General features: G+C 40.4%; 1 protein-coding gene across 3 annotated transcripts; it reads left to right on the top strand.

Moving 5' to 3' along the window:
* Positions 1-230: 230 nt before the first annotated feature.
* On the top strand, positions 231-53,535 carry AGL (amylo-alpha-1, 6-glucosidase, 4-alpha-glucanotransferase). Of its 3 annotated transcripts, none has more exons than XM_063136280.1 (34): positions 231-347; positions 907-1,056; positions 4,918-5,128; positions 7,006-7,172; positions 7,866-8,069; positions 11,055-11,236; positions 12,139-12,250; positions 14,510-14,630; positions 15,034-15,136; positions 15,258-15,355; positions 16,068-16,207; positions 16,734-16,921; positions 19,889-20,012; positions 21,760-21,923; positions 22,483-22,584; positions 23,685-23,840; positions 24,310-24,460; positions 25,866-25,990; positions 26,087-26,199; positions 26,891-27,025; positions 29,058-29,188; positions 31,127-31,263; positions 31,396-31,529; positions 33,974-34,149; positions 36,132-36,234; positions 36,992-37,217; positions 38,652-38,763; positions 39,185-39,320; positions 40,157-40,269; positions 44,455-44,666; positions 45,876-45,973; positions 47,515-47,602; positions 47,710-47,843; positions 48,874-53,535. In XM_063136280.1, the coding sequence occupies exons 2-34, from the start codon at positions 975-977 to the stop codon at positions 48,989-48,991; spliced, it is 4,596 nt and encodes a 1,531-aa protein (XP_062992350.1). In that variant the 5' UTR covers positions 231-347; positions 907-974; the 3' UTR covers positions 48,992-53,535. The 3 variants fall into 3 exon arrangements, with proteins under 3 accessions (XP_062992350.1, XP_062992341.1, XP_062992360.1); XM_063136271.1 differs by lacking the exon at positions 19,889-20,012 and adding an exon at positions 20,413-20,536; XM_063136290.1 differs by lacking the exon at positions 231-347 and adding an exon at positions 668-750 and having other exon boundaries at positions 914-1,056.
* The last annotated feature ends 18,554 nt before the right edge of the window (positions 53,536-72,089 follow it).

The following is a 72,089-nucleotide window of genomic DNA, read 5'->3' on the forward strand; positions in this document are numbered from 1 at the left end:
CTGCTCCACCCTTCTTTGGCTCTGTCTGGCCACAGAAACGGAACGTGCCGCCTCACCAACGAAGAGGAGGAGGAGGAGGCGCTCAGCAGGCCCGCTCCGCCGCCGCTAGGGCCACTTTCTGCATTGCAAGCAGCCTCCTCCCAACAAGCCCTTCAGGCGGCAGGCGGGGCTGTTTGCTCGGCTAGCCAGTTCCTCCTCCTCCTCCTCCTCCCCGCGGAGATTGAGCCTCCTCCCGTTTGGAGTTACATCCCTCGCTTCTCTCTCTTTAGCCCTCCCGCCTCGGCCTGCCCTTGCTTGTCTGTTTCCTCTTCCTCGCGAGCCGCCTTTGCCCGTTGCAGCGTCCCCGGGTGAGTGAAGGGCGGCCTGGCTTCGGCTCTGTATTTATAGACAACAGCAGCCGGGGATAATGGGGGCGAGAGAAGAGGAGGAGGAAGGGGGGGGCTGGGTATTCAGTGGCGCCAGGACAGGTTGCATTGTGCGGGGGGAGGGGGGGTGCGACAGCCGCCAGCCCCCTGGCCCGAGAGGGACAGCGCCCTCCTCTCTCTGTTTCCCTCCCTCCTTTGGCCCGGGCTTCAGACCCACGGAGAGCTGAGCTGTTGCTGCCTGTTCGCAGCCTCCCCAGACTTTCTGCCCCAAGGTTGTGCGGCCCCTTAGCAATATTCCCACGGACGCCCCCCCCCCACACACACACTTCTTCAGTTCCTTACCAGGTTGTTTTATTTGGACTGAGGAAGGGGAAAATGTAAGTGTCTTGTCTGTCTATGTGAATCTCAGGAGGGGTTTCAAGGTGACCTATATGTGCACCCATCTCTTCTCTGCCTGGTGAAGAAGAAAAAAACAACCCACCAGCTTTGCTCTCAATGTATTTCATAGTGGGCTTGTGTGTCTGTTTCTTCTGCCTGTTAGGATCCACTCTTGTCTTTCTGAAGTTAACCTCTGCCTCCTGCAAGTGCAGAAAACACCAGGCAGCCAAGATGCCCCATGGTAGACAGACCCGAGTTCTCCTCCTCAACGACATGGAAAAGCTGGACAAGACTCTCTTCCGGCTGGAGCAAGGTCAGTATCGACAGTGCCTGCCTGAATGTGCTCATTTTTGTTTAACAAGTCAACTTTGAACCTGGACTGTCCTTATGCAAGAGGAAATTCAAATGATTGTCACTAGCTCTTCCATCTCACCTCATTCCCCTGTCTCTTAGGGTGCACATGATGAAGCTTTAATTGTGCCAGCTCATTCACAGAATTTTATTGGGGCAGGGAAATAATGTTGCCTTCCATTTGTAACCATCCCATGTTTTCCAACTCCTGCTTCTTTAGTTTTTCCCCCCTACCGTGGATAATACATTAAGGAGAAAAAGTTAGAATAGCTGCAAAGTGCCTTCTAGGTGGTAGCGCTAGAAGCTCTCCATTTGGAAGCACCTGTAAACACTGTATACGAAGTAAAATTACTTTTCAGGTGGAGAGGTACCTGCCCCAAGGAGCTCACAACCTACAGCTTGAGTTTGAAAGGGGGAGAGCTTGCTTCTGAGAAAATGGATTACGTCTGACGTTAAGGAGTTAAGCAAAAGGTTTTCATGAAAAAGATGGGCTTTGAGGAAGGATTTGAAGGGAGAGGAAGGTATGTCATTTGCTTGTGCAGACAAAACAGGCAATGTGAAAGAATGGGCAGAGGCTTTTGAGAGATGAGACTTTGGTTGGCTGAAGGTATGCATAATGCATGAAGAAGAAAAATCAATACCATTAATATTTTGGAAGGCAGCTGCACATCTTTCAAATGGTATATATGAATACAGCATTCCAATGAATGGCCATTATCTGATTAATACATGTTAGGCTCCAGTCTTGAAATGATTTTACTTTAGGATCAAACTAAGTGTGTTGGCAAACAGGTCACCATATCTCAGTTTTAAAGCAACAGAGGTGGGGTGCTGAGCACTCCCTCATAACCCCTTTTCTACAGTCCCCCTCTCAGGTTGCTTTATTAGCATATGTGCTGCCCTGTGAAGCCCTCTTGAGAGCAATTAGGACTCTAGGGTTGAAGACTTCAAATAATATACTCAGGAGTTGACTTTGGTGAATCCCATTCTCCAAGAAGAGGAAGCAGAATTGCAGTCTTCTCTGTTGTAACTTGGAAGTACGTTCCATTAATATCAATGGGACTTCAAATAAAAAGTGCTCAAATTAAAGGCTTGGGTGTAAGGAAAGGCAGCTTTGGATGTGAGATAGAGAAAAACCACGACACACTTTCAATCCCTCACCAGGCAGGTGCTGATGGAGGCTGATTGTATGAGTCCTGACCACAGAATTTGCAGCATGCCGAGGAAGAAGTACCAATCTCATGGGGCAGACCCATGAAGTTGAGCCCCACACATGTAGATAGATTGCTCAAATGTTATCCAACTGCACAAGAGCCACTTACAGAAAATTGGCTGGAAAACATCTGGAGGGCCAGAGGTTAGGGAAGGCTGAGCTATGGTCATTTTTAACAAAAATGTTTTACAGTCATGACTATAATTAAACTTTCACGTCTCCACCGAGGATATGTTTCTGCAGCCCTGGACAAGGAAACTGTTAAAATTGTATTTTGGTGACTATGTTGCTTGCCACTTGATGCATTTATGTTTCCAGCTTTCTTTGCAATATCTTAGATACATTTACTCTATGTGACTTGTAGAGTTGGAATCCTAGGTGCATTATCTGGGAAGTAAGCCCCATAAAACTAAGCATATAAAATTACGCGGCTTAAGTTTGACCTGTCAAGATTGTATTTGTTGGACTTCAAAGAACTTTTGAAACATTTTTGTTGCTTTTGAAATAAATTCTGTGTTCTCTGAAACCATAAGTTTGCTCACATAATTTGATTTTATAAATTCATTGTGATTAATGAAGAAAAATGTAGTTGGCTCTATTAATATATATTGTTCTGCAGTCCATTCACTGCATGCAGAAATCAAGGCCTGTATGGATTGAAAAAGAAAGCCAGAGTTCCTGTGAATCATGCACACAAATATAGAGGATCAATAAAAGCCATAGAAAAGTCCCAAGAGCAACAACAACAAAAAGACAGCTGTATTTTTTATATGATCCCCAATGTGTTTTGAGGAATCCCTTTATCAAAGAAAGTGTTTAATGCTTCTCGATTTAAAAAGCTTTGCAGCTAACCTAAACAAATAGCTTAAACTAGCCATGTAAACTCTGAAGTAATCCCCTTTGGTTTCCAAGTAATGAGTTGTATTCAGTGTTAGCCCTACTTAGAGTAGATCCATTGCAGTGAATGAGAATTAAGTTTGATTAATATTGGATACAAGCCAGTATATTCAGAATTACAGCCTCTCTTTGCATCTGTCAAGGTTTGGATTAATTTTGATTTCTGAAGTATAGAGATAATTGTGCTTGACAAATGTTGGTCAATTTCTTAATAAACCATAACTGACATGGTCTTTACAGAAGTGTGACTAAATTATGTTGACAGCTCCTTGTGAACTCCATCCTATTAACAACCCTTGAACTAATCCTTGGGCTGGGTATCAGCTAAATCTAAATCATAAGGTTAAAGTTATGGGCTTGGTTTCAGACCATCAGACTTCAAATAGACCTATTGACATCAATGGGGTTTCAGTTAGTCATGACCAAATTAAGGTTCATTGATTTCAGTGGGTCTACTCTAAGTATGACTAAGTGGATCCAACTCATAGAATATATTTTTTAAGTGATGGTTTATTAAAGGCCAATACTTTCTAGTTGCTATGCATATCACTAAAGGCACTTGTCTCCAGCCATAGTATTGCATTAACATTTTGTGTATGAAAGCTTGCCAGTACAGGTTTCAACTAAAGTCACTTGCATTATGTTCCTAGTATTGTGAACTGCCCCTGATGCAGCACTCTTGGAGAATCTCATTGGTGTGCACCCAGCATAATTTGACTTGGAACAATGGATCCCTTTGACAGGGTCCAAAATTAAGGAAGATTTCTAAGGGCACAAGCCTATGCATGTTTGGATGGGTTATCCTACAACTCATAACATTCCTCAGCCAGCATGGCCCTTAGGCTATCATCTTCACTACACTTACTTAGTAAGGGTGTTTTCATGTAAATATTTTAGGTTTGCAAATTGAAAGAATGACTTACATTGATTTAAAAGTGGCTCAGTTACTTTCTGCTTAGAAGTGGCCTTAATAGTGACTAAAAGACATACCTAATGTCACATGTGAAAATAGTTCTATTCAAACATGTCTAGGATTGATATTTATTTATATTACTTTTATACCATTTAAGGAAAAAATCTGTGCACATTTAGACAAAAAAGCCCCACAACTCCCTGCATTCCCCAGCCAGCACCCTTAGTATCCTCAAATGTCTGAGTTGTTCACAATATATATGTAATAAAATATTAAAAAACTGTATGAACAATATACATTAACTAATTAAAATCAATATACATAACTATTTAAAATCAATATACATAACTAATTAAAATCATGAAAAACATTACATCAGAATCAATGATAAAACCGAGCAGTGTCATAGGCAAGAATCTTCAATTTACTGACATTTATTATTTATTTATTAAAAGCATTTTAGATTGCTTTTCTGCCTATCAAGGCCCTCAAGGTGATGTACAATTTCAAAACAACAATACATATCCAAAAACCAATAAAAAGGAAAAGGAAAATATCTTAAAAACCAAACTAGAGATTATCATTAAAATCTGTCAAAGGGCAGGTGGAATAGAAATGTTTTTATTGCCTTTCTAAAGTAAGGTTTTCTAAATGAGATTCAGCACAAGAGCTATGAGAGTAAATGAAGTAGCTCTGAGCTGTTTTCCAAATGGTCCAGTTTAGAATGAATTCACTTTGAAATCATTGAGACTTCACCCCATGTTGATCATTAATTATAACATATGTCTTGCTTTGTTCAGGCTTTGAGCTGCAGTTCCGACTGGGCCCTACCTTACAAGGCAAGCATGTTGCAGTATATACAAACTACCCAGCTCCTGGAGAAGTCTTTGATCGTCACAAATTCAGATGCCTATCTTGGCACAACCCAACAGGAAAAGAAGATGATTCTGACAAGTATTGCAAACTAGATCTCCAGATTTCTGGGTCATACCAGTATTACTTCAGTCAAGAGTAAGTGAATGTTGGTTCTGGAGGGAAAGATGCTAGCAGCAATGTCTTGTGTTTGCTATCTTGGGACTGGTTCACATCCTCACCCACCTGGCAGTCTTTTGGATGGCCCTGTGTGTTTCGAAGCCTCATTCCCCCTCTTCATGCGTTCCTCTGACATTAGGTGCATGATGAAGAACAATGCCCATTTCTCCACCAAACAAAGGGATTCACGGTCCAGGGGAACTGCCTGTTAATCATAAATTAGAGAATTCACTAATAAAGGGACTCTGATTTAGTGAAAATGTAGTCACTGGTCTTCAAAGAATGGCTACTCAATGGTGGCATGATGCTTCTTGCATGCTATAATATCTCAAGGAATGTTAAGGGGAAATGTACAATTATACCTATTTATAAGCGATGGAAGTGTCTAGTACTGTTTAATTTAGATTTTTGTGGACTGCTAAATTTCCAAGCCAGATTATAATAATAACAACCATTTTGTTTATGTTTAACAAATGTCAGGGGCTAGATGGAATGGAAATGGTAATTTTATGTGTTTTGTTTTTGAAACTCCACAATAAATAAACAGCACATCATCAATGTGGTGTTAGCAGCCAGTTCTGTGCAGGAATCTGCATTGCACTATGTCATTGATTTCACCACATTTGTGTACCATCTATACAAAAATTCTGGAGGTGTGCTACTTTTTCTTTTCTTTTTAAAGCAAGTTCCAGACTAGCTCACTTGATATATTGCAGAATTGTGCTCTCTTTGGCCATGGTCCTTCCTTCAGGATTCTCTTCTCATGTTATTTTCTGAAGGCAGAGGAGCACTGCTGTGAGCCTAGAAAGATATATGTGAAAATGTAATATGAGATCCAAAATATGCATAGCTTCTCTACAAGAAGGTACTGAAATGTACAGTAGAGTTTGCAAACCACTTTCACAAATCTTCTGACAGATATATGACTTGAGAGTACACCCGTTATAAAAAAAAATATCGCAATGAATCTCCTTCTAATTTTGTTTCCATACACATTTTTTTAAAAAAGAACATAATGTGTAGTGGGTAAGTATATACTGGAAATTCCTCTGTTTAAATCTTTAGGTGAGTGACCGTCTCTTAGTCTCATCACTCCCTTAACTGCAACATAGGGATAACAGTGGCCTATCTTTTATTTTCTAGTGCAATCCAATATAGGTCTAATCAGAAGTAAGTTTCATTGAGTTCAGTGAGGCTTACTTCCAGGTAAGTTGCAGCCTTAATTATTCCTGAGATGAGGAGGAGGAGGATTTATTACATTTATATACCGCCCCATAGCCAAAGCTCTCTGGGCAGTTTACAAAAGTTCAAAACAGTGAACATTAAAAACAAATATACAAAATTTAAAACCATAAAAAGCATAAAGTTCAAACAAATACAGACGTACTCTAAGCCATAATGTAGTAGCAGTAGTAGGGAAGTAATCAGAAAACTGAAAACACTTGTTATGTCAGAAAAGTCAGAGGTCAATTTGAAATTCGGTCAGGGTGGGAATCCTGGATTATTTGCAAAACATGGGCTTCCTGAATTTGACTTTTCTGGCATCACAGTTCCACCTGTGTTAAGCATTTTTCTGGTCTCTCTAACAATGCAATACATGCCTACTTAGAGGTAAGTCCCATTTGGTTCAGAAGGTTTAGTCCCAGTTAAGTAGGTGTAGGATTGTTAAAAGTATTTTTAAAGCAATATTTTTTGTGCTTGAAAGTGTTGTAAATATTTTAAGATACTTTTAAAGACATTACATTTTTAAAATAGCTAGGCAAAATAATATCTGGATAGGTCTTGAAAGTATGTGGTTGACCCTAGCATATATTAGCTTTCACATTGATAGAAGTTTTGTGTGTGTTTTATTCCAGAAATCAGAAAGGTGGTGGAGGTTACATAGTTGTGGATCCGATTTTGCGTGTTGGTGCTGACAATCATGAATTGCCCTTGGATTGTGTTACACTCCAGACATTTCTAGCTAAGTGTCTGGGTCCATTTGATGGCTGGGAAGATCGTCTTAAAGTCGCAAAGGAATCTGGTAATAACCATATTGACTCCAAGTCAAATCTTGATTTGTGGATATACTGTTTTGTAAAGCTGGTTTATATATTTGTATCTTTTCTGGTACATAGCATTGATTGACTGACTGTATTTATATACCATCCTTCCTCAACCTGGTGTCTTCCAGATGTATTGGTCTGCAGTCCCCAGAATCCCCCAGGCTTAGGGTTCCAACACATGTGAAGAGCATCACGTTGGGGAAGGCTGTTGTATACCATCTTCCCTCTGGGGAGCTCAAGGCTATGACTCTGTTTAGATAACAAGCTAAGCCATGGCGGTTAAGCATTTTGAGCTAAACATTATGGTTTAGCATGTCAACTGAACCATGACTTAGCATGTCATGTGAACCATTCCTAACCATGGTGGCTACATAACCACAGTTTAAACATGCTCACTAACCATTTGCTGCAAAAGGGTTAGCAGCCTAACCATGGCTTAGTGTGTTGTCTGAACTGGCCCTTATGTGTAGGATTCTCAGGCAGTCTCCTGTCTGGGCACTAACCAGACTTACAGCTGCCTAGTTTCACCAAGTTAGCTCCATCATGTGCCTTCAAACCATAGCTCTGGAGGGTTGGTTTTCAGTGCTTATAACTGCTCAGTTTATTATGCACACCCTCTAATACTGGGCAGGAGAGAAGACATGCTAATACATTTCATTATTGCTTTATAGGTTACAACATGGTTCACTTTACACCAGTGCAAAGGCTTGGTCTATCTAGATCATGTTACTCATTGGCTGATCAGCTGGAAGTAAATCCTGAATTTTCAACCGCTAACAAAAAGTGTTCTTGGAATGAAATTGGAAAGCTATTGGAGAAAATGAAAAATGAATGGAATATGCTTTGTATTACAGATGTAGTGTACAATCACACTGGTATGTTTGGTTTTTGTTATCTTTACTTTCTTTGTTACTATCTTTCAAAGAGGCTACCATCATGAAATTACATGCATCCAAGCTCTACTGATTTCAGTGCAATTAGGTGTGTGGAAATATGTTCAAGTATATAATTAATATTGGAACTAATTTATTATTTATTTATTGAAAGATTTTTGAGATTTTTTTAACAATAAAAGAAGCTTCCCTCCCTCATCCCCAATTATACAGTTAATTGTACAAGAGACAACAATAAACCTAATATTGGGCCTAATTTGGTTATTCCCATCTTGCCTTGAGTTTGGGCTTCCTGTTTTGAAGGATAAAGGCACTGCTTCCCCCACCCCACCCACACATACACCCACACACGGACAATGGAATTGTATGGAATTTTTGCATTCCAAAACCTTTTAGCTGAGACCTCTCTTGTCATTTGCCCTGGGCAAGAAAGAAATCTCAATAACTTTATCCTGTCTGTCTTTGAGTTTACAAATTGCAGTAGTAGATCATTTTGGAATGTACTTAAAATCATGTATTTCTTTAGAGATTTTAGTTGGTGTCCAATCTGTGTATAACTACCATCTGATCCTAAGTATGTTAAGTGTTATTATGCAATCATAAAACCATAGGAATGTTGCTGTAAGAAGCCTCCACATGGCTGCTGTTCCAGCCTTGTTGGGGGCTGCAACTTAGACAAATGTTCATCGTGTGACTTGCCCACACTGCATGGAGAATGTCCATGCTATGAGTTGAATGTTCTTAGCAGTGCCTATTACTGGCATGGAAACTTCACGTGACTAGGATAAACCACATGATGGAAGGCTTTAGATGCTATTGCCCTGCTGTCAAACGACAACTGTGCAGAGGCGGTTTCCACTGCCCTTCCCATTGTTAGTACAGTGTCTAGATTCCATATTTTTAGGGCATAAGAGTTGCATTAGTTCCAAAACTGGCATTCTTCCCAATCCCATTAATGACTTAGTCGTTTCAGGAAGCAAATATCAAAACAGACCCATGTTCCTATATTCGTTTCATTCACCTTCAAATGCTTCTTTGTCTCTTTGTATTGATCATTCTGATTTAGAGAGCAATCCTATGATCCTTGGGCAAGCATCTTAGGGACTGTAGGATGGCTCGGAAAACCACTCCAAGGTCAGAGACAGTGCTTCAACTTTGGAAGGGACACTTGGAGAACTGACCACAGATCTTGCTGCTGTGCAGCAAGTACAGAGAGAACTGCATCAGCTGCCTCCTGAAGGTTGGAAAAGTGACCTCTGAGAAGGAGGAAAGGAGGTGTTCTGGTGGTTGTGTAAGGGAGGAGACCAGAGAGGCCAAGATATGAGATACGCTGAGCATCTTCCAGCATCCTTCCCTCTCCCTCCAGAGTACCTTTGCTAGACGAACTCTAAAGCCCATCTAGCAAATAGCTAGCTCCTCACATTCTGCCTGCTTCAGCCTAGCACGGCATAAGAATCTCCGAAGCCCCCAAGTTCAGGGGCTTCTGACCAGTGAGGGCACCAGTGCATAAGATTGCTCCCTAAATCTTAAAATATACTTATCTGCAGCAACCATTAATGCACTTTCCAACTACTTATTGGTAAATTATTGGTGTCTAGGACTGCAATCCTGTTCACATTTATTTGAGAGTAAGTCCAGTTGAACTCAGTTGGGCTGAGCTCTGATTAGACAGGCATAGAATTGCATTTTGATTTCACACTGCTTTTTAGCAAACTTGTATATCAGTATTATGTGTTCATCTGACATAACAGCCTGGCTTTGGTCTATAAAAGAAACAAAATAAATTTAAAAAAACTAATTTTCATAGTACGTTCTGTGTGTGTGTGTGTGTGTGTGTGAGAGAGAGAGAGAGAGAGAGAGAGAGAGAGAGAGAGAGAGATGTTTTAGTTGTCTAAATCTTAGTTAACTAATCCAACAGAAGTGGGAGGAATTGTTGATCTAGGGAAGAATCTTTTAATGATAGCAACATTTCAAATGCCTTTAACCTGACAGAATGGCTTATTTGCAAAATGTCCCAAAGCTGAGTAACTAGCTACTCTGTTCGTGGTGTCTTTATCACCCAAGAGAAGGAAGCCTTGACGCATTCTTTTTAAAAAGTCCAGTTTCATCCATGTTTTTAGAACTGGCCAAAGTGTTGCAGAAATGAAAACATTTTTTTCAGAAGCCTGAAAAAAAATGTTACAATGTTGAGTGTAGCCTTATGTCACTTCAGTCAGCTGGCTACCTTTACTGCTGATGGAAGAGTTCCATGTTTATAAAGGTCAAACCTTCAGTGAAAAGTAAGATCTTAATGGTTTAGAATGCCAAGTTATAAAGGATCTTAAGTTTCAATGTTAGAGGACATTTTAGGTTAAGGAAAACTGCTTGCACTGTAACAGAGGTGCTCTTCTTTCATGGAATGCTTTCCTTGTCTCCTGAGATCCATGCAAGGATCAAACTTTACTTTTTGGTCATTCTTGTATGTGACATTTCCAATGATCACAGACTAATTGATGCATGCATGGTCTTACCCAATGTTGCATAGAAGAAAGTATTGCAGGTGAATGCAGCTCTTTGCATTGGAAAAAGCATTGTGTATGTGTTGGTTATTTGCAACATAAATCATCACTTGAGATAGTGCAATTATGTGTGTGAACTTGACCTGATTCTCAGAGAACTCTATCTCAGCTCTAATTCAGGAGAATAACCATTTTTGAGAATTTGTAGAGCTCCTTAGTTCCTAGGTCTGTGTTGTTGACTATTTCCCCTATGATTACAGAATTTCACGGGCAAAAGTCATGCATAAAATAGGTGTGAATTTCATGTACTATTCTGTCTGTTCAGAATCTTAACTTTCTTAAGGCCCTCTTACAAAACTTCCATGAAGATGTTATTGATAGGACAGCTGATGTGCAATCTTGAGGTGTTAAGTTACGCAGTAGATTAGTCCAGCTAATTACTAATTTTGTATGTCTTGATTTCTCTAAGCTGCAAACAGTGAATGGATAACTCATCATCCAGAATGTGTGTACAATCTTGTTAATTCTCCTCACTTGAAACCAGCCTGGCTTTTGGATCGAGCCCTTTGGCATTTAACCTGTAAAGTAGCTGGTGGCAAATGCAGCGATAAAGGGGTACCTCCACTGATTGAAAATGACCAACATTTGAATGTAAGGAAAAGAAATATATATCTATATCTATATCTTCCTTGATAAAACATGCTGTCACTGAAAGTCCCATCAAAGTCTCATGGAAGTCCCATCATAGAGATGTCCATTTTGCTTCCCACTATGCCTTGTTTCACAGATACATTAAAATCTCTCTTTTTGCCTCAGAATTAAGTATTTCCCTTTAAGTTGCTAGTGGTCTTCTTTTTTAAAAAAAGGAAAATGGTGTTTGCATGCTTGTTCTTCTAGTAAACTTTTTATTTTTTTTATTTACTAAAGAAAATTTTTATTCCACTTTTCAAATAATCCTAAAAGTGTTCGCAAAATAAAATTGTGATAAAAATATAATGAAACACATTAATAAAACAGTAATAAAAGACTACAATATCTCATTAAAATAACTACGGTTAGTTGGCAGTTCTAGAGGTCAGGAAAATGCTTGGGCAAACAAAAGTGTCTTAAGTTGTCGGCAGAAACACTCCAAACTAGGAACCTGCCTCATCTCAGTGGGGTGATTATGTCACATGGTAGGTGCCACAAAGATCATTTTTTGCTTTTCTACATACATTGTATTTTTCGGGTGTCTTTCTTTAATTCTTTGTACTGCAAGTTTCTTAATCCTGAATTATTGTGTAGAAAGACAGCTCATAAGTTCTTATATGACTAAATCAAATTTGCACTGGAGTTCAGCTCCATCTTTCTTTAAAAAAACAAAAACAAATTTGCTTGCTTGATTTTCTGCTTGCTTTCTTGAGCAACAAATGTTTTACATAATGTTAGATATGTAATAAAGGAATTATATTTCAAAACAGCATGGGTAGAAATGCATTTACGGTGTACAATGCATAAAACACTGAATTTTATTTGCCTGCCTTATATGTTTCTTGTCTTGTTGTTTTTTACAGTGTATCCGTAAAATTATATGGGAGGATGTTTTTCCCAAGATAAGATTATGGGAATTCTTCCAAGTAGATGTTAACAAAGCAGTGCAACAATTTAAAACCTGTTTAACTCAAGGTAAAAAAAAAACTTTACTATTCACAGCATAATCAATGAAGAAACAATGGCTAATATCCTGAGAACTTCTTAAGGTCACCATCCAATGGAATTTTTGACTACTTTTCTTGGGGCATGGAGAAATGTTACTTTCTGAAACTCACTTCAGTTTGAAAAGTAATTTGTCACATAGCATTAGAGAGTGGGGGTCCTACTATTTTAGGGGGACCATATAAAAAGGAGGAGAGGGCTCCTGTATCTTTAACAGTTGTATTGAAAAGGGAATTTCAGCAGGTGTCATTTGTATATATGGAGAACCTGGTGAAATTTCCTCTTCATCACCACAGTTAAAGCTGCAGGTGCCCTGCCCACTTTCAAATCTGGTCACTCTAGTATAACTTCTGCAGCTTTAACTGTGGTGATGAAGAGCGAATTTCACCAGGTTCTCCATATATACAAATGACATCTGCTGAAATTCCCTTCTCTATATAACTCTTAAAGATACAGGAGCCCTGTCCTCCTTTTCATAGAGTCACCCTATACTATTTAAGAAAAATAGTGTAAAGTTCCATTGGGCCTACAGAACTAGTGTCACAGTCCTTTGATCCTGCTGAATATAGCTTTATTGGAACCAATCCAGAATAATTTGCCATGTTAATACTGTAAGGAATTGCAAGTACCCTGTAATTAGGGAAGTGCATTAACTGTCTTGCCTCTATTTTATTGATATTTGATTTGATTTAAAATATTTCTTGCCTCCTTTCAGGGCAGAAGCTCTTCCAAGACAGCATTCGATAATAAAACACATAAAACCAAAACAGCAACACAAACTGTACCCATGGCAATGATATCAGGAGAAGGCCAGAGTAAAATAATACATTTTCAAGGCCTTCTTAAAAGCCTGCAGTGATGGAGCATGGCAGATTCCCCATGACAACTTATTCCAGAAGTGTTGTGTCTCTGCAAAGAAGGCCCTCTCATGTGTTGTCCCCCACCGTACTTGTCTCACAGGTGGGCAAATGAGAAGGGGCTTTCTTGCTGATCTTAAAGTGCTAGCAGGCTGATATGGGTGAAGGCGGTCCTTCAAGTAATTTGGTCCCAAACAAGTCTTTAAAAGTCAAAATCAGCACTTTAAATTGAGCTTGGAAACACACTAGTTACCAACGCAGCTGATGCAGTGTAGGCGTTATATCATCAAATTGCTTTGCCCCTACCAACACTTCACATTCTGCACGAGCTGAAATTTCTGAACCTTCTTTAAAGACAGCACCACATGCAGTGCATTATGGTAATTCAGTCTACACATCACTAGTGCATAGATAACTAAGGCAAGGAACATCCTCTCCAGGTAGGACTGCAGTGGGCGTACCAGCCGAACCTGGTAAAATGCAGTCCTGAACACTGTAGCCACCTGGGCTTCCACTCCCAGACTATGGACTTGATGTTTTAGAGGGAGTGCAACCCTATCTAAGACTAGTTGTGAACCTCCATCCATAGTATTTGGTTTCTTTTATGGGAAGATGCATTTGTTTTCAAGCTCTTCCATGTCTGCAACTTTAAATTCAAAATGAGGTTTAAAAAATGGAATGGCATTCCTCCTTAGGGCATGATATGACTCCTATCTTCAGTCACCTCACTGGATCCAAGGTAGTTCTGCATGATGGAAAGTACATGCTAGGGAAATCCTGTGGCATCTGCTCCATGCTCATCCCTGAAGCCCTCCCTGTAGGGTTGGCAGATTACATCATGCTTAAAGGCATTCTCAGATGTTGCCATCCATGAACTTATGGGGAAGAATTTCTCTGTGATATGCTTACTAGACAAATGAGGATTGTTGCTCACTACCCCAGCTATGTGCACTTCATTTATGGTCCCACAGGATCAGGTGTGGGCTTATTTGTGCTAACCCAGGAAAGGAGCTTAGCAAAATACATTGCCGAAAGATTCAATGGGAATGGAATCTAGGAAAACATTTTTCTTTACTTGGAGATGCTTATGGTGAGATATATATTTTTCTCTGAGGACCTTATTGCTATCATGCTATTAAGCTTAAGGCAAGGGAGGTAACCCAGGTTCTTAAACAGGTATCAAAATGTCTCTGTGTCCATCTAGGATATGTGATAGGAAAACTTCATAAGCTGGCACATTTATGCGGTCACTGTGATTCCTTGCAGAATGCAAAGAGTTTCTCCATATGCAGCAGCGGTTAGACTGCTGGGTTGCATCCATGGTTGTCTGCCTCTTGGCTTTGAGATGTAACGTTTTCTATTTCTCAATCAGGTGGCTCAAAAGTTAAAACTGATCCCAAGCAACATCTTGCAGTCATTCAGGATCCTGAATTTAAAAGACTTGGCTGTACTGTAGATATGAACATTGCATTGAACACCTTCATTCCACATAGGTATGTAATTGTTTAGTGTTGTCATGTTTTTCCAAGAGCAAAGTTTAAAACTGTAATTCAGGGGTTAAAACATTGTCTATACTCCATTCGCAGGCATAAATGTTCCACTAAACTGCACTGCAGCAACCTTTGTTGTAGCTCCACCAATCCAGCTGACTGTAGCACATACATAGAGACCCACACTCAAATTTCCTGTAAAATTGCTCCTCTGTTACCTTAAATATAGCAAAAATTAGAAAAAATATCCATTCCAAATAGATCTGACTGCCTTGGCTACACTAGCTCAGTGCTAATGTCAGATGGCATCAATATGAATGTATTCAACACAAACAGGTTACATTTTGACTTGGGTGCAATTCCATACCGGTTCTAACGATTTTAAATTGCATGTATGTTTTCTTAGCAATGGGCCTGCCGCAATTGAAGAATGTTGTAACTGGTTCCGCAAGAGAGTTGAAGAACTCAATGAGGAAAAGTTCCGACAAACAAATTACCACCATGAGCAGGTTGTAGCCATGTTGAGGGATTTGAAATTTTTGTTTATGGTCTTCGTTCATTTTTTTATTTTTTATTTTTTGGTAGTATCCCCTGAGGTTTTATTGAAACAACTGTTTTAATGGCTTCTAGGCAGTCAACTGCTTTGTGGCGACGGTGAACTACGAACGACTGGCAGGCCATGGGCCTAAATTAGGTCCTGTAACTAGAAAGTTTCCTTTAGTTACAAGGTATTGCATCACCTTTATTTTAAAAACATTTTATTTTAAAACATGTGCTTTCTTGAATGATGATAGACAATAATTGTTGGGTTCCCTTAATAAGGAAGAGTATACGTTAATGTTTGAAACACAGAATATAGAGGAAGCTTCACTTTATATAAGAGGGTGTGTGTGTAATTTTTACAGTAGACTGGTTCAATTATCATACAACAGTTTAATAAATCAAGAAGAGCATGAACCTTTTGCCCACACATTCTCTCCTTCCTTTTGCAGCAATTAAACACAGAAGTCTCCAATTAAGACAGAAGTCTATCTGTAATATATATTACTTACATATCCAGCTATACAGAATGGCGTTTTGGGAAGTGGTGTTATTGGTTGCTTATGGGTAGGGATGTCAGAGGAATCTATTTAGGGGATAGAGCTCAGCTGGTTTTCGCCAGCTCAGCCCCCTGGGCTCTGTATCACTCTTCTGCAAGCTGGCCTGACTCACCATGCTGTAACCATAAAGATGTGGCTATCTGTGACTAGGATTTGGGCCCAACAAGGTAACAGTGAGCTGGATGAGAGAAAAGTTCAATACCAAAGTGTCCATTATTAAGTTGATTGGAGGGGGGGCAATTACTCATATGTTCTTATTATTTGTGGAGGGACATATTTCAATTTTCATATGCAAATTGTCTTCTCTAATGCTCAAAAAAGTATTTTCTGCACACTGCAGGTACTTCACTTATACCTTTAAAGAGCTAACCCTGGAAGAGGAGGAAGCTATGATGCATCAGCCTGAGAAAGCGAGTTATTTTATGGCCCATAATGGCTGGGTGATGGGAGATGATCCTCTGAGAAATTTTGCTGAACCAGGTTTGTGATTTTGAATGTCATCTCCTATAAATGCCTTTCACTAGTGTACTGGACAGAGGTATTGTGGCAGCTGCCAGTTGCAATAAGACGTTACTGAGAAATTTTAATACTTCAGTAGTTTCTCAGAGATCTTTAATAAAATGCAGGTTTCCCAAGAGAAAATGTAATAAAAGTTTAACAAAATGCAGGTTTCCGAAGCCTGCACTTATGGAGTGAACCCTTCCCTTAAGCGTTGCCAGCTGCATGTTAGGCTGACATGGCAGGTACTTTAAACTTCACTCTCCTCCACATGGTGGGAGCAAAAATGTACCTTGCTGCTTCAACCACTTATGTGAGGGTAAATAAAATCTCTTTGTTTTATTTTTTAAAGTGTTTTAAGCTACATAGTGACCCTTACTATGGTGTTGTCTTAGATGGATGCAGGGTTACTATTTTTTAAAACCTAGGACTTTCTATACTACATTTTTCCTTCCATACCTTTTGTTATTTGTGTGTGTCCTAAGTTAATGCCGTTCGTTTTTGCCAGGTTCAAATGTCTACCTGAGAAGAGAGCTTATTTGCTGGGGCGACAGTGTCAAGTTACGTTATGGGAACAAACCAGAGGACTGTCCATATCTCTGGGCTCACATGAAAAAATACACTGAAATTACTGCTAAATACTTCCACGGTGTACGCCTTGACAACTGTCACTCTACCCCTCTTCACGTAGCTGAGGTATAGAAAAATAAAATGTCTCCATAGCATATAAATATAACTTTGAAGCCAGTTTTTAAACTTGTATCTACATCAGCTGATGCTCATTACAAATGAATTTTGATTTATTTTTACTAGCACCATTTCAACATGCTTCCTAGATGCTGGATGTTTTTGTCTGGTTACTAGTGGGCAAATAGTTGTTTTTCTGCCTGTGTACAGGAATGGCACAGTCCTGTGCATCTTCCTCAAATGTAAGTCCAACTGTGTTGAAGGGGCTTACCCCTAAGTATGTGGCAGACTGTAGATTAAGAGTGAAATCCTATGCATGTCTACAAGGAAGCAAGTCCCATTGAGTTGAATGAAGCTTTCTCCCAGATAAGTGTGCATAGGATTGCAGCTAGAGTCATGATATTAGAGTGTTATACTTGGCTCAGAGGAACCTAGGTTCAAATCCCTGCTTAGACATGAAACTTGGTAGTCAGTTGTCTTCTTTCAGCCAAATGTACCTTACAGTGTCGTAGTGAGGAGAAAAAGATGGATTCCACCACCATCACCATCTGGACATTTCCATGACAGGAAGGATTAGGATGCAAATACATAGACATGGCTTAAATAAGAAGAATCTCTTCAGAAGTTGTAAGGCAGCCTTCTTCACCCTGGTGCCCTCCAAATGTTTTGGACTTTGACTTCAAGAAGCAGGGCCAGTGAGCAGGAATGCTGGGAGTTGTAGTCCAAAACATACAGAGGGTACCAGGTTGGGGGAAGTTGGTTCATGCATAGCTTTTGAAAGTGCTTCACATATATTCTTCGTCATTGTTACATCAGCTGTGAAAGGTAGGCCGGTATTATTACCCTCACATTGCAAATAGTAGTTAAGGCTGAGAGACTAGTGGATTACTTGAGTTTTCCTGATGAGTTCACTAGAACATCCTGGCTCATATCCTTGGCTATACTAGTAGTAAAGCGACATATCAGTAAAGTTTGTGTCACTCTAAAACAGTTTACATTTTTGTGTGAAATAATATAAGGCTCTTGCACATCATGAAAGGAGGGGGAATTATGGAAGAACTTCAGCATGTCCAGTAGTAATGATAAGTGCTATAATGGGAATGGGAAAATTTCCTGTTCTATATATACCCTGTGCAGGAGGATTGGAGCCAAGCTGTCTAATTATAAAGTTAGTCTTGACTACGTATCATTGAAACTTGTGCTAATTGTGACAAATTGGACCCTTGGAGTTAATGAAACTTAGGGATGGTGCCGACACAGTCTTCCCATCTTCAAGCCATGGCTTGGAGACTGGGAGCATGTCACAGGCATGAATGCTCTCCTCCCCTCTAGTGCACAAATTCCCCCTCCTTTCATGATTTGCTTTTAACTGTGATTTAGCATTGTTTCCATAGAGAACCAGAACGTTATAGTGGTTAAACTGTTAGATTAGGTCTGGGGAAACCTGGGTTCAAATCCCCATAAAGCTGTGAAGCTCATTGGGTGATCTTGGAACACACACACTCTGTCTATCCATCCATTCATCATGACAGGGTTGTTGTGAAGATGAGCTCATAATGAAGAAGCCTTGTACATGTTGAACTCCTTGGAGGAGAGGCAGGATACAAACAAAATTAAAAATGTCTGAAACTCTGGTTTGAAGTTGGATTGCAGATTATAGTTCTAGTAATCACTGGTTAGCCTTAACCATACTTAGAACTGATACAGAATCAATGCTAAACCGTGGTGTGAGCAAATCGTAGAACTTGTGTGTGAAACAGTTGTAGGATGGAGTGCGCTGGTCTTCCAATACTTTTTCCAGTCTCTAAAGTATTGGAGCCCTTGTGTAAATCTATTTTAATATAATATAATATAATATAATATAATATAATCAAAGTTTTTGAAGCTACCAAAGGTTTATTCCTTGGCTTTATTTATTTATTTTATTTGTTACATTTATATACCGCCCCATAGCCGAAGCTCTCTGGGCGGTTTACAAAAGTTAAAAACAGTAAACATTTAAAAAGTATACAAAATTCAAAAATATCAGTATAAAAACAACAATATCCATTTAAAAACAACAGTTCTGGGGTCCGTTAAAAAACAAACTTAGCATTGTTAAATGGTGTTAAATGCCTGGGAGAAGAAGGTTTCTGTGCAACCTTAACAAGGTTAGTGGTTGATCTGCTATCTATTGTTGTGACTTGAATTATTTGAACACATCTTACTGATATTTCTTCTAGCAGAGCATTTAAAGTGAAAACAAAATGTAGTTGGCTGCAAGCTTAGCATTGATATTTGGATTGTTGGTGTTTTTTCAATCATACATTTGCCAAAGTGACAGATTTCCAGATTGACTCAAATTTAGTTTATCCTTGCCAAGCAAAGTTACTGTGCAATAACTTACAATATTTAAAATGTTACTTTTCCAGAATTCTAGAAGTAGAATTATTTTTCTCACAGTTACTTTTCGAGAGTGAAATTTTGTTCCATTGGTAACTTTCCTTGTAGGTAAAGCTATAATTGTTTTCTTCTTTCTCTTTTTAATTAATTAGAATTATTATCTCTTAAGCTGCACGCATAATTGCATATTTGTATATACACTGGCTTGCTCAAAAAATGGCAAAAATATAACATTTCTCTCACAAAAGATTCTGAAAACTCTTTACTTCTTTGGGTTAAACAGAGCCGCATGAATTAATGAGTTCCGTCTCAGAAAAAATCAAAGTAATCTTTGCAGAGCTTATAAATATGATGTCTACAGTTGCACTTTAGGAAAGTCTACACACAGTTGTTTTGAGAAGGATAAAGCTACGCTGACCACTTTTAAGTTCCATTGATTTCCAATTAAGAGTTAAACATTGGCCAGATCCTGACATTTCTCTCTTAAGCTTATTTTGGAAAACTCTGCTGTGGTTGGGTAAAACCTGTGTCATGCATTATAGGAAAAGTGCATGCTGTGAGGAAGCTGTTTTAAAAATGTGTTATGATCTGTAGGAGATGCTGGCTGCAGCCAGGTCAGTCAGACCTAATCTTTATGTGATAGCTGAACTCTTCACGGGCAGTGAGGTCATTGACAATGTCTTTGTCAACCGCCTTGGAATTACCAGTCTGATTAGAGGTACCCAATAAAATCCCACCCATGCTTGAAAGGTTTGTTGCAGGATTGCTGTGTTATATAAGTCAAAAGCTCTTTATGTGAAACTAACTTTGTGTTTTCTTTGTATTTACTCATGTGTGTCCTCTGCCGATTCAACTGCCTTTCCCTCTTCCCTTTTTATTTGCCTATTCTGTGGGTTGTTGTTGTTTTTCTTACATCTAACTCTCCATCCTCGGCTTGTGCTAACTTGCATGCCTCTTCATAAATGAATTTCTTTGGTTCTTACATCTTTGGCTTCCTCTTTTTGTTTTGCCGTGTGGCATTTCCCCTGTTGCCCCAATCCATGCCTAGCCTTGCACCCTTTCTTTTCTTCTGTTCTGCCTTTTTCCGTCTCTGGCTTCCTTGGCTGTGCTTTTTGCAGTACATGATGGATGCGGCTAGAAAATTGCGACCCAGCTTGTATGTAGTGGCTGAACTGTTCACAGGAAGTGAGGAGCTGGACAATATCTTTGTGAATAAACTGGGCATTAGCTCTTTAATCAGAGGTAGGCTTATTTGAATTGCTCTGCCTTTATTTACCCTTGAGATTATGCATGATATGCTGTTCGGGAAGGACGTTAATGTGCAAAATATTCTTTGCATCCATTTTTGATAAACACATGACAGCGAACTTAACAGTATGGCTTCTTTCACAATAATGATAGCATTGTGATGAATATTAGGGGAAGATACCTTGCACAGGGCAATCGAGCAATAACCACCTCCACATACTTCTCATATGAATAGATGTATGTGTATATAATATATAATTTTATATTGAAACTCAGTCATATGCACATTTCTCTTCTTCAACTGGTACAGACATAACATAATCTATCCCTTAATCATGGTTAAGGGATGGGAGATGAGCTGTGGGAATGTGGCCTTTCTCCCTTCTGGAGCATGAATCTGGCCTCCATTTTATCCATTGGCAAAGAATATCCAGTAATTTCCTCCATAGTCCATTCTTAGCATACCGTGAGACTCTGGGCCTGTTCAGATGCTGCTTTTCTGGTATAAGGAGACACAAGCCTTGGGCTCAGGCATGACTCTGTCTTATCCACCACACTTTCCATGCCAAAAAACAAAAAGGAACAGCCAAACTGAGAGTTACCATGTTTATCAGTATGTTGGATTTCCCTGCCTCTGCAACCCATTTTTTATTTCAATCCAGGGATAGGACTGTTGGATGTTCAGTTCTCCATGTCATGGGGGTGGTAGGGCAAAGGTCACCATATCACACCGACTTGAGCCAAGTCGGGTTTCTAAGTAATTGTTCATGAAATATTGATCCCTATAGCTACCGACATAGTTCAGTGGGTGGAGTAAAGCATATCGTCATTTTTATTAGTCCCGGGTTTATGATAACTAATTCTTCATCAGGGTCGCTTTCCAGAAGTGGGTGGGGATGAAAGCAAAAGGGGCAAGGCCAAAAAAACACCCCAAAATACCAATATGTTTTCGCTTCAAACTCTTACTGCCAGTAACTAAGCCTTAGGGGAGGCATTTCAACTCTTTAGAATGGGGAAAACAACTGCACAAAAGCCAGGGAACCACCAGACGACTAGTGGTTGGGGGTGGACAGAGGTGGGGCCTAGGGAAAGGAGGTGGGGCCTTTTAGGAAACCCCAGAGAGCCAGATTGGGATTCCCATAGGGCCGGATTTGGCCCCTGGGCCTGAGGTTCTACATTCCTGGTGTAAAAGCTCATGTATGCTATTTATTCTGTAGAGGCAATGAGCGCATACAACAGTCACGAAGAAGGAAGATTGGTTTATCGCTTCGGAGGAGAGCCTGTTGGGTCTTTTGTTCAGCCGCGTTTGAGGCCTTTAACCCCCGCTATTGCACATGCACTCTTCATGGACATTACGCACGATAATGAATGTCCCATTCAGGTAAGCAAAGTAACCATTTTAATGTTCAAATACAGGTTTAGCTGCTAATTGAAGTTCTGTTGGTGCTCTTATAAGCATTAAACTATGATGACTTCATTACCTGTTTTGACTCATTAATGATAGGCACATAATACTACTTTAAGGTATGTGGGATTGAGCTGTATTCAATGTTTTAGCTGCATCATTTGGGCAAGAGCATTAAGTACATGACTTCTCTTTAAATATTTTCTGCATGCGGTATAGTGGGTTGCATCCCATCTTACATGAGTGGAAGTCTGCTCTTGTAGTGGAGATTTCCTGTCCCTCCTTCCCACTGCCTCCCATTGTGGTACCCAAAAAGCCTCGCCCGAAGATGAAAGGATCCTCAGAAAAGGCTGGGATAAGTGGCTGCAGCAGGTGGAGGTATTCATTGGAATTTGAAGAGTCTGCTTTGTGTGAGCCGAAGGACCTTTCCATTCGTGCAAGACATCTTTGGATGCAACTCATTTTTATTTTTACATATATAGAAAACCAGGCCAATGGTCCTGACTGAATTCTCTCCCACCTCTCTTATTGCTAGCATCGATCTGCTTATGATGCCCTTCCCAGCTCAACCATTGTTTCCATGGCTTGCTGTGCTACAGGAAGCACTAGAGGATATGATGAACTAGTCCCACACCAGGTATGTGCTATTAGTAATATGCTCCTCAAACATGTTGGCAGGGATAGTCTTGTCATTCATTCTCTGGAGGATAGTGCTATAAATGGCTATTAGTCATGATGGTTATATTACCTCCAGTATACCTTTTTATACCAGTTGCTGGGGAGCATGAGAAGGAGGGTGCTGCAGCATTTATTTCCTGCTTGTTTATCTGGGTTGCAACAGTGTGAACAGAATTCTGGATTAGATAGGCCTTTGGTCTGATCCAACACAACTCTTCTTATGTTCATCTGCATTACTACATTATGTCTCTGAAAATAGTTCAGGAGTTTGTTAGTCCAAAATGCAGCAATTAGTTTTGCCTCCTTGGATAATATCTCATCAACCCTAAAAGAACTTCATTGGCAGCCTGTTCACTTCTGGGCCTTTCCCCAAATACTACCAAGGTGACATCCCAGCTATGTGGAGTGTCCTCCCCAGGAAAGCATGCCTGGCACCAATTGTACTGTGGCAGAGTCAAAAAACTTTTATTTACCCAAGCATTTTAAAACATGTTTGAAAAGGAAAGGGACCTCTCGTGCAAGCACTGAGTCATTACTGACTCTTGGAGGGACGCCAGCTTTCACTGACATTTTCTTGGCAGGCCTTATAGCGGGGTGGTTTGCTGTTGCCTTCCCCAGCTGTGATTACCTTTCCCCCAGCTAACTGGGTACTCATTTTACCGACCTCGGGAGGATGGAAGGCTGAGTCGACCCGAGCCGGCTGCTTGAAACCATCTTCCGCTGGGATCGAACTCAGGCCGTGGGGAGAGTTTCAGCTGCAGAAACTGCTGCTTTACCGCTCTGCGCCACACGAGGCTAAAACATGTTTACTATCTTATATATCTTTAACTCTTTTGAATTTTAATTGCACATCAATCTTCCGGTTGTTTTGAGTGTATTTATTGTTTTGTTTGTTTGTAAACTGTCTTTTAATCATTGATTAAAAGGTAGTATATGAATGTTTTAAATAAGTACTACTGCTATAATATTGGAAAATGTATACCACCATCTAATCAGAAGTTTGTGGGATTTTTTGAGGATAGAAAAATAACAAATTGCTACATTTCAATTTGTTTGCAGATTTCTGTGGTCAGTGAAGAGCGATTCTATCCGAAGTGGGATCCAGCAGCAACACCTTCGAACCCTGGGAGAGTAAATTTCAAAACTGGAATTATAGCAGGAAGGCTGGCGATGAACAGATTGCATCAAGAGCTGGGAGCTAAAGGTTTTAATCAGGCAAGAACTCGGCCAACTCCAGAGGGCAGCAAGATGAGGCAGTTGTCATGGCAATGGGGTGGGCAGAGGGCAACAGGGCGGGTGGAGAATGAAGGGAACGGAGGAAGTTGTGTAAATCCTTCAACTAAAGGCACCCATGTTTTCTTTTGCTGGTATTAATTAAACTTATTATGGCTCTTGGTTAAAGGAAACAGATGCTAAATGAATAGGTTTATATAAACCTAGAGTCCAGTAGGGTGTTTGGCATGTGGCTTAGCCTACTTGTACAAGTCAGATGACTGTAGTGTACACCTTTAGTTTGAGCCTCCTCTATCCCTTGCTGATTCAAGGAGTCCAGGGCTTCTGAAAATCATGGAGCCTGCCTTAACACGCCCTGGACAAGAAGTTTGACATGGTGACGAGTCATCTAAATTAAAGTATAATTTGAATAATAAATATTTCTATCCATTCATTAAAAATGCATTTTTAGGTGTACGTAGATCAAGTCGATGAGGATATCGTGGCCGTGACAAGGCATTGTGCTAACACACACCAATCTGTTGTAGCAGTTTCTCGAACAGCTTTCAGAAATCCCAAGACATCTTTTTATAGTCAAGAAGTTCCCCAGATGTGTATTCCAGGTAAGATTATCAGTCTAGAGCAGGATTTGAATCCTGGTGGTGGTAGTGGTGGTGACGATAACAACGACGTCACTGATGATAATAAAAGTTTATATCTCACCTTTCTGTCAAAAAAAAAAAAAGCAGCTTGTTAAGTCGTTCCTAACCCTTTATCATCTCAACCCTGAGTGATAGCAACTGGCCCAAGATCACCCAGTCATATTCATGGGGATTTGAACCTGAGTCTCCCTGTCTTAGTCTGACATTTTAACCACTACATCACACAGTCTCTCAACATATTCCCTCTTTGTCCACTCCCCTTCCCATCCCCTGTGAAATAAGCAACACCAGCAGTAGAGGGAAAGGTTTAGCCCACTCCTGTCGTTCACTCCTTTACTTTGCCCCATAAATTTGGATGCCATCCCACTCCATAGAAAGAACTAAAGTGTCGGGTTAGCGACGTGGTTGAAGCATGAGCATTACTGTACCTCTGCTGCTGAAAGTGAGTGATGTGATTTCCATGAATAGGGACATTAATTTTCCCTTGGACTTCCTGCAATAAATGAGCCTTCTTTCAAGATGTGAGAAGCCTTACACACATACACATGATAGGCCTGTTCAGACAATACATTAAGCCATCTTTAGGCTGCTAACCCTTTTGCAGCAAATAGTGAGTGTATTTAAACTGTGGTTATGTAGCCACCATGTACGCCATAATGTTTAGCTCAAAATGCTTAACCATCATGGCTTAGCCTGTTGTCTGAACATATGGTTGGAGTCAAAGAAGAAGATACTACCCAGACACAATTCATACTGATAGACTTTGCTTTTGGGTTTATTGTATCAACTACAAAGGTCTAATATCTACTGTAGATATTTTGAGTATCAGTCACACTGGCCAAATGAACATCCTTTGAGTGTTAATGGTATAATCTGAAGTTCCAGATAATGTAACACAAGCACACGTTCTAAGCCAAACATTTATTTATATTCCTTGTTTAAGTAAAATTATTTATTTTATTTATTTATTTCATTTTTATACTGCCCAATAGCCGAAGCTCTCTGGGCGGTTCACATATTCTTGATACCCTTCTAGCAGTAACCCTCCTCAAAAATTAAAGGTTTCATAATCTTTTGAAATATGCAGTTTGTCATAGAAGATAAGAGCTGATACTGAACTTCACTCTTTTATGTTAGAAATGTCCTTGGTCTGAAATACGTCTCAGACGTTCAGCACAGCTTATCTATGATCTTGCTCCTTAAACTTAAAATGAAGTTCAGTAGTGTGGCTAATGGATGGCCTGGGTTAATATGGCTAGCATATTGCATGGCTGGCTAACAGGTTTTCTCTTCCCTCTGCTAATCATAGTAATGAATGTTTTGCTAGTTGTGTCTGAGAGCTGTGTTTTCCTTATACCCTCTATAGGCAAAATTGAAGAGGTGGTTCTTGAGGCTAGGACTGTTGAGAGAAATGCCGGCCCTTATAAAAAAGATGAGCAGGCAATCAATGGATTGCCTGATTATACCGTTGAGCTCCGAGAACACATCCAGGTAGCTATGTCTCTTTCTTTCATTCAATTTTCCTGAAAATGTAGCCATCAGATTAAAGCCGTTTACTGAATTCAGCTATTTTTCTTCTCTTGACAGCTCAAGGAAAGTAAAATCATAAAGCAAGCTTCAATCGCTACAAAAGGCCCTAATGAATTTGTTCAAGAGATAGAATTTGAAAAGCTAACACCGGGGAGTGTGATTATATTTAGGTAAAATTGCATTGCTTCTGTTTATTGTGCAAAATATTTGGTGACTGATTTACGCAGAGTAATAAGCGAAAGCTGTCGTCCCTCTATGGGAGTCCTAATTTGTGAGGCGAGTGGATGGGAAACTGGGAGGTAGGAGCAACAGCTGCAGCAGCTGTAATACATGGTACTGTGGCAGGAGGAGGCAGGAGGCTGTGGCCTGTTCCCAGGGGCCCAGTCAGAGTAATGGTTGGCAACCTGGGGGTGGGGCTTTTGGGCAGACCAGAGTGAGAACCTTCTTGGGCTATACATTTTGGCTGAGGCCTATGGCCTCTTCAATACCAGAGCTCAGGGGCTGGCAAGCCAGCCACATACCCAGGGACAGGAAGGGCTGACAAGAACAGCTTACACTGTGATGGGCCCAAACTCTTGCATTCCTCCCCCCTATGTCCCAACCAGAAGGCTGTGACAGAGGCATCAACCAGCATGCAAGCTGTCCGATAACTGAATCCATGCCCTAGGCCTCTGCCAAAATCTATTCAGTTGACATCAATAAAAGTCATGGCCAATTATTTAACCCATCAAGGTTTGTGTGCCAATTATTGTTTCCCCACACCTATCCCCTAGTCCAAGTTCACCTGCCTACTCAATTTACATTCCAAGGTTTTTGTTAGGAGTTCCCAGATTAACATTTTTTGTTTGCTAATATTTGTAGAGTTAGCCTTGACCCAAAGGCACAAGATGCTGTAGGAGTACTTCGCAATCATCTGATTCAGTTCAGTCCTCACTTTAAATCTGGAAGCCTTCCTGATGACGGGTCAGAATCTATACTCAAAACACCCTTCTACAAGTATGTATACTTTTTGATTGAAACACATTTATTCATTACATTTCTGTACCTCCCAATAGCTGATACTGTCTAGGCAGTTCACAAAACAAAACTTAAACCCATAAAATATGAAAACATAATATAATATAAAAACCTAAAACATTTTAATGGAGATTAACACCAAAGTTAAAGCCAGCAGCTGCACAAAGATCTAAAAGTCCACTAACACAGTTTTTAAAAACTGAAGAACTAAAAAGCCTGTGACATAGAGGAAGAAAGGTCAGGTTGAGGTAGTGTTTGAATTTACTCCGCTGCTTCCTCTCTAAAGAGGGGCTGCAGTCAAAGCAACAGGGAAGTTTTCATAACACAATAGCCTCTTCAAAAGTATGTAATTTTTCCTTTTCTATCGTGAGCAGTTTACTACTTATAGAACAGATGAAAGTGACATAGGCATGCACTTTCCTGGAGTAAGTATCACTGAGCTCAATGGAACTTCTGAGTAGATGTGCATAGAATTGCTCTGTTGCTAATTCATCTTTGTCATAGTATGGCACTGTCTTCAAATACACATACATAATAACCAAACTACATGTCAGGTTAAATGTGTCTGCACATTTGTATGTGTGTGTGGTTTGTGTTTTCATTAAAAACCTTTTGTGGGAAGCCCTAATTGAAATTGGGATCATTGCATGGATCGAGGGGAAATATAACCCTTCCCCTCCCACTACAGCCTCAATGAAAATCTCTCCTCAAAACTGCCCCAGGAATGAAACTGGTACCAGCAGCAGCTCCCCACTCCATCCCCAGAGCTGGAGGTTATATTTGTAGGTGCCACAGTGCAGGAAGAAAGATATAACCCTTCCTCCACCCATGCCATAGGCTCAATCAATCTGTTATGTGAAATCATATAATGCCCCCCTTTCGAGGTGAAAGGGTTCCTGAAGTTTAAATGGGAAAAACTTTCCGAACAGAACATACTGAGTAAACCAGAAGGGGAAAATGCCCAAAAAATGGAAAAACAGGTGTGTGTACAAACAGGAGCTTTGGATGATGCTGCCCTGAAGGTGTCCCGACTAGCTGACTGGATAACATGAACAATAAGGTGCATGTAATCATCAGAGTTTAGAAGAAGAAAACATGAATAAAGAAACTTCCAAGATAAGCCTGGAGCCTGAGGCAAAGGCTGTATGAGTGCCAGCAGGTGAAGTGGTAGACAAGACCTCTGAGGGAAGGGTGATGACCTTCAGCATCAGAGACAGTAATTTTTAAAAATAAAATAAGATGAGCTCATTTAATGTATCACTAGGACACATAGTTAGCAAGTGTGTTTTTCCACATCATGCAAATATGCAGCATACCTTCGGAGTATATGACCTGGTTAGCCCTCAGGGTCCGTTGCTCCAGCATGAGTAACTATCTGAGTTAATGTAAAAAATGTGACTGGCTTTAATTAAATTGTGTTCTATTTAAATAAAGCCATTCTAGAAATTGTAATCGGATGTAGGGTCTTAGTCTGTATTTTACCCCATAATTCCAGCTATTCATAACAGACATAGAGGGGTGGGGTACTCCTCAACAACTATTTTGTAATAAACATATACACTGATATAAATGCAAAGATCATTTTAATATAACGTGAAGTTTGGCCTAACGAAAAACACACACTGAAGTATCACATTATTTTCTCACTTGTAGATGGATAATCTTTTGTAAACTATGGACTGGCTGCTATTATTATTATTACTATTATTCATTTCTACTCCATCCCATATCCGAAGCTCTCAGGGTGGGTTAGAAAGATCAAAAACATTAAAAACAATATGCAAGTTTTAAAAACAGAAATAACATGCAACAGACAGTATACATAGACTTAATGTCATGTACCCATTGTCATTCATTTATTTATTTATTTATTTATTTATTACATTTTTATACCACGCAATGGCCGAAGCTCCCTGGGTGCTTCACAAAAAATTTAAAACTATTCTAGTTCTGAAAAGAAATTTAATAAAAAATATGTTTTTAACGTAGTCAATTTCTGGCTCTTTCTCAGTATTGCATCAAAATTAACCTTGGCGGACCTAAATCATGTATTATATCGGTGTGATGCTGAGGAACAGGAGGATGGTGGAGGATGTTACGACATACCAAACTGGACACCCCTTAAATATGCAGGCCTTCAAGGTAAAAAATAATAGGATCTTACTTGTTTCAAACTAACAGATTATTTAGTGCATTCTTATTCCTGATCTAAATTTCACCAAACACTGGTTAAAAGTTTGCCTGTGCAGTGTAATCCACATGCCGCCTACCAACCATGTGGTCTGCTCTGGTGGGTGCTTGATAACAACCCCATCGTAGTTTGTTCTAGTTTTGCAGTCCCAAGCAGAGAGCAAAACCAGGATGTTAATCAAGCTCGTAGTGGGCTGCTGTATAAACTGCTCAGCTGTTTTGCCAAACATTCGTCTTTTTTTGCCTGCTTCATAACAAGCATTAGTACTAGATTCCAGGATAAAAAAGGTAGTGGAATACAGGCTTCAACAAATATATTCACCATGGCAATTGTGGTGCCGCCCTCTGGTGACCAGGACAAGTGGACAGCCTTCTTCCCAACATGGAAGCTGCACAGGTGGGTGGGATGATCTGAGCACTTGTACAGGGATCCCCACCAGCTCCAGAGTTGGGAGGAAGACTGGGGATTGTTTGGGAGCTGGCCAAAGTGCCAGAAGAACCTTAATCACACATGGCTATACCAGATCCTTTAGAGCAGGAAAGGCAGGCAGGTGGAGCTTTGAATGCTGCTGCCCTGAAGGTGTCCCGAGTGCCCTCGGACAGCAGCGTTCAGCTGTGCATGCTTATTCCCCTCTCTCAGCCTTTCTTTTTGGAAATGTCAGGAAGGCTTGTCCCATGGTGGGCGAGGTGGCTGCCTGCTGGTGAGTACAATTTTTATACAAACATTGTGTACCCCCTGGTGGGGAAATCTGGTATATCTTTTAACAAGCACTACAGAGATGGCCAGAAAAGTAAGTGCCACCGGCTCAATGCAGACATTGCAGCAAGCCATGGTTTGTGCTAGCTTTGATTAAACAACCACACCATGGTTTGAGCTTCTAGATATACAGACATAAAGCAAGGAAAACTATGGGTTAGACCTGCTTTTCTTTCATGGCCCTACCTGTGGTTTGTGAGTGATTTGTGAATCCCACATATAACCAGAGCACAAACTGTGATTTGTAAACCAGCTTCAAACTATGGTTTGAAAACTTGTTTCCTACCTCTATACAAACCATGTTTCAGACATAAATCCAAATCATGGCTTGGCTTTTGCTGTTATTTTGGTATTAAAAATGGGCAAGAATTATGTTCAGTTTGTATTTTGATGCAAACTTGCCAAGTTCACATTTCCCAAATCGATATGTGAACTGGAACACAGTTGCCCTTTAGGCAGTTGCATTTCTGTGGATTTTATGACACAGTTCTCTACATAAAAAATGCATACAAAAATGTCCATATTAGGGGAAAGTACATACATTAGTGAAATAAACATACAAAAAAGGCATTATATGAAACCTCTTGCAAAAATGCATGTATTTGGCAAGAGTGAGAACAAAGATGCGTATATTAGAAGAAATGTATACAAAAATCATCCAAATATCTGTGTGGACTTTTTTTTAAAAAAATTACAAACTTGTGGAAATGGGATGGAACAAACTGAAGGCTGGGGAAAAATTCAGACAAACAGAAATTTGTAGTCTGAATGCAGTCTCATTTCACAGAATATTTTCAAAGCTGAGTTTTAAGAACAGTTGACAAGACATTAATGCAGGTTTGTAGCTTGGCTGCCCACCTGGGATGAGTAGTGGGGTAGTATATTGCTCTACTTCTTCAGGATTGGCGTTAATGTGAGTGCTAAGGACAAAGGAGAGTGGCTTTTAAAAAATAACTTGCATACACTTCCTAATTTTTCCTTGAATTAAACTCACCTTGTTTTAGGGGTCTATTTGTTTCAGAAATTTATTTATTTATTTCATAGCTGTAGTGTTTTACTCCTGGGACCTTAATCCACTGCTTGTGATAGTTTCATGACCTGTAATACAGAACCATGTTTCTATGGACTTTCAGGAATAATGTCAGTGATGGGAGATATAAGACCAAAAAATGATTTGGGCCATCCTTTCTGTGGTAACTTGAGATCTGGAGACTGGATGATCGACTATGTGAGTGATCGTTTAATTTCCCGCGTTGGAGCCTGCTCTGAAGTAAGTTAAACAACACAAAGAAAACATTCGCCTTTTTAATAGATGCTTATATGTTGCCTGGTTAATTTTCAAGAATTTGTTTCAATTATGCTTTTAAATTCAGTGCTACAAATTGTTTTCTTTAAATAACAGGTTGGCAAATGGCTGAAAGCAATGTTTATCTACCTGAAGCAGGTGCCTCGTTATCTCATTCCATGTTATTTTGATGCCATATTAGTTGGTGCATATACAACACTTCTTGACTTGGTTTGGAAACAAATGTCTAGGTATGTTTTTAGTACAGTTGCAGAAAAAATAATGCATGTTATAGCTGGTGCATGTCATGGACATACAAGGGTTTACACTTTCATGTTTGATCTGTTTTTCTGAAGAAGCACGGGACATACATTATGGCCAAATTGCAACAATCCTGACTGATTTCAGAAAAGGTTCTCTCTGTTAGTCTTCTTTCTCAAGTAAAATAACTCAACTGATTTATTTTAGTGCTAAATCACACACTTCTGCTTATCATAAGATATTTCATTATTTCCTGCTTGATGACTCTCATCCAAATTCATAAATTATCTCCACTGAAAAGTGTTGTGTTTTTTAGTTGTCGTTGGATGATATGACAGTTCTATATATGGTGATCAGGCTGGCCATATGCAGATAAAGGCCTGCAATATGGGTCTAACCAGAGCAAGTATGGGTTGTGTTCAAGCATGCACACCTCACCTCCAAACGTTTCTGTAGCCCCAGCTACATCAAAGATCTTCCTGGAAGCTTTATAAACCTGTTCAACCCAATATGCTTCCAAGCCCCTATTCAGATCTTTGCACTCAGTGCACAGAGATCTTGAATGTAGCCAGGATGTAAGGACATTGGTGGAGGGAGCAGGGTGTGTGGGCATCCATCCCGTCTTCGGCTGTATCTGTGTTGCAAGGGAATGCCTGCAGAGGGCTTCTGTGATGGCTCATTCACACAGCGTTTTACTTGACGCTGCGATTAGTGAATGGACAATATGCACTTGCAAACAGCATGATGAATGATTTCTTTTTTCACTATCTTCTGATGGCCATGTTTCTAAAAAGTCATGGAAACAAGTGGATCTTGAAAATAGCCCTGAGCTTTTCTGGGAAATTGGGAGGCTCAATCTAAGTGTCAGTATTTTAGAAGTGGACAAACAGTGTTCTAGTGATCATTGCAAAAGAATATTTTAGGAATACTAGAACTCCATGGAAACTGCCTTACACTCAATCTGATCATTGCTCCATCTAGCCCAGTATTGTCCACACTGACTGGCAGCAGTTCATCAGGGTTTCAGGCAGGAAACTTTCCCAACCCTAAATGGAGGTGACAGGGATCAAACCTGGGTCCTTCTGCATGTGAAGGATTTGCTCTAACACTGAGCTATAGTCTTCCCCTCTTGTGGGTCCAAATATCACTTAATCTTTATCCACAGAAATGTTTTTTATGTTCTACCCCACCTTTTGATCCAGAATGACCTCAAAGATGTTTTGCATAAAATATTATGCAATAAGCACTTCTTTTAGCCCCCCACCCCACCTTCTGAAATACACCATAGCTCTGGGATAGCATATCCATCTCTCAGATCCAAGTGCTCATTAGGTTATTGTGGCTGTTCCTATTGCCTTTCAACCCATCTCACTTCCAACTGAGGGCAATTGAATGATCCATTTCCTTGGTGTGTGCTCTTTCTTTTCTTCCCAGCAAGACTAAAAAAAAATTTCATTGTTCAAAGGAAGAGAAGGAGAGACAGGTCATGACCAACCTCCAGTGAAAAATTGCTGTAAAAATAAATTTAGCAGATTTTGTTGTATTGCTTGCTTCTAAAATTTAGGTCTGCTTTAGGTCCCCAACCTGTTTTGAACTTCAGCTGCCATCAGACCCATCTTGATGGCCAGGAATCTGGAAGGCACCAGGTTGGGAAAGGCTCACTTGGGTGTTTCAGGCTTTTTGTTGACATTTTCCATTTCATTATGGAGATATACCACAACTAAGAGAATCAAAGAGCTTTTCATAGGGGGGGAAATCTGCTTTCACTGAAAGTAAAAGTAATTTTCCTTATACTCATTTTAGATGTATTGGAGTGAAGTAAATTAGAAGTTTTGCCTGTGGTGGAATGGTATGCAGATGGACAGGGTCAGAAAGACTTAGCATAGCCTGTTGCAAATTACATATCACTGCCTATTAGTGCTAGAGGACTGGTGTGATGCCTACTGCATCCTTGAGATCATGGCTGATAGAAACTGCCATCTCATAGGTTCATTGGCAGAATTGCAGCTTCTGAAATTCAAAATGGATTCCTGGATGGATGGAGATACATATTTTCTGAATCATCCCATCACAAAACCCTAATCCACCAAACCTTTTCTTGCACAGAGGCAAGTGGTTCTATTCATATTGAACATGGACCTGGATTAATACTGATTTAATGCAGTTCAGTGGGCATGAGGATTGGCTATTTTCCCATCATGCCACTTTTAACAAAATATTGGTGTGAGAAGACACCAAAGAGTGAATTATTCTTTGTGCTGGTGTCCCTAGAATGCCTAGTTTTTTCAAGTATATTCAAGATTCAGAGAATTCAGAACTTCCCACAGATTTCAAGAACGCATGCATTTAAAATCACCACTGCTACTTACATTTACCTTGAAGAAAAGAGGAACAAGTCTGTGGGTTGAAATAAGCACTGTTGCTTTAATTACAGCTTTGTTCAGAACGGATCAACATTTGTTAAACATCTTTCCTTGGGTTCAGTCCAGATGTGTGGGATAGGAAAATACCCTTCTCTGCCATCTCTGTCTCCTTCCATACATGATGTTCCATATAGGATTAATGAAATTACAAAAGAGAGAGAACAGTGCTGTGTTTCTTTAGCAGCTGGTAAGTTGGACATTCACTCCACAGGTTATTGAAATACCTTAAAGATGAACATTAATATTTTGAACTTGAATATTTTGACTCTATTTTGTGCTGCACAAGTAGGCTAGTTGATGCTTTAGAACACCTGGAAGACTTTTGGGGGAGATATGAGCAATATTAACCTAATCAACATTGTTTGGTTAGGAAAGGTCATGTCAACCTAGAAGCAGATTCTGGGTTCATTTGTGAATACATGCCTAGTACTTTTCTATCTCCCATGCAAAAGAAGGAGATAGCACCCAAAATGTCAAACAGAACAGATGGACCACTTTTCAAAATAGATTTTTAGCATGTAATAACTTTGGGAATTGGGTTGAGCATTTGTCTCAAGCGTATGTACACTACACATGCACAGTCTTGAGCTATTTCCTTAATAAGATTTCTGACCCTTTTGTTTACAAGCTGGATTTCTGGATTCTGCAATCCTACTGTGTCACTGTTATAGGAGTGGGCAACTTGAGACCTTCCAGATGTTTTGGCCTCCCTCACAATTGATTCTACTGGCTAGGCCTCATGGGAGTTGTAGGTCAAAACGTCTGGAAGGCCACAAGCTACCCACTCCTGCACTAATGGTTGATAGCTTTTTATAAACAGTTCCCCTGTTTTTAGTTTTTACTGCTATTCTTGTATCTTTCACTAGCTCTCTCTGTGTTGATATTTCCCGTTCTACTAGAATTCTATTAGCATATCTAGTTTCTAGGCACCCTTTAACTTTCCTCCTCTGACTATATATTGTGCTTTTAAAAATGGTTTTCATGGGTGCGTGGTTGGGTAAACTAGTTTCTGTAACTCAAACAGTTTCTACTGATATTATCTACTTGTGTACAATTAGTAGTTTAAGGTGCAATCCTATGCATTGCAATTCTCTTGCAACTCCCAATATCCCTTCAGCCAGCCATCCTGGGAATTGTTGGACTTTTTCCAGTCTAAACATGCATACAATTGTGCTCTTAATTTGTTTTACCATTGTGCTGATGCTCATCTAGTATGGTCCTGAGATACACACACATACACACAAGGCAAGCAATGAGAAGATAAATGTTCTGGCAACCAAATGCCTGGATTTTTTCCAGTATGTCTTAAAATAAGACTTTCCTCAAAGTTGTGTATAAAATCAAACTTGAACAAACTCTGAAATTGTTTTTTAGGACCCTAAGTGTTGCTTCTCTAGCAGATGACTACATATATTTAATATTCTAGCAGCAGGTAAAATGCTGCACAGAACCTAAAAGTTCTGTCTATATGGCACCCTCCCAGGAAATCTATAAGAGTAGATGATTTACATATGACAGTTTTGAAGGGAGGCAGATGTACAGCTATCAACATACAGATATACATCTGTCAACATATGTCAGTTGGACTGCGCTAACAGATAATATCTGTAATTTTGAAGGTATGTAAGTCCAAGCCTTCATTTCCAATATACTGCTCTAAGCAGCAAATCAGGAGCAGAGGAAATTGCCATTCAGATATTCACTTAATGGTTTGGGTAACATGCCGGTGCACTGCAAAGGTGTTCTTATGTCAGTGTTACAGAGAAAATGTTTAGGATTGGAATCAGTCCAATAATATGCACAAAACCTACTGTAATATGTCCATATAGCAAACCTAGCAAGGAGCTCATTTGCAAACATGCTTCTGTAGTCTAGTATGTAACACTGGTGGTTCAAAATATGTGTTAATAAGCAGAAGTGTTAAGTGATTTTGATGCTGTGGACATTGAAACAGATGAGTGCAGGGAAGGTCACCACCTTTATTTTGTTGATTAGTTGTGGTGTAACAAAGCTGACACCGTAAAGATGCATGTATTCTAATAGGGCTTGAAATAAGTTATTGGAAGGGAGGAGAGTGGGGCCCAGCTGTGAACATGGATGAGACCAATTTTGGAGAGTGGGAAACCATTGAGTTCCAAAGTTATATTTGCTTTATCTTTCACTGTTTAGGTTTACCTCATTTTTCATCTGGCATCTTCCGCTGCTGGGGAAGGGACACCTTCATTGCATTGAGAGGGCTGCTGTTAGTTACTGGACGTTACTTGGAAGCAAGGTGAGTTAAGTACGCATGTCGATAGTGGCTGCCTGACATAGCTATTACTATAGAATTACACCAGCATGTAATAAAAATAGACGTTTTGGATAGCTTAGAATAACTGATGTTCTAGTGTGTGGTTCTGGTCACTTAACACCCATTTATGTGCTTAAATATTTCTTAATGATTTCCAAACGGTGGGTAAAGATAAATATATACATGCCTGGGGCATGCTGGGAGTTGTTGTTTAACACATCTGGAGGGCATCATGTTGGGGAAGGCTGGATTTAAAATGTATTCCCATTTTTGTGAGCCTTTGAAGGTTGATCTTTGTCTATTTTGTGGTCTTTATATAGCAGTATAGATGAACTGTGAATTCATATTTAAAAAGCAACAAGAGAGCTATGCTCGTCTATGAAAAGAAAATCCAAAATCCATATTTGGACAATACCTTTATTAGGACCAACCAAATTCCATAAAACTGTGGAAACCTTACACAATTTGTGGAATTTTGGATGGTACTAATAAAGGTATTGTCCAACTGTGGGTTGTTAATTAATAGAACCTGAACTATTCTAAAGAATAATAAACACTCAAAGTAAAAGAATAAAAAAAAATGTCCTTTGCATTTGGATTATCTTTGGTATTCCAGTCACTGATTTCATGTTTTTGTCTTTTGGAATCTAATGGTTGTGCATCAGTATTAACTTGGAAGCATGCAATTTAATGTTAACTTCCTTTACCTACCTCTTGGCTTTACCCGTCTTGGTTTCAGGAACATAATTTTAGCATTTGCTGGTACCCTAAGACATGGCTTCATTCCCAACTTGCTTGGCCAGGGGACTCATGCCAGATTCAATTGCCGTGATGCTGTGTGGTGGTGGCTTCAGTGTATACAAGATTACTGTAAAATCGTTCCAAATGGCACTGACATTCTCAAGTATCCTGTATCCAGAATGTACCCTACAGATGACTCCCCTCCTCAGCCAGCAGGCAAAAAGGTAATTATAACTTGTCCTCTTGCAACTTGCATCTTGCAGTAGATTGTAAGTCTAATGACAGGAACTATTTTTCTCCATGGATCATGAAGATGCTTACCCTGGACAAAAATCTTCCTGCCGTACCTGTTTTGGGCCTGTGTCACACTGTCATTTAGATAGGTTGGTCTGTCATGTGCCGCTGGGTGAATTTTAGCAAGAAGCTTGAACTAAATATCATGTGGCCCCTCACTCCTCTATGGTTCTCTAATTAAGACAGTATGTGACACAATTTTGGGCCCAAAGTAAAGTTTGAGGGTAATTAATACAGTTGCATCTGATAAGGTAAGCAGACCTTTGCCTGGCTTGCTGTTTAAAGGTCTTAAGGATGGGGAGCAGGTGAGGAGGGGACACTTTAGACAGCCAGGTGTGTTATTTCAGTTGTGATGCACACAAGTAATATTTTTCTTCTCTCCCACCCATCCACATTTCATGCTTTAGAACAGCTTCGACATTCCTGATATATTAGAGCAAAAAACCCTGAAACTGTTTCTCTACCCAGATTTTAAAAAGAAACACTTTGAACAGGTGCACTTCCACATTTTACATTCACTTAAATCATAGCACCATCATAACTGCAGGAATAAAATGAAAGTTTGCTTCTGCTGCCCTGATGATAAACCCGTTTATTTGTGAATAAGTATTATTTTGTTGTAGAAAGCGAAAATGTATTTTAAAAGTACAATAATAAAATGAGCAACTTGTAACCATGTAGTACATGGCTAGCTGGTCACCTTGCGACTATAAAATATATTTTTTTTAAAAAAATAAGAATAAAGAAACGTTGCTGAAGCAAGAAGAATGAGCCCCAATAGGCCTTTTCACCTGTTAGTCTCTGGATGGTCATTTGGGAGTCCCTGGCTGCAGAGCCCCAGGGTTCAGCCTGAAGACCAGCCCTGACTCCACCATAGCTGGCCTATGGCTGGAATGGAGATTCCCTGAGATCTTTTTATACTGCAGTTTGAGCTCCTTGATGGAAGGGAGGCATTCAAAAGCAACACATGTCTGCATACATTAAAAGCAATGAAAATGCAGAACCACATTATACCAAACACACACACACCGCTCCCTGTTCTGTGTTCAGTATTCTGTCGTTTAACTTGTAGGCATATTTATTGTTGCTGATGGAAGTTAATATTTGTTTGAACATGATAAATGGGACTTGTCTCCATAGTTGGAAAATGTATGACTCTTTAAAATAATTTTGTAACTGATCATTTAACACAATTTAGGTACTTTTGTGGGGAGTGCTGAATGGATCTCACTTAAGCATCTTACAGTATAATGGATGCAATCCTAAACTATCTATGCTTCCAGTTATACATGTTTGTGGTTGTGTCTTGATTTTTTTCTCTCTCCTCTTTTTCCTCTCCTATATCGGAACCAACCAAAACTCAGGATCAGCCACTATATGAAGTGATACAGGAAGCCATGCAGAGACATATGCAAGGCATACAGTTTCGAGAAAGGAATGCTGGCCCACAGATAGATCGAAATATGAGAGATGAAGGTATGCAATCCTTGGAGAATTACTTTTAAGACTCTGAGCCATCAGAGCTGCTCTTACATTTTATTTTCTACCAATGAAAATAGAAATAAAATGATTCTTCTTTTAACCCCCCTTCAATATTACTTTTGCAATCCATTTTTACCCTTGATTAGTCAAAACACTACAAATGTAGTTAACACATTACATTTAAACCTTTGTACACCAATATTTATTTTAAGTTCTCATCATTATGCTAAGAGGCCCTTTGTAAATTGTTAACTCTGCTGAATTGGAAATCCTAATTAGTTCTGAAAGGGTCTTATTTTGGGTGCTGTCTAAAGTTTGTGTGTGTGTGTGTGTGTGTGTGTGTGTGTGTGTGTGTGTGTGCACATGCGTGCGTTTCCTGTGGTCTACTGGCAAATCTGACTTTTGTGGTTGGTAGGTTTTAATGTGACTGCAGGTGTGGACATGGAAACTGGCTTTGTCTATGGAGGGAACCGTTTTAATTGTGGTACATGGATGGATAAGATGGGAGAGAGTGAAAGAGGTCGCAATAAAGGAATACCAGCAACACCAAGGTACAGCATGAAGATTTTATACAGCCTTCTTGACACCTTAAATGTCAATGGAACTCTGCTCTCTCGATAAAACAGGTTCCCCACCACTGTGGTGGGGAATGATTTAAATCATAAATCATGATTTATGATTTAGCACAGCATGCCTGGACATCATGATTTAGGACGGTTGTAACGAGACCAAGCAGGCCTTGAATTTATGCTCTCCTATTCTGTCCTGTGCTGCTGGGGGGAAGACTTTGGTAACGTTTACTTTCAGTTTCCCCTAATCTTGGCCTATTGTTGCTTATGAACCCAAGATCGTTCTTTATAACAAACTCTGGTTAGTTTAACAAGTCAGCTTCAACAATGGTTTGAAGTTTGCTTGTTTTGAAACTGATCAGAGTTTGTTATAAGCCATGACCCTCGACTTGCATGCAATGACATGAGATTAGCAGAATCTGAAAGTAAATACTGCCAAAGGCCTCCTCCCACTTTCACAGGAAGGAGAGGGGGAAGCATGTGGGACTGAGGCTTGCTCAGGTTCATTTCAGATCGTGCACGTCATGGTTAAATGTGATGTGCAAATGTGGCCAGTATCTGAACTAGCCCTGTCTTTATATAACACCAGCAATGTTTATCCCTTTAAATATCATGAATCCATTACAGTTCTTTCGATCAGGCCTGCATATCATCAGGAAGATATGAATGCAGCAATGCAGACATAATCAAAATAGTTCTTGGAGTGATCTCAACTGAGGACTCTTGGCTTGGATTCAAAATAAATTGATGGAAAACATGTTAAGTGTAACTTACATTCTTCTAATTTTGTGTTTTAAGCCTGTGCTGTTTCCTTTTAGAGATGGTTCTGCTGTGGAAATTGTTGGTTTGTGCAAATCAACAGTTAACTGGTTACTGGAGCTGTCCAAGAAGAACCTATTTCCTTATCCTGGAGTTACTGTGAAAACACATGGTAAGTAATCTTATCTCTGATGAACAATTGCAACAGAGAAAATGTACTACTAAGCAATAATCATCCTCATATCTAACATTTGTCTAGCACTTTCAAGTGTCCAAAGCACTTCACATACATTATTTAGTTTTAATCCTTACAACAACCCTGTAAGATAAACTAATTGTGCAGACTGCAAGGATAAGTTTCTGAACTATTGAATAATAGTTTATGCAGTGGTTTTCAAAATTTCCAACTTAAGGAACCTTCTTCTCATCGACCTCTCTGCAGAAGAAACCTTGTGCACTTGCCATTGAATTCCTTTGCTCTGCAGTGGATTCTGGAGTATTTTAGGATTACATTAAGTTTAGTAGAGTCTCCAGATCTGTTAGGGCGTCACTGTTAACTCTTGTGAACTAAGACCCAGTCAACACGACTCCTTGCAGATTTGCATTGGTAAAGTTTGCTAGTGTTGAGAAAACTGTTCTTCAGGTAGGTTTGACACCTAAGTAGAAAAAAAAAGTTTGTACTGGTCATAACTTGATGCACAGAAATGTGGAGCTCTTCACAGCATGGAGATTTATCACTTGGTAATGTCTTCTCTTTTAAAAAAATAAATTTTAACGTGCAATTATAATAGAAACAAAAAGGATAAAGTGGGGACAGGTAAATACAGCAACAAAGAAAGAACAGGACCAAAAAAGCATTCTCAACCATATTAATGAGAAGAAAAGAAAAGAAGATTTGACACTTCTGTTTCAAATATATACTCAGTCCATAATAATCAGTCCATATAATCAGTCCATATTTCTAAATAAATCTCCTGGTAATATCTGTACAAACAAGGCACAGTTATGGAGGCTGGTATTAAAAGTTGGGAAGTTTGTTCATTTTCTCATAGATAAATGTTTCTATGGGACTCATGGAAAGCCACTGTTATATGGGATAAGCTTCTCCTTGTAATTTTTAAATTTAAACTTTATATCATCTGCATAATAAAAACTTCACAGAAGTACTCAAAATGATGATAATACATAAACTGTTATAGAGCAGTTTCCATTTGCAACTTTTTTTTGATTTTCAAAGAAAGAATGAATCACTCCTGATTCCTAATTTCTTTTAAAATTAATGCTGGGTCAAGTTTTCTCCTGTGTTATATTTGTAACTCAAAATATACAAAGTCTTTTTTTAATGTAATTTTCCTCTCTTTTGAAATATCATTTTCTCTTCTATTTTCTACTTAATGTTCTTGGCTGTTCTCTTGAATACACTATCCTGGCTGTATTATACAGTAGCCTGTTTCTCAAGTGTATTTCCATCTTCTGCTGTAACTTGAGTGCTTGGCATAAGCTTAAATTTCTTGACCTGCAGATTTATATTTAGAGCTAGCCATAATTTCTCTTCTCCCATCTGTGCCTATTCACTTTTTCCAATATATGTGAAAAATTAGACAGCTAGAACAGCCTTCCACTTCCCAGTGCCCTCTAGATATGTTAGACTAAACTCCCATTATTACCAGTCAGTGGCACTACTGACTAGAGATTATAGGAGATACAATCTGGAGGATACCATGTTGGGGAAGGCTAGTCTAGAAGATGCTGCTTTACTTTGAGTAATCCCCTAGGGAATTGTGGTAGAATGTGGGACTGAGCGTGGGACATGAAGCAGAGATTGCTGTGTTCACATTTCATCCGAGCCATAAAGCTCCCTGGCTTAGATTGAGAGACAGCTGTTGTCTCCAACATACCTCGCAGAACTGTGATGGAGGTAAAGAGGGATACACCCATGTACAATCATTGCCATGGACCACCTTAGCGCAATGGCAGGATACTATGGCATAGATAAGTAAGTTCGCTTGTGTTCATGAATTCCTGTTCGAAATGTAATGCGTTGCCGTGTTTACTCTTATCCACATTCTAGATTCACACTATCCTTTTTTTTTTTTTTGTCACTGCCTTCATTCCTAACATAAAGGGCTCTTCATTCTTTCCTGCCGGGTGGGCGAGGCTTCCTGGGGATTAACAGCACTTGAGAGCAAAACTGGCTGCAATCCTGTACAGTTTTCTTCCTTTAATTTGGGTGGCTTTCCGTACTACTGCTTGTTCTCAAGGCATCTATAAATCAGCTTTGGCTAACAGAGAGTCTTAATGTTACACTTTCCCTCCCACAAGGTCTCACATTGTGCTGAGGTATGGAGAAGGTAAAAAAATCCTGTGAGTCTCACCTGCAGTTTCTTATCTTCTCCATATGCAACACAAATGAGAGAAATCCAGCCCTTTCCCTGAAAGCCCTCCATTCATGCCAGTAAAGGAGAGGTTAATTTGTGAGCACAAATACTACCTTGATGGCTTCCTAGGCAGAATCAGTGCCGGCCGTTGGGCAAGAGATCCTTAATGGCTACACTCCCTCAGTGACTCTACTTTTTCACCACCATTGTCATTAGCTGCAACTGCTCCGCGTCTTCTTTCTCATCTTTGCTCCCATTTGCTTGCTGGACAAGTAGAGAGCCAGTGAGCAAGTAGAGAGCAAAGCCCTATGAAGAGAGACTGAAAGAACTGGGCATGTTTAGCCGTGAGAAGAGAAGACTGAGGGGAGACATGATAGCTCTCTTCAAATACTTGAAAGGTTGTCACACAGAGGAGGGCCAGGATCTCTTCTTGATCATCCCAGAGTGCAGGACAAGGAATAATGGGCTCAAGTTACAGGAAGCCAGATTCCGGCTGGACATCAGGAAAAACTTCCTGTCAGAGCAGTACGACAATGGAACCAGTTACCCAGGGAGGTTGTGGGCTCTCCCACACTAGAGGCCTTCAAGAGGCAGCTGGACAGCCATCTGTCAGGGATGCTTTAAGGTGGATTCCTGCATCGAGCAGGGGGTTGGACTTGATGGCCTTCTAGGCCCCTTCCAACGCTACTATTCTATGATTCTGTTTGCCACTGCTCCTTCTCATCACCACTGTGAGCTAGGCCAGAGTGAGAGGCAGGTGAACAAGCAGGTTGCAATGGTGAAGAGGAGGAGCAATTCCAAGAGGCTTTTGTCAGTGGGACCTTGCAGGCTGTGGGCCCTCAGCAGGTGCCAGCTATGCCTATCCTTGAAACTAGCCCTGCTTAGAATAGCAGGCTTTTGTAAATGTCTTAATCACAACAAATAAACTGCTTACCAATGATAAAACCTACATAGGAAACAGAACATAAATTCAGATATGCAGGATATACCCCATCTATCACCTTGCCTCCGCCTCTATACTGACACATATGCAGGCCAGGCCTCAAGTCAGTTTCTGTCCACAGAAGAGATGATAAAGCCAAGACCGGAACACACACATGCCCTTGGGGCCAAAGCAGGGATTACGTTAAAGACCTGAGTTTTTCTCTTTGCCCCCTCTTATTTTTTTTACACCAGTGTAAGCGCAGGGAACCAATCCAGATCAGAATATTATCATGAAGGATAAAGGTTGTTAAACCTTCCTCCTGTTATGAGTCCAAGCTGGATGGGCTTGATTTGCATGCCTGCACTTTATGGGGTGAAATAGTCATCCATTTATTTTAATGAAAGGGTGCAGAACTAGATGGGGGGAGGCTGGATTGCCCCCATCAGGCCCTCTGCAAGCTGGATTGTGTCAGTAGGCATGGCCGTACAGCAGATGTCATTTTAGCCTTTATCCGTGCTAAAAGAGAGAATGGCAGACAGAGGAAGGGCTCAGTTGATGCTGGGATTAGCAGACTCCCCTTCTAGGAGAACCATGGCTCCGGCAGCTGGATTGGGGAGCCCAGCAGGTCGGATCAGGGCCACAAGCTGGGTTTCTGTACCATTGCTTAAATGGATCATTTTCAATTGCAGACAAGAAAAGGGGGACAAAAGACATAGCTGCTTGCTATATCTTTGAGCAGTTTTCTCCCATCTATAAGGTTGAAATGCTTCGATTAAGGCTTAGTTACTGATAGAAAAAGCTTTCAGCTAAACTAGGCTTGCATTTTGGCCCCACTCGTTTTGCTTTTGGCCCTGCCAACCCCTGAAATGCCACCCCACCACCGAAAACTTCTGCAAAATGGAATTTGGCCCACGGGTTGAAAGCAGCCCTGCAAAATAATTATAGCATTGCTACACTGTACTGGCATGTGTTTTTTAAAATTTCTTTTTCCGTTGATACTAATGTATTATGCAAAACCATAGTATCATACTGTTTATATTATACTGTTTTCCAGGGAAAGAAGAGACCATTACATATGATCAGTGGAACAGGAAAATCCAAGCACACTTCGAAAAGCTATTCTTTGTATCTGAGAACCCAGCAGATCGCAATGAGAAGCATCCAACCCTGGTTCATAAGCGGGGCATCTACAAGGACAGCTATGGAGCATCAAGCCCTTGGTGTGACTATCAACTCAGGCCGAATTTCCCAATAGCTATGGTTGTGGTGCGTATTGTGTAGATATACTGTAGAAATTATTATATAACTTGCTTATCTCATGTATTTATTTTTGTTTGTATTTAGATAAGCTTGCATTACACAGTTTATCTTTTCTCTGTAGATGTTTTACACAATATTTCAGTGATATCTTTAATGATGAGTGAAATATGATTTCGGAGAGGGGATATTGAACTCTACTTTTGAACCCCCCAAATCTCTTATCATATACTTAGTTCTGTTAACCTGCTTTATCATTAGCATGAACATTAATGTTCCTGAGGAATAAACATTGTAGATATTCTTTTTCCTGTCTTGGGCATTTCTACATGAGGCATTTCTTGTGCACTTGTCATTCCCTACTCAGCCATGTTTATGGATTCTCTAGATGATGTTGTGATCCTCCAGTTTTGCTTCCATGTCTAATGAGCACTTTTGCCAATTTTTTTAGAGCAGGAGAAATGCAGCATTTAATTGTGAAAGCGAAAGGAAGTGCTGTTTTCCCTTGTGTATTTGTGTTCTTTCACTATACCACAGTGCCACCTAGAGGTTATGTAGCAGAAAAGCAGGAAAGGAAATGTTCTTTGTAATGAAACTGAAATTTAATACAATCGATTAACAGCCTCATGTAGAAAAGCTGTTTGTTACAGGCTATCCTTATACATTCTTAGGATGCTATGCACAACTCCTCTGTGCCAGGCAGCATTGTACGATGTTGTGCTGCTGTCATTCCAACCCATCCCTTTAGCTCCCAACAAATGCCAGGATTACCTGGGGTCTAGAGATTGCAAAATCCATCTGCTGTGCAAGGATTAGCAATGCTGGCGCTGGCGATCAGAATAGCACCCAGTGAAAAGCCATGTACCTGGGATGCTATCAGTGAGATGTTGTAACTGCTCCCACTAACCACAACAAAGTTAGTGGTGGTTGTGCAGCAAGTGGTCAACAAATGCTTGGCATTTCCCTGGATTCTGCTACCGGCTCTGACGGGAGAAGAGAAAAGGGCTGCTCCATCAAGCAGAGAACATTTGTGGATTGTGCTCTTTAGTAAATCAGCTACTTAAACTCCCATTTTAAAATGATGTTTTATATTACATTATGGTAACATGGATGGGGGATTAAAATATGACCAAAATGCAGGATGTGTATTGTTAATTTCATTCTCCGGGGTTCTGTGAACTATTAAGTGAACTATTCTTTCCCATTTTTTGTGTCAAGGCACCTGAAATGTTCTCTATTGAGCATGCTTGGAAAGCACTTGATATGTTAGAGCAAAAGCTACTTGGTCCACTTGGCATGAAAACTTTAGACCCAGAGTAAGTATGACAGAGAAAGCTGATTAATATCAAAGACCATCCTGCTTATTCACTCTGAATTTAAAACTATTCTATACAGAACAGATTAAGGATTCTGTCAGTCCCGGGAGTTCCTCATTAAAAGAAAGCTGGAGTTCTCTTCCATAGAATGTAGACAAAGACTGATAAAGACATTTGTTCAAAACTTCCCAGATCATCAGGTTATGGATCACATCTACCTTTCCAAAGTCCCCTCTTAATCTAGCTCATATAATTACCCCCTCTGCTTTAATATACCCAACAGTTGAATATATTTGGAGGGAGGAGACAAATCACAGCATCCAAATGGTCCCATGGACTGAAGGATTTTGTGTGGTGTAAGTCTCCATCATTATGAAAATAGGTTTGGCTTTTCTGCTGGTCATAAACCCAGAGCTTCTCTAAATCAGCAATTTATTGCACCCTAGTGATTAGCCACTCATAGAAGTTTGCAGGTCCATTACAAGATGTCGTCAACATCCAGGACATCTCCTGCGCTATCCCCCAGTACTCTCGCTTTAAAAAAAGGTCGGGATAATGCAGAATTTAAAGTTATCTCTGAGATATTGCCAGATCTCCCCAGTGTGTTGCACTATAATTCTGCCACTACATGGCACTGTTTCGTTAAACACAATGGAGTCTTGTTGATAAGGGAAATTTTCAATTCAAGATCACATGATCGGGTGTAAAGGAGTGTGTTGTGAATGAAAGCGCCAATAAAGCTGTGGGGTTTTTTTCTATGTGTAGAGAAGCTCCTAGATGTTGGATGCTCTTCTCCAGCTGATAAGAGGTTGATTTAAAAGAAGAAGAAACTGAATTCCAGCTGAATCAGAGAACAACTTTCCCCAGTATCAGTACTCCCCAGTTTCTTCTCTACTAAGTGGTCTGCTGTCCTGAAAAATGAACCTCCCCACCCTTACCTATCAGAGTACATTCTAAGATTTATGGGGCATGGGATCCATGGTTGGGCAATGAACATTTTAAAATGCTATAAAATGTCCCTTACTATTGGAAAAAGATGGTTACACTGCTAGTAGTACAGAGTTAACACCATTCACATCCTTTGGCAGTGGATTGTATCTGATGTAGGTATTGACAGCATCACAAAAATATTACTAACAATAAAATTCACTAACTTTTTTTTTAAAAAAAAGCCCCCACACCATCTAAAAGCCCACAAAAAACAGCAGTAAAAGACCCTCAAATTCTCAGCAGCTATAATTATTTTTAATAAATACTTTACGGCTGCCTTAAACTCTGAGAGAGCTTTAAGCTGATGAATCTCCTCCGGCAGGCCATTCCACACTCTGGGGGAACCTCCCAAAGCCTTTGAAAAGAAAAATAATGAACTTGTCAGTTAACAGCAGGTCAAACATCCCTGAGAAGGGAATCCCTTCCCACAACCTTACTGCCACCATTGAAAGTTGCTTACTTAATAATAAATGGGTTTAATTAAGATGAATTCTTTCTACAAAGGTATTTATTGCCTTTTTGTTTGTGTTTTTCTTCTTCTTTTGTTACAGTGATATGGTTTACTGTGGTGTGTATGACAATGCCTTAGATAACGATAACTACAATGTGGCTAAAGGGTTTAATTACCATCAAGGGCCTGTAAGTAAGATTTGTGCTTCAGGAGTTTTTATCAATCATTTCATTGTTCCTTACTAAAAAGTTTGTATCTGTAATTCTACTTTTCTTTCTTGCTTTTTTTTTTTAAGGAATGGCTTTGGCCCATTGGATATTTCCTCCGTGCCAAGTTGTACTTCTCCAAGTTAATTGGTCCAGAGATATATGCAAAGACTGTGTTTTTGATTAAGAATGTTCTTTCTCGCCATTACGTTCATCTTGAGAGGTAGCTTTCATTTCAACAACTTGAAATACTACTGTTGGACACCATTGGTTTTGATATTCAGTCCAAAATGAAATAGGCCTCATAACATGAATACTTATGTATGCAATGAAGATGGAAGGAGAGGTAGAAAAGAAAGATCTTTGCAGATATTCAAGATAAGATAACAGACACTTTGACAGGGTAACTCGGGGTGAATTGGATCACCATTTTTTAAAAGCCATCTAGTACGAGACCTGTGAAATGAAATTAGGAATATTGGCTTTAAGTTATAAATGAGAATGAGACAAGAGTGCATCATGAGCAATCATAATTGTTTTAATACTTATATACCTCAACCCTAAATGCTTTTTTACATTGGAGCAAGTTATCAGCCTGATCCATCAGCAGCAATCTGTATACGGAAGCAAGAAACTACTTGTTGCCCATGTATACGAGATAAACAGCTCTTGTCCCAGAAATAGGGATGGAGAGAAAGATGGTACAAAATACCTGAATCAGATAAACAGTCCTGATACTCATCATAGTTGTTTGGGGGAGGCATAATTTCTGCATTTCCTATCTCCTTTCCCAATCGTAGATGGTCCCTGTAAGAGAATTTCCCTGAATTAAATCTGACCAGGAACAAGAGTTCTTTAATGAAGCAGGAGTAGAATGCCAGGGCCAGGACATGGGCTGGGTGTTTTCCTGTTTTGAAAGGTGATTGGTCCAGGAATCCCTTATGGGTCTCAGTCTTCTTGTTGAAAACCAGAAAATTGGGTGCCCAACCCTACAGTTTCAGATGAGCACTGAGAGAGTGCTAGTTTCTATCTCCGTTCTATTCCATATACTCAGTAACATGCATGCACTGTTCTATAGATTGGGAGTCTATATATTCTGAAGTCCATACAAAGAGCAGCACCATTACCTCTAGCCAAGTCCTTAGACAGACATGTGGGTCGTGCCTCACTTATGTGAGATGTGTTCTTTTAAGGTAATAAATTAAAATATTCTATCATTCTGATAGTGATATATTAACTTTGTTTGTTTGCAGATCCCCTTGGAAGGGACTTCCAGAACTGACTAATGAAAATGGCCAGTACTGCCCTTTCAGCTGCGAAACACAGGCCTGGTCAATTGCTGTGATCCTTGAGGTTCTCTACGACTTGTAAAAGTGGTTCTTTGTCTCGATAGAATGACAAGATTTTGTCCTGAATGCAAGTTATCATGCTTGTTCAATAGTGTAAAAAAAGAAAGGGAAAAAAGTCCTGCTTTTAGAAATGGTTTGTGCCCCTGTACTTTCCAGACACTTCATCCTTTGAGAATCACACTATATGTAATCACTAGAAATTGGAGAATGTAATAAATTATACTATAACAGGTTTCAAACTCAAATCTCTTGCGTGCAGCAATATTTTAATTTCAGTTTACCACTGAACCTGCATTATGAAAACAAGGAGGTGAAAGCCAAACAAAACGTGTTTACACTTGGAGCTGCCCCAGCCATATAGAACGGAAGGTATTGTCTGGCTTGAGGAGTAAAAGAGTTAAACAGGTGAGAAATGTGGAACCCTCCCACAAACCTGCCGCAGACCCTGTCCCCCTATTCTAATATCTGAGCTTAGCTAAAGGGAGAGTGACATCAGAAGACAACCATGGGGAAGTAAACTTTTAGCAGTGGCAGACAAGTTTTGCGCACCTTACTTTCATGCCCTGTTTGTTCTTAAAAGCAGACACCCCAAGATCCCAGTTCCTGTGTGATTATGGCAGATGCCCCTTCGTGACTAATCTGGCCTTGAAGCTTTTGTTCTATCAGTTTGAGGAAGGGGGGAGTTTGGACATGCTAATGCATTCTATGAGCATTAAATGTCTTTGGGATATCCTCCCCTTTATTTTTTGAAGTGGAGTGGGCTTATTCAGAATGCTCTACTTTGGGTAGTATCCAGCTGGGGCCCAGCACTAGTGCTAATGACATTGTGCTAGTATAAACCAACATTTCCACAATGTAACTAACACTTGCTAGGGCACTGGGGAAAAGCAACAATGTGCTGACACTGCTTTTTACTGTTGTCCTAGCAAGTGATAATTATGTTGCTCAAGAGTTGTTTTATGCTAGCCACGGTATCATTAGTGCTAGTACTAGAGCAGTTGGATACTACTCTCTGCTGGAGTAGTTAGATACATTTTGCATAAAGGTACTCATGCAATGCAACAATCTGGCCATGCCACAGAACAAACCCCCAATTTTTCTCAAAAATACTACTACTACTACTAATCATCATCATCATCATCATCTTGTTTCTAAACCATCCCTGGATTACTTTTGTATATGAAAATCTCAAATTGCCTGTTTATTGCAAATCCTACTAGAGTTGGTGTTTGGAAGGCCCATTAGAGAGTTGGACTGTACCACATAAAAGGCTCGCTCTTACAAAAGAAGATACAAATTTAGGAATGATTTACATTCCACTCCACATAATGGCTCTTTGTATATCAGCCCTAGGAAACCTGCAAGCCGAGAATTGCTCTTTAGCAGGTCATTGTAAGAGATTCCTTCCCTTAGTTCAAGCCAATTTATTCCAAGTACTTTAGATTATGGTTTAGTGAAAGCATCTGGAACTCAGTAGCCTGAATTCAGCTGTGCAATTAATCAGCAAAAGCCAGCTTAGGGAAGGATGTCCCTTTTTATTGCAGAAGGAAATAGTAAGCCATGACTTAAAATATAGGGTAGTGACAATGCAAATCTCACTCACTACTTTTAATTTGTATATGTAATATTTATAATTTTATAGTGTGCTTTAATCATTTCAGCACTATTGTTAATACTATTTTCAAAGCAAAAGCATATAGTTTGAGGTTTATCTGAGGACATGGTACGGCAGAGAAAATGGGTTAGGGATAATGTTACTCTGCAGCTGTATTGTGGTATACATCACCTTTTAAAAACTTCTATTTAATGTGTTCATATTGGTACTTTGATATTATGAATAATTTAAGAGATTTTGGTTGACACTTGCACTACTAATTCATTTAGTACATGTAATTGTGTCAGTGAATTCCATCTAATCACTAGGATGTTCTTTTTTCATTAATAAAAGGTAAATACTACTGTAAAACTTCGTTTTGACATTCCTAACCATTTTCAGTCATATTATTGAGTGGCTAATTAATGTTTTATGTATCCAGTTTTCTTGTGGGCTCTTTTGAAGCTCTTTTAGAAAATAGATACTGTTCTATTTAGTTTTATTTTTAAGCCTCGTATAAAAAAAAGAGACTGAGGAAATTTATATCAGGCTAAGACAATCTGTTTGGAAACCATTTCTTGGTGTTTAGAAAGCATTTTATTTAAAACAATTGAGGATGCAGTCCTATACTCACCTGGGAGTAAGTCCCATTGAACTCAGTGAGGCATATTTCTGAGTAGGCATGTATAGCATTGCTCTATTATAGATCCAAAAAACCTAACTACAGAATCCCAGTATCCAACTTATAAATTAGAACCAATTTATATGACCACATGGTGCTCTGCATGATACTCCTTGAGGTAGCTTAGCTTAGAGGGAACTATATGGATGTTGCAGCTGAGCAAACAGGAAATCTTTCCTTACCTTTTATCAGGCAAGAGCTTTTGGGCCATATGAATTGGCAAAAAGTCTTATTCCCTTCAGAGGAACTTAAGTTGGTGTATTCAATCAATCAATTTATTGAAAGCAACCAAATACAGGTTTTAGCCAATTACATACATAAAAGTTACACACAGAGTATAAAAGTGTGTCATATACAAAAAAATAGATAAAATGTTATAAAATGTCAAAGCATACATGCACATACAACTAAACCTTACATGTTAAAATATTAAAACATACATGCGCATACAACTAAAACCTTATATCTCAAGGCAGGCCACATGAGTTTGTCTAAGCTGAGCAGCCTTCACCGCAAAGTTGGCTGTGTTAAACATTGCATAAACTGGACAGTAGATATTTGACCTTATCCATATCACTGAGGGTAGGAATCACCCTTAAGAGCTTCTTTAAATATTTTCCCCTGGGTGTTTCATACAGTTGTAGCATATAGTGTTTGGTGTCTCCTACCCATTGGCTGCCACAGATGCATGCATAGGCGTTGATCTCTGGGGATTTTCTTAAACCTGCCTTCCATAAAGTTTGATTTCCTTATCTGGCAGCGCAGGGCAGTGAATGCCCTGCGAAGAGGTGGATTTAGATCAGACAAGTATTTTTTCTATCCTGTATTCACACCATAAAGGCTGACCCTTTGAGCCAAACTAGACATGAAGATGGAAGCTCCACACAGAGCACAGGACTGTCCCAACTGTGTGGAAAGAAGAGGGGGACTGATTTTTAAGAGCAAAAGGGTTTCCCACAGCTTAGGTCACTGCAACTTCTCTCCCTGAGCACTTTCTTTTCAGCAAAGCTCCAGTACCAGACATGATCTCCCTTGGGGTTAAAGTGTTTGAGGAGCGGAGCTGCAAAGAGATAAACTGGAAGAAATGTTCAACAACCCCACGCTCATGAGCTTCTGTTGTTGCTAGTATTGAACCCCCACCACACCTTCCTTCCTTGATTGGGGGCACTTTCAGCACTGCCAGTGACATGCCTAGTTTGGCTTTTAGGTCTAGGTGGGCTTGTTCCTGCACAAATTTGGAAAACATACGTTCTTAACAATTCAGTACGCTGTTACCAAGTTGAGAAAGAACCTGCAAAAGTGGATTTGTGCAGAATAGATTTCCACATGGTTTGGCATTTTAGAGATTAAAAAAATGTTTGAAAGGGGAGGAATGAGTACTCCTCTTTTTCCATTCTGTTGTCACCTTGCGAATTGCATTTGTCTTGTCTGAAAACTGTATACATTTCTCATGCTAATGTTTTGTTTTGTTTTTATATAATGAAAATGATAAAAATGCGTAATACATTTTGGTTCTAAATCTATATGCATAAAGGGTTTTTTTTTTAATTACATAGCTATTTAAAAATGTATAGACGTTTAAAAAGTTAATGAATATGCCTTATTGAGGGGGGAAACTGAGTATGATGTTCATAATAATTACATACTTTCATTTCATTGGCCTATTCTTGGTTATGAAGAACAGAACACTTTCAAATGAAAATGTCCACTTCAGTATTTTAGCAATGATCTCAGGCATTAATGATCTTACTTTTTGACATGATGAAGAATATAAAAATTGAGTCTGAAAGTCATAGCTAGAATTTGCTTGGAGAAAAATCTTTTAAGAAAGTTAATAGACTTGACAGTTGAGAGATAGTAATATGCAATACTTCGTTTACAGCTTGTTCTACTAGACATTTTAGTACCAACTGTGTGGTTAACAAAACTTTTTGTAGGCAGACTGAACAGACAATTGTATATGTTTTCCACAGTCTACTTTATGCTATGGCTCCTAGCAGCAATCAGTGTTTCATTCTCTTTCAATAGTGGAGCAAAGCCACCTGGGTATCACATTTGCACACATTGCTTGCTGCTTCAAGTAGATTTGTGATTTTCATTTCATTTAAATAATACTTATAAAGCCTGAAAAACAATTGAAAAGGGAATTATGGGAATACTGCATGCTGTATAGTGCAATTGTTGCACACTTGAGTTTTGTGTGTCTGTCTGGTACAATTATTTTTGTTACACGAATGATATTTTTCTGCCTTTATCTGTGAGTGACATTAAATAAAATCTAACAAAAATACATTTTGCCATCTTTATTAACAATTCTTTATTTACTGTCAACAGGCCAATATAAAACAAGAAGATACATCGTTATATAAAACAGTACAAAGTGGGGATAAGGAAGTAAGAGAGAGTGATACAAAACCACTAAAGATACTAGATTGTTATTTTATGGTTTTTGAGAAGGGAACAGAATCGGGTTATTAAAGCCTAGCATAGTGAAAAGAGGGGGATGTATAGATAATAAAATTGCTAATCTGTGGATTTAAGCACAATCAGACATCCATAAGAGATCTGGTGCGGATGGCCAAATTCAGGAATTGGGCCACCTGCTCAGTGGTAGATTTACTGGAGCCCTGAAGTAAACTAATCAGAAGTGACTCGGGGGAGCGTCCCGGGAAACATTGCATGATAGGACTTATTAGGTCTTTCCTTGCCTGATGGTAAAAATTGCAATGGAAGAGAACATGTAGAATGGATTCCACCTCAATGTTATTACATGGGCAGTATCTGTTTTTGGATGGAATTTTATTATATCTGCCCTCCAGAAGCTTGGATGGGAGGACGTTCAATCTTGCTAGGGTGAATGCCTTCCTGTATTTGGGGATGGTTAACCAACCCAGGTATGGCATTCCATCTTTGCAAGAAGGGACTGGGAGACCCAATGATTGGGGGGAACATGGTCCCCAAGCAGTTCCCCGGAGCTCCTGATGGTCTATGTCCAGTAGTCTCTGTTTGGACAGCTTGTGCTGTCCAAGTCCAGAGATAGCAGGAAGAAGTGGGATAGCCCTATTGAGGTTACGTTTTGCACCACTGCCTTAGACCAGTGAGATTCAGAGGGTTCTAACAGGACCTTGGTAACCAAGGAGTTGGGGGGTGAGCACTAGGTGGCAGCAGAGCCAGTAATGTATGGTAGATATCCAAGCTTGGCATTTTAATGTGCTTAGTCCAGCCTCCAAGTTGAGGGCCATCTTTATTAATATGCTCTTAACTGTAGTGGTCCCAGCAATGAAGCCCAACAGGAACAGAGGAGGAGAGGATCACTGGACCTTTAGTCCTGCTTATGCCATGAGGCACACTGTTTCGCATCCAGTCTTAGGGTGAGGATGGAGCCTAATGTAACATTGAGAACTGGGCACCAAGAATGGGTTGGGAAAGCCCCTGGGTCAGCTCTCTTAGGCCAGGAATAACCAACTTGATGTCCTCTAGATGTTTTAGACTACAACTCCCATAATTCCTGACCATTGGCCATGCTGGCTGAGGCTGATGGGAGTTGTAGGGGAAAACATATGGATTACCGACCCCTGTCCTAAGGATTTCCCTATCAGCCAGAGCACCTGAGTGTTCAGGTATTCTCATGGTTCAGTGGGAGTTGAAAAACTGTTAGAAGATGGAGCCTAATTTGCAGACACTCTATTCCCCGGCATTTCTGGGCAAACATGCAGGTACCGAAACAGCAGGCAGCTGGTGTTAGAGTGCCTCTGCCCTGAAGTCATTCCAGCAGGAGTTACGGTGATCACTGTACACAGGATAAATCCAGCACACAGGATAAATAAAAAATATATTTTAAACAAGGTCTATAATTACAAAAATTATCACATTACAGAGTAAAAATTGTCAGCAAGAATAAATTCCTTTTGAGAGTAAACTTGGGCACCAGTGAATATAATAGGATATGCTTCATAGTGTGTTTGAAATCAAAAGCTTTGGAAAGGTTTTACATGTAGTGCTAAAAGGCCAATAGTTATTTATAGTTGCAGGAGCCATTTTTAAATGCAGTCTGCAGTCTGGGCCATGAAAGATTGATTTGAAGCAACAACGAAGAAACCCAAACAAACATTAAAACTTCATGTATAAAACCATTTCCTGACCATGCCAGCTCCAATTCAGAGCAAATAATTTTGTTGAAATCAGTAGGATCTAAATCTGTTTAAGGATAAACTTTTCACATATTACACTAAAATCCCTTTCGACAATATTTTATATAAGTGTTTCCAATGAATTATTAAATTGTAATCCATATTGTGTATCTTAATGCACAATAGAAATTTGAATGTAAAACCTACCTTGGCTAGGATCTATATACTTTTTAAATTTAGTATCTTTTCTAAGATCTTTCAAGTAAAGGAATATGCAAACATTTGAATCACACAAATCTGAACATTGTATCAAAACTAGGTTAATCTTAGCACTATTTCAATTAATGCTAACCTCAGTTACAGATCCCTAAAGCAAAAATTAGTCCCTTTCTGCTTATAACCATTTTAGTTTGGTAGTTCTTTAATGGAAGCAAATTCTGGGATGGTGAGAGGACAGCCACAGACCTTTGCAAACTTAGGAATCTTTTGAGACTAAAGAAAAGGACTGAACTAATTGCCCCTTGGAGAAAGAAGGTTTATTTTTCTTTGTGAACAAATCTTTTCAGGCAGAGAAGTTTTCAATATGAGCGACATCACACATTGGCCAGCAGAGGGATTACTAACAAATATAATGACTGGCTGCACCCAGGGAATGTAAATAACTGGGTGAATTCCTGTTAGGAAGTAACTAAGGAAATTTAGGACTTGTAGTTCCTAAAAGAGCATAGCCTGTTCATGCATTGGCCTCCATGGCTATCAGAGAAGGGTGGTGAGGAAGCCATGCAGCCCTGAACATCCATGCATTGATTATGGATATTTGCAAGAGAAAAACCTACTCATACAAACCTCTGTGGGAGCTGGAATCCAGTGCAATCAACATTCCTGTCTCCAGGGAAAAGCTTTTCCCCTACACACATCCACACTTGATACGTGAACAGTTCTGGGGTCTGTCTATATGTCTTCAAAGCCCCACAGTGGCTGCGAATTGGCACTGTGTTGGTTATATGACACAGCTGCCAATTTGCAGCCACTTCTGGGCTTTGCCCTGAAGCAGAGCATTAAAAAAATATCATGTGGTTTCAGGGGGAAGCAGGAGCAAAGTGGCACCATGAAGACAGGCCCCTGGTCACCCCACCTAAAGTAAGATACTGTAGAGCTGGAAAAAGTGCAGAAAAGGGCAACTATAATGATGAAGGGGCTGGAGCATCTCCCCTATAAGGGAAGTTTAGATCAACTGGGATTGTTTAGCTTGGAAAAAAGGAAGCTAAGGTGAGACATGATAGAGGTTTACGAAATTATACATGGTGTGGAGAATGTGGACAGGGAGACATTTTTCTTCCTCTCCCATAATACTATAACCCAATGTGGTCATCCCATGTAGTAGGACAAATTAAAGGAAGTACTTCTTTACACAGTGTACAAACTATGGAATTCACTACCACAAAATGTAGTGATGGCCACCAATTTGGATGGCTTTAAAAGGGAGTTGGATAAATTCCTGGAGGACACGGCAATCCATGGCTATTAGTCATGATGGTTAAGTGCTAGCTCTAGTATCAGAGGCAGTAAGCCTATATACATCAGTTGCTGGGGGACATGAGTGGGAGTGTACTGTTGCACCCATGTCCTGTTTGTGAGTCCCTGGTCAATAGCTCGGTGGCCACTGTATGAATGAAGTTCTGGACTAAATGGCTCCTTGGTCTGATCCAGCATGGCTCTTCTAAAGTTCTTATATTCTTAATGTTGGAGGGGAGGGTGTTGAAGTCATGTAACCACAAAGAAAGCAATGTGGACCCATTCACTGCTAATCACATGATGACCCCTTCATGGTCTCCTGTCGCACACAGAAGTTTGCGGGTCCTCAAGTTTTCAATTATTTGTTTCATTTCTGCAAGGCTCCTGTATGGTTTAAGAACAGGCAGAAATTTGACAAGTGAAGCTTTCCTTCACCCACTGAGTGTCTCATGAAAACTACCCATGCATTGAATAACTACTAGTCTGGCAACAGTTAAAAGTACAGCAGGCCTGCTTAAGGCTGAGAGAGAGGTTGACTTCCAATTGTCCCATTATGTCAACAGGGAACTAGTATGTGCAGTTTAAGGCTGGCACTTTTCCTAGATTTGGTCCTGTGTTGTAAGGTTGAATGCCCAGGTTTCCACGAGTAAGTGGTTGTTTAAAAGCACAGAACTGAATAGACAGATGTAACCCCAAACCTGAAGCTTGTTGGCTTTATCTTGCCATGTGCATTTTGTCTTTCCTCATCAGGTTTTTGGTACAAAAAACCCTGTTTGTCCTATTTCAGGAGGGAGTCCTTCCCCAACAAGGCACCTTCCCAATGCCTTGAACTGCAGCACCCATTATTGGGTATTTTAGTCCAAAACATTGGGGGAGTAGCAGGTTGAGAGAGTACAAACTTTATCCAGTTTTTCTTTGTAAAAATGCAAAGTAGATGTGATTTTGGAAAAAGGAAAAAAAATGCTGGGGAATTTATAAATATATGTTAGAGTAGTTGTAAAATACATGGGCATTGTCTTCTTTTTGTCTGGAAGTAACATTCCAAAGGCACTATGGCTCATGGTCTTAACCATAGCATGTGTACTTGGGCTTTCCCCATAAAGTTATAGGTTTGGAGCTTTGGTTACCGTAGGGTGACCATATGACTGGATTTGCCCAGGCTTCTGATGACAAATCTGGGAGGGGGAGGGGAAATCCGGATTTTTCCAAAGAGCAGCTTTAATGGGAATTAACAAAAATGTTTATAACTCCATCATTTTTTAAGATAAAGTCCTGAAACTTGGCATAATCGTAGCTCTTAGGAAGGGCTTTAGTCATACCAAATTTGAAACAGATCCATTCATCCATTGATTTTTTTAGGAATTTTTTAAAAATTGAGGTTTTAAAATTATTAATTTTTAAACCATCATTTTTAAAGATAAAGAGCTGAAAGTTAGCACCATGATAGCTTTTAGGCAGAGCTTTAGTCATACCAAATTTAAAATCATCCATTGATTTTTAGGATTTTTTTTTAAATTTGAGGATTTAAATTTTTTAAATAATGTTATTTTTAAAGATAAAGAGGTGAAACTTGGCACCATGATTGCTCTTAACAAGGACTTTAGCTATGCCAAGTTTGAAACAGATCTGCCCATCCATTGAGTTTTAGGATTTTTTTTAAAGTTTGAGGTTTTAAAATTATTATTTTTAAATGACATTTTTAAAGATAAAGGGTTGAAAGTTGGCACCATGATAGCTCTTAAGGAGAGATTTAGCCATGCCAAGTTTGAATCAGATCTGTTCATCCATTTTTTTTTTAGGATTTTTTTAAAAGTTCAAAGTTTTAAAATTATTGTGTTTTTAAACTGCTGGAGCCATATCCTTCAAACTCAGGTTGTCAAACCTCCTCTTTGGGGTATTGCATAGTGAGCAGTTTCAGCCCTTGGCATTAAGGGGATCCACAATTTGCGGATCGGGCACGAAGAGGATCGGGGGGATCCGTGCACATCCCTACTTCAAAGTACAGCAAAACCTACAAAAGTAGGAGTGAGTGAAGTTAATTTCAGATACATTGAATCTCTCCCTTGTTCTTTATGTCAGTGATTTTAACATTAAAATGTTATGTAGAACAAATTTGTCTTAAATGTGTGCTGTAAAATCAGACATGTGACCAAGGCTATGTTCGGGTGGGCACGCCCCCTTGGTGCTGGACACACACCCTTGGGGGCCGACCATGTTGTCCTCCTTTTTGGTTTCCAAAATATGGTCACCCTAGGTTACCCTAAGCTGAGGGGGAAGTAAGAGCTGTGTGTTGCATGCTGGGAAGAGGTACAGTTCCATGCCCCCTTCTAGCATAAAGAATAGGGGGGGAGGAAAAAAGGGAGAGTGATGTCAAGGGCAGGGCCACACACCCTGAAGTCATCTGGCCCTCCATCCCAAAACAGTTCTGTATCCCTGATTTAAATTTCAGTAATGATGTCTAAATTTCCATCCATACCTATATATTTCCTCGTTTTTGTTGATGTGTAAAATGGCCACCCTAATGGGATAAGAGAGCTCCTCCTTTGGCTTCCAATAGTCCCCTGGGATCATGCACCAATTACAATGATTTCTAGCTATCAAGCTTTCCTCCACAAGGCATTTATTGTGAACTTGTGATACTTTACTAATAGCTGTTTATGGGTTCTTTAGACAATGATGTCATTCTCCAGTTTCACTTCTGTTCCCCCCCCTTTTTTTTTTAGAACGGAGTAAATGGGGTATTATTTATGAGAGCACTGTTTCTGCGTCTACATTTGTGCTATTCCACTATAGCACAGCCCCACCTAGAGGTTATGTAACAGAAAAGCAGAAAATGAAAAGCTCTTTGTGTATAGCTCGGATCTCAATTCTGCAACAAGACCAAAAGTAGATATGGTGATTAACAGCCTCATGTAGAAAAGTCAAAACCCTGCAACACGAAAAGCAGCTTGCAGGAAACATAAGGGAAAAAGCTTCTTTTCCTCTGGTGAGAAAGCAGCTTTCATTTCCTCTAAAATCTTCTAGAAATTTCTTTTTGGCCTAGGACAGTTGATCCAGAACATACACAGTAACAAAAATTGCCCAAGAAACTGCTATTAAAGCTTAATGACAATGGCTGGAAGCTAAATTATGCTTCTGTGTATGTTGTCTGAATCTCTCGACATTAGATGCACATTCTGGGCCAGTAGCAGTTTTATTTCTGTTGTATCTGTGCCCAGTGCTGCAGTTAGGTAATTTTAGACACTGGATGTAATGGCCTTCTGCATGGGGGACTCCTAAGATGGTAATGAGCATTACTTCACTTCATTTCAACTGCGGTAAGCCAGACCTGCTGCGCTTGTGGGCTCTCCAGCTCGTTCTGTGCGTCCTCCCTAAGAGTGCCACTGACATTGGCACTGTTAGGGAGGACGCACCCACTGACTGTGCCAGTGGAGGCTGGTGGCTCTGATGTCAGTGGGGTGTAAATCAGCTCTGGGTTTCAGTCAGAACTCTAAAGGAGCTGGTTCTGGCTGAAACCCAGAGCAGATTCACTGCCCCACTGACATCAGAACCACCAGGCTCCATGGACTGTGCCATTGTTTTGGAGTTTGAATTGCAAAAGGAGGGCAATGTTGCTTTCTTTAACTGCCCATTAATGAATGTTTTTGTCATGCAGTTTCATTCTGTTTGTATAATATTTAGCATATACAGGCTATGCCTCTGACCTGGCCCCCCTAAGTGAGAGTGGAGTGCAACTAATAAATAATAATTACCTCTGGTAACTAAAGCTCCTAAGGTTCCCTCAGCATCCGCTTTTGTGCTGGCATGGAAACCATGCTTTAAGCTTGCGAAGTGTCGGAACATGTAGAACCACTACATACAATTTTATGAACAATAATCCCCCTCATAGACACAGCCGCAACAACCTCAGAGGCAAATCCTTAGGGGAGCCAAGCAGTAATGCATCACATCAGGCACATTAAATATTTGTCCAGTAGCAAATTCCTTTTGGAGCAATTTAAATTTGTGTAAATTAGAAATCCATGTTCTGTTTGTTTTCCGTTTCCCATCATCACCAACGCCATCACCGCTTGTGATGGCGTGTAGATTTTATTCAGTGTGTAATCTGTATTTTACAGCGGCCAGAAACATTTACCAGCTGTTAAACTGTAGCATCGATGCATCATTTTAAAGCTTGTTTCATATTTGGTGTTTTTATGGATGCCTGTCAGGTTGCTGGAAAAGAAGTCTTTAATCTGAGTGGAGACTACTGCACTGTGGGTGTTGGGGGAGGAGGAGAGAGAGAGAATGAGACTGTGACCCTGTTCAGACAGCATGCTAACCCACGATAATTAAGCATTTTGCGCTAAACTTTATGGCTTAGTGTGCCATATGCAACATGACTTAGTGTGTTATGTAAACCATTCCTAACTATGGTGGCTATATAACCATAAACACACTAACCATTTGCTGCAAAAGGGTTAGCAGCCTAAACATGGCTTAATGTGTCCTCTGAACAGGTCCTGTGCGTGTGTACTGCCGAATGGATCCGTCTTCGCACGGGTTGAAATAGCCCTTCGTTTGATACAGCAAAGCCTCCAAGCAAACTTACACTGCTCTCAAGAGTTGGGCACATTGTGTCCACCTCAGCCGTGTTGCTCATGCAACAACCAACAGAATGACACCACCACATAACATCTGGGAAGTAGACCCACCCTCTGGAATACCCTCTCCCATGTGGTTCAGGAGACAGAAAATTAGGTACTTTAAAACACTTTAAGAAAACACCTTTGTTTAAGCAGGCTTTCTCTATCTTGTAATTAAACATAATAAATCATGATGTTGCTCCATTTATTGTTTTTGTATTACTTTTATTATTATTGCAACTGCAATTGGTTTTAGTAGGATCTTTTAAGCTGTGATCTCTTATTGTCTTGGCATATGGTGCTGATGCATGGACACACAGACACATAATCTTTTATTAGTATAGATATATAAAACATTGTTAGCAACTGTTTAATGTGAAAGTGATTCCAGTCCTCTATGCCACCAATCCTATCATCACCTCTGCAGGGGAGATCCTGAATTTTCTATGGACTGTACATTCATAGGTGCAGCTGTGCTTGTAAGAAAGGGGATTGACACTAGGCTCAAGAGAGCCCTCTTCCCTTTCCTGGCTGACCCACAAACTATGCATGATAGCTTCTGGCCCAGTGAGCTGGGAAGGCAAGCCCCATCAGATGTGTATATGGCAGCAGTACAGAGAGCTCCCACCAAAATAATACCTGGGAAATAGTGCCCTGCCCTCTTTTAAATCTGGTCACTCTAATATAGCTCCAGCTGCTTTAACTGGTGTGATGAAGAAGGAATTTCACCAGGTTCTCCATATGTACAAATGACACCTGCTGAAATTTCCTTTTCTATGCAACTGTTAAAGATACAGGAGCCCTGTCCTCCTTTTCATATGGTCATCCTAAGCCTAAAGGCCCCCACGGCTGGCACTTCCCAATACTTGCTCGTATATGTGATATAAGTGCTATGAACACTGAGCCATGTTCAACAGACTGAGTCAGGAATCCACTGGTCTTCAAATACTAAGGAGACAATCCTGTGCATGTTTAGACAGAAAAAAGCCCTACAACAGTTTTTTTCTGTTTAAACATGCACAGGATTGCCCCCTAAGTCTCCTTTGTGGGCGGATCCGCACGTCGGCCCCAGAGCGCATTTATGCGACTCTAGGGCACCCCAGAAACAATAGTCTGTACTTGCCTGTGAAAAGAAACTAGGAAGAGACGGAGCCGTGGCCGCCACCCAGCTCTCCCCGGCCGGCTCGGAGAGCTCTTTTTGAAGAAGGCGGGGGTAGAGAGCTTCTTCCACTGTCCACCCAACCTTCTTCCGCCAAGCTCTCCGTCCCGGTCGAGGAGCCGGCCGGGGAGAGCTGGGCGGCGGCGGTGGCTCCGTCTCTTCCTAGTTTCTTTTTACAGGCAAGTACAGACTATCTTTTCTGGGGTGCCCTAGAGTCGCATAAATGCGCTCTGGGGCCGATGTGCGGATATATATATAGATATAGATATATAGATACACACACACACACACATATATATCCCATCTCTCCCTTTCTTTCTCTGTGGTCATGCTGATAGAAAGAGACTTCTATTTTAGATGAAATAGCAGCCTTTCTGCCATTCAACTCCGTTTTACAACAATGTTGAGAATGTAAGAGGAGCCCCTGGTGGATTAGAGCAAAGACCTATAAAGTACAGCATCCCGTGTCCCACAGTTGGCCAACCAGAAGCCTCTGAGAAACCCATGAGCATGACATCAGGGCATTTGTTTTGCTTTAATAACTGTGCTGGCAAGAGGACCGGGGGGGGGGGGGAAGGCATGCAAACTGCATGGGCACGATGTGGGTCAGAAAGAGAGAAACAATTGCTGTATAAGGAGATTAGTAAGCCATTCCAATAAAGCTGCTGGTGCACCGTGTAAAATGCGGGATGGACTCTTTTGCTGCAGATCTGTGCAGCAGTGCAACACTCAAATTTCTGAGAAACGAAGGCTCAAGGTAATTGAATGGTACTAGGAAACTCAACAGTCACTAGAGGCATACGAATGATTATCATTAGTGGTGCTGATCTGTGTACTGTGGGAACAAAATGTACTTGCTTCAAACTCTATTCCAAGATGCCAGCTACCTGTAGGTTGGCGGAGATTGAGATACAGTGGACTTTTTAGCTTTCTAACTGTTTTAGATTCCAAAATACACAATCACTTCTAAAATGTGTATTCTGAATCCTGGGCCTAATGATGCCTGCAGAGTATCTTCAAAGGGAACAGGTTTCAACATATATAACTAGTAAGGCTATAACCCTCACACAACCACGCACCCACCCAAAAAAACCCTCTGCAGTGCTATCATAGGGTTAGATCCTCTTATTCAGACCCTGGGGTTAGGGTTAGGGTTCATGGCGCAAGGTTGGCGCTGCCTTACTCTCAGACCCCGCGCTTTCTTTCTCCCCCGGGGTGGCATCTGATAATCCCAAAGCCAAGAAGAGAGCATAGGGTTTCTGGGTGGCCATCCAGGGACTGGAGCCGCCCCCACCCTCTTCAAGGTGAAAGGCGACCAATCGTAAGTCACCTTCCACCATATTCCTCCCAGCCACACCTCTGCTGCAACTCCAGAGCGAGGTGAGGGGCTGTTTTGACACCATCTTCTGCATCCTCACTTTGCTCTGGAGAGAAAAAAGTTGGGGTAAGTCCCTGACTTTTTTTTTCCCTCAGCAGCTTCAGCAGAAAGCCCCAGGATGGGTGGGCGATTGCAACAGCGTCGTATAATCGACACTGTGCCACTGTGCACCCACCCCAGGGCTTTCTGAGCATTTAGACTGAACTTAGACAGGACTGCCCTTCAAATAGAGAGTGTTTTCAAATACAGGACTGTCTTCTGGCAGCTCCTCAAATAGAGGCCTGCCCTCTGTAAAGAAAAAAGAAAAAGGACACATGGCTCCCCTATATTGCCACAGTTTGCATTAGTACTGCTGAAAATAGTGCTTTCTAGACCTAGCTGTTGGCACATGCTCAGTATTCCAGGGTGGACAGATAGCTCTCAGAAGGTTCTAACAGTTCAGGCTGGCTCAGGTATTAAAGGAAGGCCCTGCCATTAAACAAGCATAGGGTGATCCTGCAAATGATTATCCTGCAAATGATTAGAAACAGGCACTGTGGGAGTTTCTCCCTTCCTGGGCTATTATTCATCTTCTTCCCCCTTCTTAATCATTTGCAGGACTCAAGCGTGACAACGTGAACATCATGTTCAAAGGATGGTGAGCCATTTGTGTTATGACGTATTTCACTTAGGCAGTTTCATTGCTGCTCTGTTGTATCCTATGGATGGAGTGCTTCCTTTGATAAAGGACGGGTTTGTTGCTATAAATTAGCGCTTAGCAGTGGTAAGGCAAACACCCCAGCTTGGGGTGCTGAACTCACCAACATCCAACTCATTGGACTCTCACTCCTTTGCCGCCGCTGTCCGTCCCCACTCGTCACATCATGTGAGTGAGCTTCTTTTGAGGCTCGGCTTGGCTGCCACCATTGATGCAGCCGGGGAAGCGAGCAATTTCAGCAATGAGGGCGGATGGCTGCTGAGCTCTCATAGGGGCCTTGCGAGCACTTGAGCGTGGGTCCGGGGGGGGGGGAGATGTGGGATGTCTGTTGGACTCCTGGATTCAGTCAGATGCTCACAGCATCCTTAATCCCAGCTGCTTCAGAGTTACTAGAGAGAGGAGGAGGATACATGCTGGGAGTTGTAGGACTTTTTTTCCTGTCTAAGCACGCATAGGATTGTGCCTTATGAACACAACAATGAAAGAAGTTAAGCAGCACTGACCAATTAAAAAAGCCCTTCAGCCACAGGCCAATTTATATGCCCAAGTCCTGCTTGAATTGAAATGTTTTTTGCCTCTCATCAGAAGGGCAATGGAGAGAGAACTGTCTCAAAAGGCACTTGCATGATTTGGGAGCAGCCACCAAGAAAGCCTCTGCGTGACCCCTCCAAACACGCTTGTGATGGTGGCGGGACCGAGAGAGGCGCCTCCACATTTCTCTTCTCCCCACCCCGTCCACCCCAACGATATTCCATGCTTTAGAACTGCTCCTATGTTCTTGATACATTTGAACAGCAAAACAAACAAACAACTGTTTGCCAAACCTGGTTTTTAAAAATAAACAAATAAATAATATTCTGAGCATGTGCAGCTTTTCATTCTAAATCCACTAAAATCGTAGCACCATCACAACTGGAGTTTGCTTCAGCTGCTCTGATGTCCTTATGACCTGCCATTCTCTGGTTTCTTAAGAATCTTTAGAGTGAGAGAGGAACAGTGAGGGGTGGAGATCAACTTCAGACTCTTAGTGTCATCAGCCAAGCGATATACAGCATGCTCGTTACTGGCCACTCACGGGTGTTCATGGGTCCTTTTAATGATGCATCTCCCTCTTTTAACGACACATCTCTCGCTCTTTTTGTAAATTTTAGAGTCACAAAATAAACCTCTTTTCTTCCGGCTCGTCTGAAGTTAAGCTATAAAGTGCCCACTAGAGGACACTCTCCCCATTGAAATCTACAGGCCACATGGTCACTGGTCTCTTCTCCATGAAAAGTGCTAAGTTTGAATGTGGAAGAGAACTAGAAAAAGAGCCCTCAGTAAGGAAACACAATTCCACCCCCACCCACCTCATCTGATGACAATCTCTGATTGCATTTTCTTACGGACACTTTCCCCCTGCTTCTGTCCCATGATACTTCCTCTTTCTTCACACAAGGGAGGAAATTATTATTATTATTATTATTATTAATAATAATAATAATAATAATAATAATAATAATAATTTATTTATTACATTTCTATACCGCCCAATAGCCGATTCTTCTTATTATTATTATTAATAATAATAATAATAATAATACATTTATTTGTTATCCGCCTCTCCCTCCAGATCGAGGCAGGGTACAACACAAATGCAAACGCCATAAAATACATTTATTTATTTATTGCATTTTTATATCGCCCAATAGCTGAAGCTCTACACTAATACATTATTAAAAGCAGCACATTATTAGAAGTAAACAATGGCCACATGGCCCATTCAGTGGGCATTTTATTGCACTACTTTTCTTGCTCACAGCAGGAAATGGTGGTACATTTCATTTACAAAAAAAAAAAAAGGATTTACCAGGGTCTATTTTGTGACGGAAAGAAGGCCAGAAGGGGCAGGAGATGCATGGGAGGAGCATTTCATCAAAAGGACTCACAAAAATCCATGCAATAAAACACTCATCTGATGATGCTCTGAGTTTACCTCTGATGCAGCCTGCAACAGAAAAGTAGTTCCCCACTTCTGGCTCAAAGAGTGAAGCTGTTCCTGCAGATGCTGCCACTGAATCTGCTACTTCCATACTCTGCACTTCAATCTTAACGCAGGACATTGGTCCATGCAAGGAGATGGAGCCTTCAGGAAGAGGAATCAGGTGTTGTTTTGGATTCAGGGCAAAATGGGGTGAGTGAGTGGGTGGAGGGAATGAAGTTGCCTGCCCTGAGCCACTGGTATAGGCTTTGCTATAAAGATAAATAAAGGGGATAATATAGAGACAGTTTATTAATTACTGATGAATCCAATAATGACATTATAGATCAATGCTTCGACACTGTGCGAATTGCACACCATAAACTATGCTGTTCAAATAAACTTGGTTTGTTTCTCGCAGGACTAACATTTTATATGACTGATGCTGTTAAATGTTGTCTCTTAGCCAAAGCAATTATTTAGTAAAATGCTGAGAGCCACAGAGATGCTAGCAAATTGAAAGCCTGTGGATTCATTCCGAAAGCTTTTATAACCCATTAATGCTTCATTCTCTTCAGTATTGATTCTTCCCTTACCAGCAGCTATTTAGCTTTATAGAAATGGGGAGGGGGGAAATAACATGTGATTATCTTCTCTGCCTCTTAGGTCTAGTTCTCACTGAAGTGGTAAATCTGTACAACGTTGCACTGCAGGTGTGGATTCACATGAGTGAATATTCCTGCATATAAAGAGAGATTCCCTCCCATATAGAAAACCATCCACATGTGTGGTTTAGGCTTTTATTATTTATTTATTTACTTACTTACTTGATTTATGTCCTGCCCTTTCTCACAAAGAGCCCACGGTGGCTAACAACCTCTCTAAAACATAACGGACCACATAGACAACATTAAAATCATGACTCTAAAATCACAACTAGATAATAAAATACAATAAAAACCCATCAACAGAATTAATTAAAAACACAAATATAGTGCTTTCCTATGCCCCCAAAGCCTGCACAAATAAATTGGACTTTAACTGGCACCTAAATGTCAATGGGGGTCGGAGGACAACCAAATCTCTACTGGAATAGAATTCCACAGACAGGGTGCCACCACTGGAAAGGGCCTGCCCATATGTGCTAGTCCCACAAGCCACATTCCTCAATGGCAACACAAGCAAAGCCTTCCTGGCTGATCTTAAATCCTGGGTTGGTCAATACTGGGGAAGGTAGATCCTGACCAGTTTAGATCTCAATACACTAGTACAAACAGCTTAAATTAGCTGTTCACTGGCAGCCACTGCAGAGATTTTAAAGCTGGTGTGATAACGCTCACATCTCACTGCCTCTGTCGACATATGTGCAGGAGCATTATGCAAAAGCTGCATCTTTTGGACCATTTTCAAGGGAAGCTCCTCATAGAGAACATTGCAATAGTCCGATCAGGAAGTTATCCCAGCATGGACTACCGTTGCCAGGTGGCAAACCAACCAGAGCCGGCCAGAAGTACTCCTCCCCACTTAGGTTACCCAGGCCTGCTTTGAATTGAGGAGAACTCCCAGACTGTGTACCTGCTCCATCATGGGAAGTGCTACCCCATCCAGGACAGGTTGTCTACCTAATTCCTGGGTCAGGGAACCACCTACCCACAGAGCCTCCATCTTATCAGGATTTTAGTTGTTTGCTGGCCCTCATCCAGCCCAGACACTGGTCCACCGCCTGAACAGCGTCTCCTGATTCAGATGGAATGGAGAGATAAAGCTGGGTGACATCTGCATATTGGTGACACCATGCTCCAAAACCCCAGATGGCGCCACCAAGCGGTATCATATAGATGTCAAATAGCATGGGACCCCACAGCATAATTGCCATGGAGCCAAGCAGAGGTCTCCCAATGCTACTCTCTGGTAACATTATATAAACAAAACAAAAAGGACAAGGTCCCCAATCATGATATCAATATAAACACTCCTGGCGTAGGAGAACTACACAATAGCATTGGGCCAAGTAGTTGTCAAATTTATAATAGAAATACTCACAAATATAAATGGCCCAATCGGTTTCTACAGGGGTGGGCAACATGCAAGAGGCTGCCCCCTCTGCCACCACACTGCCAGGGCCGGTGCCAGACTATTTTGCACCCTAGGCAAGGCAAGCTACTTCCACCCCCATCCCCAAAATTGCCAACTTCAATTTTTAAGAACAGATGTTTTGTAGAAAAAATAAAAAGCACAAAACTTTACCTTATGTTTTTTCTTAAAACAGCTAATTTGTATAAAACTGTGACCCTTAAAGGGCAGTACTGTGCCCCTCTGAGGTCTGCGCCCTAGGCGGCTGCCTAGTTGGCCTAATGGTAGTGCCGGCCCTGCACACTGCCAAAATTGTGGTGGTGGCAAATAACTGACAGTTTACTGTTATAGCACAATAAATAGGTCCAGTTCAACTTGTTCTCAAGCTAAATTTGACCTTGTTACCACTCCATAGCCTCTACAGAGTAGTGAAAGGTTTTCTTAAAAAATGTTTATTATTTTTTTGCCACCACCACATCCAGCAGCGTGACAGCAGCAGGAGTGTGGCCTGTGGTGTCAGATAAGGTCCCTGGAGCTTCCAAAGTTGACCATACCGGCTGTAGGTAGGAGTGGAACCGTTGCAATACAGTACCTCCTATTCCCAGTCCCAGCCCACTGAAGTGTTCCAGGAGGACACTATGTTAAAAGCCACTGGGGAGGTCAAGGAGAATCAACAGGGTAGCACTCCCCACCCCCATCTCTCGACTGAAGAAAATAATTGACCAGAAAGACCAGGGCTGTTTCAGTGCTGTGTCTAGGCATGAAGCCAGACTGAAATGAGTCTAGATTATTTGGATTGTGCTCTAAGCTGCTGTATCTTTCATTTACTCATCACATGTGGGAATTTAGCACTTCTGCTAAAGCAACACATTTCTTGTAAACAAATGAAAAATATCAATCCATGACCATCCAATGTAATTACAATTTTTAATCAAATTATGCTCACATTTTTATCCCGCATGTGCACATAAATATTTACCCGATAATTTGTATTACTTCCTGGCCTCTTAGAATCCTTTCTGCACTGGAACAAAGTTAATCAGAGTGTTTTTTAAGAGTGCCAAATAATATTTAAATTTAAAATTCAGGAACTCAGGAAACTAAAAAAAAAAAAAAAACATTAAACTTTATTTGATATTTATGAGCTTGTCTTTATGAGAACAAATTAGAGCGTCTCATTTAGATACACTATCTACTTAATGAAAAAATGCAAATTTAAACCTATCAAGACTGATTATCTACATAGCTATCTGCTACCAATGCATCGCCGAAAAGTGTCACCTGTTCTCATCATTACTCTGATGAATCATAAATACAACATGCTAAAATGTTAAATTTGCAAATATAGTAATAATGTAATGTAATAGCACTGTACTGCTATTACATTATACTGCTACCAATTCACAATAGCTCCTCATTCAACTCAAAAGATGTAGGCAACCTTTAAAAAAAACCATTCCAGGGATTTGAAAAGGTGTACACCTTCATTAAAAAAAAAAAGATTAAAAAAAAACACCCAAGTTTAAAGCACGTTAGAATCAGATAGCAATTTCCAAATTCAATACATTCTGAGACGGAATGGAGTTTTCCGTGCAAATATAAACAAATAATAGCTCAGGAGGACAGCAGTATCCAGATCCATAATAAAATGTTTACTTTCTTGATCTACACCAAGCAGGATACAATCCTTTAAAAACAGTTTGAAAACAGTATATGCAATGTGTCCTGGGCCTGAACAGTTGCCAAAACCATTATAACCCGTTATAAGCAGTAGTGTAGATCCTCAGAGGAGCTATCATGCAAAAGGCAGGCTTGGGAGAGTCTGTTATGGAGGATCTATCACATACAAGCCCTGCCAGTCTCTCACTGACCAGGTTAGAATGTAGTCTGAGGGATATTGCAACTTCCTCTGCAAGTTACTGGAAGGGGGCAGATTTCCAGTTAATTAATTCATGGGAATTTTGACCATAGCCTGCCCCAGAATCTCTATAGCCTACAGTGCAGTTTCCTATGATTTCTTCCTTTTGCTCCTCTCCTTCCCCCTTTCTCTTTACTGTTATTGGAGCACTGATGGAAGAGGAAGTGTAGATGGCAGAGGGGCAAGTCCTCCCTCGATCCACCACCAGCACACTCCCTTTTCTTCCCTTACTGTCATCAGGGCACTAACAGCAGAGGGTAAGTGTCGTAAATCTCAGGTGTTAAACTTGACAAGCAGGAGGGAAACGTCAATAAACAGTCCATGGTCGAAAGCAGGAGTATCCATCAGAAGCCAGGTCGAACAACACTAGATTCAGGAAAGCATCAAAGAGTAGTCAGGGTCTGGTAGAAGGTGAGGAAAAGTCCAGGCAAGATCAAGGTGCTGGTATGCAAGCATCAAAGCTAAGGCACCAAGAACAATAATTGCTTCCAGTGTCACTTCTGAGTTCTGGCAAGTCTTTTATGGGGATTGTTGTGATTGGGAATTGTTGTCAGCTGCATGGGCCTTCAGCTAGCTTCTACCTGTTCCCGTGAAGGGCCGCTCCCCAAACACTCCCAGGCTCAGCTGTTCCGCCTTTCTGTTTAATCCCTCAAACTACGTGTTGTTGTTTTCCTTCAGCAGTGGACCTCCTCCAACCTTGGACCTGGGATGCCCTCCCAGGGATCATAGGAGAAGCATTATCCACAGGAAAGAGAACACCCACTACATTTATGGGGACACTATTTTCACAACTGAAGGATACCTCTCCGTAAGAGAGTGCTAGTTTGGCTCTCTTTCCCCGCTTATGGACATGCCAGGTTCACATCTGCTTCCACTCAGATTAGTTAATTTGAATTGTCATGCCACTTTCATCCTACACATTTCCTGTTTTGGACCTACAACAAAGAATTGTTATAATTCAAAGTAGTTGGCCTTTTCTTTATTCTACACACTGTGGACAGTTAATAACTGGCTATTAAAAGTCGTTTTGTATGCTTCTTTCTAGATTCCAACAGTATAAGACAGGAATGGGTAGCTTGTGGCCCTCCAGATGTGTGGACCTGCAACTCCCATGATCCCTCACCTGCTGCTGGTTACGTTTGATGGGAGTTGTAGGCTAAAATATCTAAAGTTGCCCACCCTGGTATAAGGCCATGTTTCCCTTCTCTTCCATTTTGGGACACATTAGTGCCTTTTCCTCTTGCAGCTTCCTCCAGATGTGTTAGCCTGCAAGTGCTATGATTCCTCACCACTGGTTTTGCTGACTAGGACTGAAGGGAGTTATATGCTAAAACTTCTGGAGGGCTAAAACTTGTCAACTCTTGGTATAAGGGCAAACAGATGCAAGTG

This window comes from Elgaria multicarinata, chromosome 1 (genome assembly GCF_023053635.1).
Source record: "Elgaria multicarinata webbii isolate HBS135686 ecotype San Diego chromosome 1, rElgMul1.1.pri, whole genome shotgun sequence".
Taxonomy (NCBI): Eukaryota; Metazoa; Chordata; class Lepidosauria; order Squamata; family Anguidae; genus Elgaria; species Elgaria multicarinata.

Bases quoted from the DNA above. Each gene is read 5' to 3' on its own strand.
- AGL (XM_063136280.1), top strand. From the start codon at position 975: ATGCCCCATGGTAGACAGACCCGAGTTCTCCTCCTCAACGACATGGAA. The intron at 14,631-15,033 runs GTATGTAATTGT...ATGTTTTCTTAG, and splicing joins AACACCTTCATTCCACATAG to CAATGGGCCTGCCGCAATTG. The intron at 16,922-19,888 runs GTATAGAAAAAT...TATGATCTGTAG, and splicing joins CCCCTCTTCACGTAGCTGAG to GAGATGCTGGCTGCAGCCAG.